Source organism: Nomascus leucogenys, chromosome 5 (assembly GCF_006542625.1).
Source record: "Nomascus leucogenys isolate Asia chromosome 5, Asia_NLE_v1, whole genome shotgun sequence".
NCBI classification, from domain to species: Eukaryota; Metazoa; Chordata; class Mammalia; order Primates; family Hylobatidae; genus Nomascus; species Nomascus leucogenys.
Window position 1 is genome coordinate 74,763,402 of NC_044385.1, and position 72,089 is coordinate 74,835,490.

Below are 72,089 nucleotides of genomic sequence, written 5' to 3' on the forward strand. Positions count from 1 at the left end.
CTGAATATAACATTTTAAAAGGCCTAATGGCTTCTTCTTTTGCACTCTTAGGCACCATGGGCTAACTTGCTGGAGAGCCACATGGAGAGACTGTATGGAAAAACCACATGGAGAGGGAGAAGCCTTGAGATCACATGGAAGAGAACTGAGGAACTGAGCTGACAATGAGAATTGAGGTCCCAGCATATGGTCCCAGTTGTGTGTTCCAGCCAGCATCCAGTTGTTTGAACCACCTCTATACTACTAAACAATTAATTAATACAAGTAAATTAAAAGAAGTAATAAAGTAATTAATACAAGTATTAAGTGAGTGAAAAAAACCATTTACACACAGAATTGTGAGCAAATAAAGTGGTGTTGTTTTAAGCCTCTGATACTTGGCATCTATTTCTACATGACAACAGATAACTGAAATGTTAATGAAATCTTGTCCCTCATACTAAATCACATGCCATTCTTATGCTTTAATTCCAGTTTCTCCCATGCTTGCCAATATTCCATGCTGTAGTCTTTTTATGGTTCTATATTCCCTTTAAACATCTCAAAATTAATCATTTAAATCAGTTTATAGTTAATAATTCATTGGATATACCCACATTACCCAGGTTTTTTTGCTTAATGTTGCTTCTTATATCTCCATATTCATTTTGTGTCCTGTTTCTTATTTACTTAATTATATTCCTTTGTTGATTACTCAGCAACCACTGAGTGATAAAAAATGGTAAGCTCAGTTTTCATTAGCTGAAAAGTCTTCATTTTGTCCTTACATTTAAATCGTAGTTTAGCTTGATATAAAATTTTAGATTGGCATTTATTTTCCCTTAGCAATTTGAAGATAACAGACTACTACCATCTGGTTTTTGTTGTTGCTGTTGAGTCATGTGCTGTTTGAGTCTAAATTTCGTTTCTTCTTAATATATGTGTTTTCCTCAGGTTGCTTTAACATTTTTCCTCATTACTCTTCTTATTATGCAGATTCACTATGAAATAGCTAAAATAAATTTCCTTTTTTTTTTTTTTTTTGCTAATAACTCATACTTCCACAATCTGAAGATTCTTTCATCAGCTTGGGCCTTTTAACTCTAAGGCCATATTCTTTTCACTTGACTAGCTTTTTATTATACAGCAGTCACACTTCATGGAAGGCATGTAGTTGTGGAGATTTTGCATTACTCGAAATTCATGTAAGTCAAGACTAATCCCTACCACACACAGAGAAATCTTAGAAATAGTAGGAAACAACAGCATGGATTACTTTACAACGTGAATTTTGGTACAATAAAATGTTTGATCATCAGATGTGAAACTGGTGCAAATTTAGCAAAATATGAATGGTCTCTTTAAGATTTAATGAGGAAAGAAGCCTTGTTTAGGTTGGAGAAACAGCTTCTAGGTTTTGAATCATTCACTTTTAGATTTCTTTGAAATTAAAAACGTGGAGATTATTTCAGTAATCATTAATGTTTATTTTTCATAAAATGCTAAATATTTTTCTTAATGTTCTGTGCATATTGAATTAGTAAACTAATATGTGAAAGAAAGTAAACAATTAGCCTAGGTTTTCTGTTCAAAATGTTTTTCTACCCTCTCTTAGGAACTGACAGACTAAGAAACAGCAAGGATTGAGAGGATCTAAACAACCCAGTCAAACAACAGGTTCTAACTGACATGTATGGAATATCCCCACCAAATGAGAACAGAAGACACAGGTTTTTTTCAGGCTACATAGAACATTCCCAGTAGATCATATCATAGGCCATTAAAAAAAAATCTCTCAACAGAAAAATTGAAATCATACAGAGTATGTTCTCTGACCACAATGAAATTAAGCTAGACATTAATAATAGAAAAATGATAGAAAAGTCTCTAAACATATGGAAATTAAATAATATACTTTTAACTAACCAATTGTCCGTGGGGAATTCTCAAAGGAAAGAAAATACATAGAACTGAGTGAAATGAAATACAACATATCAATACATGTGGGATGCAACTAACACAGTCCTGAGAAGGAAATTTATAGCAGTAAATGCTTAATTAGCAATGAGGAAAGGCCTCAAATCAATAATTTAAGTTCACACCTTGAGAAACTTTTAAAAAAAGATCAAAATAAATCCAAAGTAAACAGAAGAAGGGAAACAAAGTAAAAACAGAAGTCAATGCAATCGAAATAGGAAAACAACAGAGAGAAATCAATGAAACTGAAAGCTAGTTCTTTGAAAAAAACTATAAAATTGATAAACCTCTAGCAAGACTGATCAAAATAAAAAAGAAGACATAAATCATCAAAATCAAAAACAAAATAAGAGCTATCACTACAGATATTATAGCTATTAAAAAGTTAATAAAAGAATGCCACAAACAACTTTATGCTTATATATTTGATAACTTAAGTGGATCAATTTTTTAAAAACCAAAAATTACCCACTCTCGACTAAGATGAAATAGACAATCTGAGTAGCTATAACCATTAGAGAAATTAAATTCATAATTTAAAAGCTCATGAAAAATAAATCTTCAGTCACAGATGTTTTCACAGGTGAATTTATCCAAACATCTAAAAAAATTAGCACTAGTTTTACGTAAACTCTTCCAGAAAATAGAAACAGCGGAAATACTTCCCAACTCATTTTATGAGCCCAGTATTACCTTGACACTAAAATATGACATAGACAGTATTAAAAAATAAAGAAGAAAGGAAAAGAAATCTACAAACCAATATCTCTCATGAATTTAAACATAAAAATCCTTAACAAAATATTAGCAAGCTAAATCCAATAGTGTGTAAAAGAATTCTACGCCATGACCAATTTGGACTTATTCTAGGAATGTAAGATTGGTTCAACATTCAAAATTAATCATTGGTATATTGGCCTAAAGAAAAGATAATATGATAGTGTCAACTCACACAAAAATCATTTGACAATACATCCACAAAACCAATTGAATGGAGGAAGTTAAATCTTTTCAACAAATGGTGCTGGAGCAATTGAACACCCATAGGCAAAAAACAAAACAATACAAATCAAAAACAAAAGAACTCAACCCAAATATCATACATTATACAAAACAACCGAAAGATGAACTTAACTGTAAAACACAAAACTACAAAATGTTAAAAACAAGGCCGGGCGCAGTGACTCACGCCTATAAACCCAGAACTTTGGGAGGCTGAGGCGGGGGATTACGAGGTCAGGAGATGGAGACCATTCTGGCCAACATGGTGAAACCCTGTCTCTACTAAAAATACAAAAAAATTAGGTGGGCGTGGTGGCGCACGCCTGTAGTCCCAGCTACTCAGAAGGCTGAGGCAGGAGAATTGCTTGAATCCAGGAGCCAGAGGTTGCAGTGAGTCAAGATCGTGCTACTGCACTCCAGCCTGGTGACAGAGCAAGACTCGGTCTCAAAAAAAAAAAACAACCAACCAAACAAACCAAAAACAAAACAGGAAGAAGACCTTCAAGATGTAGGGCTAGGCAAAAAGTTTTTAGACTTTACACCAGTTGGGTTTCCTCAAAGTTAAAAACTTTGCTCTGCAAAAGTCTATGGGAAGAGGATGAAAAGATCAACTACAGACTAGGAGAAAATAGTTACAAACAACATAGTCAACAAGAGACTGGTTTCCAGAAAATATAAAGAATTCTCAAAATGTAACATTCAAAAAACCCCAAACAATCCAATTAGAGAATGAACAAAGGCCATGAAAAGACATTTTACTGAAGAGGTCATACGGTTGTCAAGTAAGCATATGAAAAAATGTTCAACATCTCTTGCCATTAGGAAAATCCAGCTTAGGACCATGATGAGCTATCAGTGCACACGCATCAGAATGACTAAAATAAAAAAACAGTGACCACACCAGGTGCTGTCAGGGATATGGAGAAACTGGATCACTCCTACATTGTTGGTGGGGATGCAACATGATACAGTCATTTTGAAAACAGTTTGGTAATTTCTTATACGGTTAAATATGTAATTATGATATGACGAGCAATTGTACTCTTGATCAAATGAAATAAAAAGCTGTATAAGAATGTTCATAGCATCTTTCTGTAATAGTTGAAAACTGGAATCAGCCCAGATGTCTTTCAAGACATGATTAAACAAACTGTGATACACACATTCCTTGGACTATTACTCAGGAATTAAAAGGAACAAACTATTGACGTAGGTCATAATTTGGGTGATTCTTCAGGGAATTATGGTGAATGAAAAAAGGCCAATCTTGGAAGGTTACATCCTGTATGATCCCATTTATGTAACATTTTAAAAGTGACAGACTTTTAGAAATGGAGATTAGTGGTTGCCAGGGGTTAAGGATGGGGGAGGGGAGAGGTGGGTGTTGTTATAAACGGGCAGCAGGAGGACCTTTGTGGTGATGAAATATTCTATATGTTAACTGTGGTGATGGATTTACGAACCTATATACGTGATAAAATTGGATAGAACTAAATACACAAATATTTACATGTTAAACTGGGGAAATATGAATAAGATAGGTGGCTTGTATCACTGTCAATATCCTGATTGTTATATTATACTACAGTTTTGCAAAATGAGGGAAACTGGTAGAAAGTATTTTCTGGATTATTTCTTACAACTGCATGTGAATCTACAATTATCTCAATAAAAAATTTCTATAAAAATGCTCTATTAAATCTATACATCTTTAATTTTTATCTAAAATTCTATTTTATACCCTTTACCTGATTTCTTACACATGGTTACAAGGTAAACTTATTTTGTGGGTTATTTCTGAAAGATGAAAGAAAATAGTAAGATGGATAAATGTGCTACTGACTAACAAGTAGTAAAACAACCCTTCTTGGTTCCAGTGTTTTTTCAGCCAAGTCAGTTATATTAAGAATCATCTTCTCTGCCGGGCTCAATACTATAATCACAAGACTTTTGGAGGCCAAGGCGAGAGATTGCTTGAGCTCAGGAGTTCAAGGTCAGCCTATACAACATAGCAAGACCTGCAACAACAACAAAAACTAGCCAGATGGGATGGGGCTCACTCGTAGTCCCAGATACTCAGGAGGCTGAGATAGGAGGATCGCTTGAGCCCAGGAGGTAGAGGCTGCAGTGAGCCATGATTGTGCCATAGCAGACAGAGTGAGACCCGAACTAAAAAAAAAATTATCTTCTATAATTAAAAGAGTATGGTTGTAAAGAAGACACTTCCCTCAAATGTGTTCAGGCAGCATTTTCTTGGTAATGAAATGGTTAGGATCTTTTCTTCTTAGAATTCATATTGTACATGGCATCATGTGACTGAAGGGACATTTCTCTTGAAGTCTATCTGTACTATCTTTCTACAGCTGCAAAATTGTTCTCTCCACTGCACTTGTAATAATGATGATTACTATTATTAATACTAATAGCCCTAACAACATTATGCAGTATAATGGCTCCAGTGATTATACTGAGAAGTTTGATGGAATTATTTTCCTGAGCTCATTCTAAAATTTCTTCTTGCTCAATATTATCTTGTTATTTCTGTTCATTTGTCCCTTACAATCTCCTACCTATTATTTCCCTGTAATTAGAAGCTCATGGGGGTGAGGCTTTTTCATTTCGGTTTCCTCTTCACTGCCTGGAGCACTGTGGGCACTGTTTCACTTTTGGTGTTGACATCTTCAGTGGAGACTGGTGGCTTCACAAGTTAGGACAGTCACTGCATCAACAAGGACTAATTTGATAATATTCTTCAAGCTCCTTATAATATTGGCTCTTTCCCAAACACCTTGATTTTTTGAGAGATTAGTGCTAAGAAACCAGACTTATTCATTCCATTAAGACTTTGAAAATCCAACCCAAAATGCTCAGTCATTTTTTGTGACTCTATTTGCAGTAATATTTAATTTTTTAAATATTTAAGGTCATGATAAATTTGTCATTTACCAAGTAAACATTGATAAATATTGATATTACGATTTTCAGGTTTATTGTTATGTAGCATCTGAATCAGTGAATTTACACACTCTTAATCAGGGGAATAAAGTACATGAAAAAATTAAGCAGCATTTGCACCATTTACTGCTCTGATGTTTTTGAAAAAGGAAGTAAGTGACTGAGATACACAAAACAACCCATGCAACTTGAAGCAAATGTATCTAAACTACAGTAAAGTGACAGGAAAAATAAACTAGATGTTGCTCCCTGAAAGGACCATTTTCTCTACTGGACCTGTCAAAACAGTGAACCCAATGACAGTGTTTAGAAAATGTTCACTGAAATGGACTCACAGACCAAAAGTATACACAAACCTGCTGTTGAAAGCTATTCTTTGAGGATGACGATGATAAATCAAAAAACAAGTCTACTGCAAATAGAATTTATGTGGACCAGTGTCTTCTTCACAGAATATCACCTTCATAGAACATGTGATACATCCTGATTTGAGCTGTTTAGTCCCTTATCTGCAGGAAGCACCACTCACCTCAGAGAAGGAAACCTCAGACTGCTCGCATGAGAGTTAGCTCCCACAGAGGCAGTGAGAGCTGGTTCTGAACCACAGAAGTACTTACTCATGCAAAGTGTGGCTTCATATTTGAACCAGGGAGGTTCAGGTGTGGGTTTCTGTTCTGCCATGGAGTAAACCTCTCTGCCCAAAATTGCAGACTCGAACTTGGTACAATTTCCTCAGACCAACTAAATAATACGCCTAAGCTTGGACAAAGTCTAGGGGAACACCAAAAAAATTTTTAATGATTTCTTACCTGAAGGGAGAAGGAACCTAATTATAGTAGTCCCGTGCAGGATAAAGGTGGACGAGGTTAATATAATACAGCAGGTGTGGCTTGAAACTGGGCAGTGGAGGCTGCAGAACAAGGGCTCCTGACCATTGCTGCTGTCTAGATTAACTTATATATTAGGCAATGCCATTTCCCGTCTCTGTCTAGAATGATAGGCCTCTTCAACCACAATGGTCTCTTTGCCTTGAATTCTTCCTATCAGATTTCTTTTTCAATGGTATCTCTACTCAAGATTGCTGAAACCAAAAGCAACTGGCAGAAAACATTTTATTTCCAGCAATACTTGACTATCTCCTCTGCTGGTCAAAATTGTTTCAAATGCAATCAGTTCTTCATTAAAATCAGGCCGGGCGCAGTGGCTCACACCTGTAATCCCAGCACTTTGGGAGGCCGAGGCAGGTGGATCACCTGAGGTCAGGAGTTCAAGACCAGCCTGGCTAACATGGCAAAACCCTGTCTCTACTAAAATATAAAAATTAGCCAGGTGTGGTGGTGCATGCCTGTAGTCCCAGCTACTCGGGAGTCTGAGGCAAGAGAATCACTTGAATCCGGGAGGTGGAGATTGCAGTGAGCCTAGACTGCACCACCGCATTCCAGCCTGGGCAACAGAGCAAGACTCTGTCTCAAAAAAAAAAAAAAAAAATCAGAAAATATTGAACTTGATTTTCTTTCTTCCTCACTGAACTTAAATGTACCTAATATCTAAATGTTCCTAGAAATCTGTATTGAAGCCATAAATAATACACTTCTCTCTATGCCCAGATCTCTGTACTACAAACCTCTTTCTAAGAGATACATATAACGTCTAGCACTACTGGTGCTACTGGTGTAAAAATCTTCCTTTATTTGCCATGGCCCCTTATTATCATCATGGCCCCTGACTGTTATCATGTCTAGCTATAAAAAGACTCAATTTAATTAACAAATAGATTTCTTTATTGTCCAAATGTCCAAAAATAATATAAATCAATGGTCTAATGGAAAAACATGGGAAAATTTCTCTCTCTTTTTTTTTGTTTTTGGTCAACAGCTGTCTGCTGACCTTAGATAAATCACCAGATCACCCTGACTCCCAGCTTCCTCATCTGTAATATAAAGGGACTGGTCTAGGTAACCCCCAAAGTCTCTCCCTGCTTTAAAAATTCCCAATTCTACAGAGGACCAAGAGAAAGTAATTTCTTCCCTAATTATTCTATAAAGTTTCCAATTATCAATCCCATTCTTCTGGTTGCTTTGTATTCAAGCCTGGATTGCTATAATTATCTAAGGGTAATTATCATATTTAAATGTGTTTAAACTATAAGGGACCATGGCTGTAGGAATCTTAGCATTAATTAGGCCATGTGAGACTTCATTAAATTAAAAAATAAAAAAACCTTTCTGTTTCATCAACTATCAAGTCATCTGAGCTTGCTCTGGCCTTGATAAGCTTTTAATAAGCTATGTGACTTACCCAGAAGACACAGCAATAGATTCTGCTAGTGTTTTAGACTGTTTGTTGGTAAAAACGCCCAAGGGAAGATAGGATATACAGTTGCCCATCAGCATCTTGGAGAGAGATTGAAAATGAAATTGCTACTTCAAAGACAGAAAAACACAAGTTTCTTATGTAGACATAATGATAAATAAATGCTATCTTATCTCTGGAGAAATTGGCAATAATGTCGCATGAAAAAAATATTTATGCTATCCCAGCTATGAAAAAGTGATGATGATAAGGGCAAATAAAGAAGGATGTTTACACCAGTTTAAAAAGACCATCTTTCCCTGTTTCCTTTCCTCTTTTGACTGCTGACCTGCTGTATTATAACAGTGATAAGAGACACTTTGAGAGGTTTTACAAATACTGACTCAGCAACTTGCAGTTATCAGTAACTTTGTCCCGTGTCCTTTCTTTAGGCAAAAGAAAATAAAAACAAATGCGCACTGCGATTTATCTTAGAATTGAGTATTGTGAGGGGAAAAAGGGGCCTAAAAAGGTCACAGATATATTTGACTAGAGGAAGTAGGAATATAGTCTAAAATCAAGACTATGATAGCTCAAACTGTTATGACCACTCAATATTTTCTGCTTTTTAAAATGTAGTTGATACCTGCATTATGATAACGTAGGTAATTGCTAAGTATGAAATGGTAAGACGATTGTACAGATTTCAGGTGATTGTAACCCGAGATGGTTAGCCAATTTGAACAATATTATTTGTGTATATCAGTGTGTCTCATTCACGGATGAGTTTGTCTCTCAGGAGGCATTTGGCAATTCCTGGAGACATTTTTGGTTGTCACAACTTTGGAAGGTCTGCTGGCATTCAGTAAGTAGAGGTCAGGGGTGCTGCTAATCATCTTTCAATGCACAGGAAAGACCCCGACAACAGCTACCCAGTCCAACATGTCAATAGTGCTGAAGCTGAGAAACCCTGATGAGCATTATAAGGATAAAATTAATAAACATTTGGTGTGGACCGATGATTTCTGTGGTATGCCTTTTTAGGGGAGGAACAGCTCTGTTGCTAGAGAGTTGGAAGGTTGACCAGATAGATAAGGCCTCCCATACGCCAAGCCTGGTGTCAGGAAACTCCCTGACTGAGATGGGGCTGCTAGGCCATGATTTAAGGTACCCGATCTAATGTGCGTGGCCAGAGGCCACCAAACTGCACCTGAGTCGGGGAATTCTTGGATTATTTCACCAATCTTAGGTAGAGTATAAGAAACTCCTGTAGTCACTAATTCAACCAGAAGGAAGAATTCAGGCTTTTTCTCATATCTGCACACAGAAAACTGTGGCCCTCCTCAAGTTAGCCAAGGTACAGACCAGAAAACAAGTAGTAGTTGCAATGATGAAACAGTCTGCACACAAGCAACTCGATCAGCCAGAGCAGGGAGGGGGAGACATAGGTATGTGTGAGTGTGTTAGCATGAGTGTGAGTGTGCATGTGCGTGTGCCCCAGATGAGGCATGCTGGTGAGGTCAGTCTTCTGAGGACCACAGATTTAGCCCAGGGACAGCGTGAGGCATCAGCCTTTAATTTCTGTAGGCTTCAGGTAACATTCCATTTATTAGGCTATATTTCACAAGTATACTTGCAACTGGGAACATGAGAAATGTATTCTTGAAATTTCATGTGGCTCATCTGACTTTGCCACACCAAATCAAAATGTCCTTCATCTCAGAGGTACCGCAGGTGGATTCTCCAGATTTCGGAGGAGGTACTAGAGAGTGATAATCTCATCAAAGATATTCCTGCCTTTTGTGTCCTAGGGTCTGTGGCACACAGGCCCTTAGTTATTATGAAGCCTTTAAGTCTTCTGTGGGGAGCGCGTTAGGGGATGATGGAGAGAAACTTTATATGTTTAATTCAGTTGTACTCGTTATTAAAGCTTATTCAATATATTTACAGTACAATATAAAACTTAAGGTGATGTCCGAATCAAACATCTATTAAACAAATTGCAATATGTTTGGAACTTTATTCTAATTTTCCCATTAAAGTAATTACCTAAATTCATTTATAAACTTCATACACCACCACTTACAGTTTTTAGTTTTGTAATATATGCATACATATATGAGTACAGTGTGTATTCTTTGCTTTTAGGAAATCCAGTATAGGAAAATCTAAAGTTGGAAAACAGGTAACCCTCAAGGTGATTATTTATATGATCAAATAATTGGTTACTTTCCAAAAGTCCCTTTCAATGAAAAAACCAAACCAAAACAAAACAGAATAAAAAACTAAATCAAATCCATAAATATAAACTAAGTACCTAATCTTATGAGCAAGAAAGAGGAGAATGAATATACAAAGAAGACAAAGATTAATTTGGGGTATTTAAGACTTTATAGGCCAGGCACGGTGGCTCAGCCTGTAATCCCAGCACTTTGGGAGGCCAAGGCAGGCGGATCACCTGAGGTTGGGAGATCGAGACCATCCTGGCTAACACGGCGAAACCCCGTCTCTACTAAGAATGCAAAAAATTAGCCAGGTGTGGTGGCACATGCCTGTAATCCCAACTACTCAGGAGGCCGAGGCAGGAGAATCACTTGAACCCGGCAGGCAGAGGTTGCGATGAGCCGAGATCACGCCATTGCACTCCAGCCTTGGCAACAAGAGCGAAACTCTTAAAAAAAAAAAAAAAAAAAAAAAACTTTATATGGTTTAAGTGGCTTCAAAAGCATCATTTACATATCATTAACCACATGACTGGTGGGTAGAGTTGTTTCTGTCCATTAGATTCCTTCCTCAGGGAGCCACTTATCCCTGTTTGGGCCTGCATGATCTTAAGTCTTTTTTTTTACATAAACCTATAGGTCTTTGAATGTTTTTCTACTTTCTGGTACAGAACAGGCTTACCTTGTACTTTCCCTCTCCTAGCCCTGAACCTATTCGGTTTCTCCAAGATGCCCAGTGCAATGATATTTAGAAACCAAAATCTGGGTATCAGATGTGTTCATTGCTACTGAGATATTACTGCTTCTTGGCCCCTTTAGTAAAGATAGTCAGAATACATATTTATTTAAATTGTGACTGAATCATACTGAATCCCCTGTTCCCAATTCAAAACCACAGAGTTTTTCCTTTAATGGAAAGGCGTTCTACATTCTCTAACTGAAATCAGTGATCCCTAGTCAGGAGTGCTTCTTGACTCATATTCAAGTTTGTAATCATTTATTTCTTATTTTGCTCCTAAAGTGACTCAGTAAGGGAAAGCTGATGTGAAGGCTGATTAGCTTTTACCGTGATCCCTTTTCCTAAGGAGATTTCAACAGTTTCCATTCATTTTGCCTGACTCGGAAGGTACAATCTCTTATTTCTTTTAGTACCTTAAAAAACAAACAAAAAAAAAACACCACTTTCCAAAATCCTGTGTATTTCACATATGTCTAAGGTTTTGAGGACAACCCAACCTATATAGCTTTCTCCAAGGATTGTAGAGGAGAGGGAACAGAGCAGAGAGGGGGTGACTGCCTCGTGATCTTGTACAGTCCACTGCTTACTGTTTGAAGTTTTGAGACTAGGAGACTCATATTTCTGCTACCAGATAATTAAGATACAGCATCTTAATTATCCTTCTATCATTGTGCAGGTCAATGGTGTGCCGTGTAAAATTTTTCTGAACTTAGCATTTTCACTGCTTCCAAAGGGCTGCACTATTTCATAAAAAGAAAACTGTGTTTCATAACAAAGCATTGCATAATTAATATGACTGTAACAATGACAAAAATGTGAATTTCCTCCTTCTCTTTCCTTTCTTTGAAGTCAAATGGGGAACCAAAATGGAATGCAAACGGAAGCTTTTTTGTCTTCCTTCTACCAAGCTTTGTTTGAGGTTCCAAATTCAATACACAGCTAGCACTGAGGAGGGTGTAGCAAATTTTTCAGCAGCTGCAGCCAGGATTAACTGTACTGCCTTCTTCCTTTGCCAAATCCATTCGTAAAACAAAACTGAAACAGGTCCTGAAGCTTTGTCATCTTTGAAATTGAGGCCCAACACACGGTGCAGAAAGTGCTGGACTTCAGAAAATCTGGGTTTGGGGCCAGTTTTTCTGCTTTAGTGCCAAGTGGCCTTGGGCAAAGCATTGGTTCTCTTTGAGGCTGTTTCCTTCCCTGTAAAGCAAAAATAAAAGTCACGTTCTTGCTTACCTCATAAGGGCGTTTGAGGCTCAAATTAAATGTGATAATGTCAAAGAGCTTTGCAAACTCTAAAGAACTATAAATATAAGGTGTTATTAGAAGCTGTTGAAAGTAAATAATGGGGCAGCTTAATTCAAGTAATCTCAAATGCCTCAGGGTAAAAAGAGCTGTGTGAGAGTGTTAGATATTTGCACTGCCCTGTGGTAATAAGAGAAGAGAGGGCGGGCTGAGGTGGGGAAGGTAGCATGACTCCTCTTCCCCGGTAAAGGTGGGCTGGGGTTGGGGAGGGAGATATTGAAGTTGGGGAAGGCACGAGACGTGACAGCAGTTTGTAGAATGCAATTACGATGATGAGATGGGATTTAGCTAACAGGAGAGAAAAGGATGGTAGGAACGGCCAAATGTGCTTCAGAAATAGCAGAAGTAGGGCAAAAGATGTGGCTCAGAAATAGCAGTAAATACACAAATAAATAAATCAGAAATGAAGGCCAATAAAGGTCGGAGGAGGAGGCTACACATATAGGGAGAGCCTGGGGGGAAAGGAGTTTCCAGGCTTAGTGACAAAGGAGCCTGAAATGAGGATCCCAGGGTGTCAGCAGTTGATGTCCTGAGCCAGCGGTCTCCAGACACTCATTCGCATTTATGAGTGCCTACTGTGTGCCAGGCACTAGAAAGAAGACTCTGTTTTCAAACAAAATCTTACAAGAACCCCAATATGTAAAACAGAAAAACTTGACGCTGCTCTATTGAAGCAAGGCCTGGGGGACTCAGGGACATTCAGCTTTCCTCTAGATCCCATTGGTAGCTCACAAAACATCTCTGCAGGGAGTGAGGCCTCTACTGAGAGACAGAGATAGTACCACTCATCCATGTTAACTCCAGCGCCTAACACATGATAAGCGTTCAATATTTCCTGCATAAATGAATGCATGCACACATGAATGAATGCACAAAATAGAGTGGGTGGTCTGTAGGAAAGAATTCAGATAAATGGGTGCAGTGGATTCCATAACTGTATAGTGAGGCTATAACTTAGCAACCATGAATAGTTAATACATAAAGGTTTCTCAATCTTCAGACATGGAATGGTGGGTGGGTCACCGTGACTGGCTTGCCAGAGGCCGAGGGAGACACATCTGTGGGTGTCCAGCCACAGCAGCCAAATTTAGAGAGCGTAAGACAAGACAGAACAAGAGAAAGCTTCTAGTGACAATGTCTTGGTCGCTTCACTGCAAAAACACAGCTAGTCCAGTGCTCTGCTCTCGCGTGGTGGGGCAGGCTGTCTTCAGAATCACAGAACACAAGAAAAACAGCTGACATTTATCGTGTGCTACTTGCCAGGCACAGAAGCAGTCCCTTTATGTGTGGTGGGTAGAATAATGGCCCCCTAGAGACCTCTATACCCCAATCCCTGTAGCCTGTAAATATTCTATGTTACGAGGCAACGGAGAAACTAAGGTTGCTAACCAGCTGACCGTGAGGTGGGAAGAGTGTCCTGGATTATCCAGGTGGGCCCCACGTCATCACAGCATCCTTGCAAGTGACAGTGGCAGGCAGGCAAGTCAGAGAAAGAGGTGAAAGGACAGGAGCACATGATGGAGTGATGTGATGTGATGTGATTTGAGGACTTGACTGGTCACTGCTGTTTTTGAGATGGAAGAGGGCCACGGGCCAAAGCAATGCAGGCAGCCTCTAGGAGCTAGAAAAGCAAGGAAATAGATTCTCCCCTAGAGCCTCCTGGCCCTGCTGATACCTTGATCTTAGCCCAGCAAAACCCAGCTCAGACTTCTGATCTCCAGAACTGGAAGATTAAAAAATTTGTGTTGTTTTTAGCTACTACATTTATGGTAATTTTTTTTACAGCAGCCATAGGAAATGAATACAGATGTTCTCACTCCACCTTCATGTGACAGCCCTAACACTTGGGTACTTACTGTTGGTGTTTTGCAGATGAGTAGAATGAGGCATAGAGAGTTTGGATCACTTAGGTGCAACAGGCAGCCTGACTCCGCAGCCTGCTCTGTTTATCACACTGTCCCCTGGAGTGGCTTTACTTCCTCCTCCCCACAAATGAGAAAATGAGGCCCGAGAGATGTGTTCTGACCTGTCCCAGGTCACATGCAAGTTTGAGGAGACAAAGCTCAAACTATGCCCCAGGAGAATGGTGTAGACCAGTGCTTCACATACCTAAAGTCTCATCAGAATGCAGGTTCCATTTAGCAGGTCTGTCTGAGCTGGGCTCTAGGACCCTGTGTTTGTAAACAGCTCACAATTAAGGTCCAGCCTCTGGGTCTGGAGCGGGAAGGCTGTAGTAGCAGCTCCTGAGCTCTGCTTCGGGGGTCTGAGAATCTAGGGTCATTAGAAGAGGCCTGGGCTTCTAGCGGGATGAAGATGACAGGGCACTGGGAGGGAGAGAGAATGCTTGGAGATGGGGAGACACAGGCACCAACGGCCACGTGACAGTCCTGTGTGGAATGAAATGTAGAGTTTCACAGGGAAAGGCTAGGGCTAACCAGAAGGATATAACTCTTTGTGCTGCCCAAGAGAAAGATGTCACTTATAAGTGATGATTATTTTTGTCATTTAAAAAGTCATGAAAAACACTCACATGTAATTCCAGCGATTTGGGAGGCTAAGGCAGCAGGATCGCTTGAGCTCAGAAGTGCAAGACCAGCCTGGGCAACATAGTGATACCTCTTCTCTATTAAAAATTTAAAACATTAGCTGGGCATGTGGGTGCATGCCTATAATCCCACCTACTCTAGAGGCTGAGGTAGGAGGATCATTTGAGCCTGGAGAGATGGAGGCTGCAGTGAGCTATGATTGTGCTACTGCACTCCGGCCTGAGTGAGAGAGTGAGACCATAATTCAGAAAAAAAAAAAAAAAAAAGAAAGAAAAGTTATCCGAAGCTTGAAGCTTGCAGGCATGGGTCGGGCATGGTGAATAGCACAGACAGGTGGAGGACATTCTCTCTGCCACCGAGCCTAAAATATCTATACGAGATTGTGGCAGAAAACCCAACAGCCTTCATTTCCTGCCATGTGTTTTATGTAATTATTTTATTTTATTTGTTATTTTTGAGAGAGAGAGAAAGAGATAGTGTGCTTATTCTTCGAGAAATGTCTCTAAAGTTTTGGCAGAATCAAAAGGCTAGTACCCCAGGCCCCTTCCTCTCCTGAGGCCCCACACCGCCCACTCCACACACAGCAAACAGCCCCAGGAGGGTTGCTGCTCTGTAACTGCAGTCATGGACCCCTGAGTCTTCATTTTAAAAGAATCTATGCACCCCTCTGTTTGTGTGTGGGGTGCTGGAAGAGTCCCTAACCTACTTCATTGCAACTGAATAATTTCCAGTTGTCTGTAGCTACCACAGCTGCCTGCAGACTAGGAACACTCTGGTTTCATTTTGAAACAACTCCCAGGCACGCAAGCAAGAAGTATCAACTTTCCTTACAGATCTGTGAACTCAGAGAGGAAGCCAATGTTTGGCTGACTGGTTCCTAGGAGTACAGAGTGAAAACGTTGCTTGTATTTATTTAAAATGGCTAAAAAATGAGAACTTTAAAAAAAAAATCATCGTACTTGGCACTATTCTTTTAAATCCAGCAGCAGTTTTTATAGAGAATAATATGTAGATGGATAAATAGGTAGACAAATACTCTTTTTCATTATTTCATTAGGTCAATATGGAAAATGCTCAATAGGCCTTTTGAACATTTTAAAGGACTCCAAAGATTTGGAGAAAATGGAACATTCATTCTTACTTTTTTAGATAGATAATAATGTAGATGCATAGAGAAGTATCCAGAAGAATATTCATCAAAATGTTAACAGTATTTGTCTCTGGATGACAGAATTTAGAGGAGGGTTTTTTTTCTTTTTTATGCTTCTCTTTCTCTCTCTCTCTCTCGCTCTCTCTCTCTCTCTTTTTTTTTTTTTTTTTTTTTTTTTTTTTTGTGAGACAGAGTCTTGCTCTGTCACCCAGGCTGGGAGTACAGTGGCGTGATCTTGGCTCACTGCAACATCTGCCTCCTGGGTTCAAGCAATTCTCCCTGCTTCAGCCGCCCAAGTAGCTGGGATTACAGGTGCCCGCCACCACACACAGCTAATTTTTGTATTTTTAGTAGAGATGGGGTTTCACCATGTTGGCCAGGCTGGTCTTGAACTCCTGACTTCAGGTGATCTGCCCACCTTGGCCTCCCAAAGTACTGGGATTACAGGCATCAGCCACCATGTCTGGCCTATATTTCTTTTTTTTTTTTTTTAATATTTTTTTCCTGTACTCCCAGCACTTCAGGGGGCCGAGGCAGGAGGATTGCTTGAGCCCAAGACTTGGAGCCTAGCCTGGGCAACATGGCAGAGCCCTGTCTCTACAAAAAGAATACAAAAATTTGCCGGCATGGTGGCATGTGCCTGTAGTCTCAGCCACTCAGGAGGCTGAGGTGAGAAGATCACTTGAGCCTGGGAGGTCAAGGCTGCAGTGAGCTGTGATCGTGGCACTTCACTCCAGCCTAGGTGATAGAGTGAGACCCTGGGTCAAAAAAAAAAAAAGTGTGTGTGTATTATATTATATACACATATTTCAGTAGCTTTTGGGGTACAAGTGGTTTTTGGTTATATGGATGAATTATATAGGGGTGAATTCTACGATTTAGTGCACCCCATACTTGGCACAATTGACCTTCCATGCTTCTTAATGTAGAGTTTGCAAAATGGAGCTTTAAGGTACTTCTAAAATAAGTTTTCTACTAACCATCCCAGCTTAGGGGTTCACCTCTAAGGGTAGTGGTAATTCTTCAGAAAAATAATGAAATACGTTGATCAGTTGCCTGGCTCAGTCAGCAAACATTGAGGAGCCTATAAAGTCCAAGGAAGGTGTTTTGCTGGGTTCTGAAGAAAAGCCTCTCTTTGCTTCCAGTCAGGGCCCAGGTGCCCAGTGTGACAGTTCTGCATGCTGAGCACTTAGGTGAGGAGGACTCTGGCCATCAGGGGAACTTGAGGCTATGGGGTTTTCACTTATCAATCTAGGGTAGCGAGAAAACAAGCTTGAGGGTTACATGACCCTTGTTATCTGTGTCGTCTCGTTCAGGCCCAACACTTCCTGCTATTCTTCTCCACTATGGTCTTGTGTCATCATCTGCAAAATATGCATAAAAATACTTCCTCCCAGGAGCTTTGTGAGGATTAAAGGAGACAATATGAATGGCACAAAGTAGGCCTCTAAAAACGTTTCTTCCTCCAAGAGCCCGAAGCAAACAGAGGATTTTCAAGAATAATTTCTGTTTGGCTATGGGATATGTTATGTTACCTTTCTGCCTTAAACTGATCCACCAGTTGGTATATGTTTTACTTGGTCTACCAGTAATATTAATTTTTATTTCTTTTGAACATACAACTGATGATGAGAGAGACAGATCCAAAGTGCTCTTTGTGGTAGTCTGCTGTGGTTACAATTCACGGAACGCGTACATACATGCACATAAAGGAGAAATGGCTGTGTTTAGAAAAAATGGTCATACATAAATAAGTTGATTATTTTGGTGATGGGAAGCTAAGATTCAATGTCAGAAGAGACCTTTGGTGACTACTAGTAGCTGTCGAGGATCAGAAAAGTTAGATGGCTTTTCCTTTCTTTCTTGCCCTCTCCCATCACACACACATACACACTCACACTACATCCTTTGCCAGCAGGCAGGGAAAGCACTCCCAGGGTGATACTGATATGAATGTTCCATCCTTGCCCCCAACTCACCCTGCTCAAGTCACATAGCTAAGGTCAGCTTTGGGGAGCCAGATGCCAGCCCTGTCCCTTCACTGTCTTCAAGCTCCTGGGATCCTCAGGGCAGAGGTGTATAATGGTTCCCATCATGGTGGAGGGACTGGCACATTTGCCTGTTTCCTGCCTGAGCACCAACTAGAGGAAATGAAACTTACATGGCAGGGCCCTCACTTGCGCCAGCCCTTCTAAGGCTCTAGAACTAGGTTCTTATGGTCGTATGATTTCTGTGAAATCTGTGAGAAATATTTGAACCACCATCAGTTAAGACCCTGTTCTGTTCCACCCATTTCTGATTTCCCCCCATCATTCTTCCTCATTTGTCAGTGGCATTGTGTGTCCGTGCATTTCTAGGGAGTTGTGCAGGAGATTCATTTAGTTTGGGTTTAGTGGGATGTGTATATGTGTGTTGTAGCCTCTTCCACGTAGAGTTGAGCTGTTGCTGGGAATACTCCTATTGCTCACTGTGCTGACTCAGTGGGAGCCGTGACAGGAAGGTGAAGGAGACAGAGGCCATGTCATGACATGACCATGTCCTTAAGTATAAGGAGAGTGGAGGATAAACAAGGTTTGAAATCTTTGGAGCTGGAAGATAGTCTATGGAGCATTCTTGCAATTGTCAGTAAGTAGAAAATTCAGTTGTCAAAGAAGACTAGTCAAAATACAAGTTCTTTCCTGTCAGGAATATACCGGAAAATGCAGCATAGATGACTTTAATATACCATATGTATTTTTCTTTCCTGTATTGATGAGAATCACATGCCACAGCATCTATCTCTGAGTTTATAGGCAAGTCTGAAGCAGTACTACAAAAGCAAGGTGTCTATAGCGGTTTATGAATGAAAAAAGGAAAAGCTTGATAGACCTTATGGTCGTATGATTTCTGTAAAATCTGTGAGAAATATTTGAACCACCAACAATTAAGACCCTGTTCTCTTCCACCCATTTCTGATTCCCCCCATCATTCTTCCTCATTTGTCAGTGGCATTGTGTGTCCGTGCATTTCTAGGAAGTTGTGTGGGAGATTCATTTAGTTTGGGTTTAGTGGGATGTGTATATATGTGTTGTAACCTCTTCCAGGTAGAGTTAAGCTGTTGCTGGGAATACTCCTATTGCTCACTGTGCTGACAGAGGTTACAGTGAGCTGATATTGCGCCACTGCACTCCATAAATAAGTCATTTAATCCTCAAACAAGGAAGCAGTTTGTTTCTTTCTTTTTTTTTTTTTTTTTTTTTTTTTTTTTGAGATGGAGTCTTGCTCTGTCACCCAGGCTGGAGTGCAGTGGGTTGATCTTGGCTCACTGCAACCTCCGTCTCCTGGGTTCAAGCTATTCTCCTGCCTCAGCCTCCTGAGTAGCTGGGACTACAGGCAGGTGCCACCATGCCTGGCTAATTTTTTGTATTTTTAGTAGAGACAGACAGGGTTTCACCATGTTAGCCAGGATGGTCTCAATCTCCTGACCTTGTGATCCACCCGCCTTGGCCTCCCAAAGTACTGGGATTACCGGCGTGAGCCACCGTGCCAGGTTGAGATTTTTTTTGGAAAGTTGTCTTAAAAGCATCTCCTTACCTCTCCTTCTAATACAGCTCTTTTATATTCTGGATTTGAAGTATGGTTGAAAGGTCTAGGCTTGATTGCCAAGAGAAATGCACAGTCAAGTTAGGGTGTACAAAACATAGGTCTCTCAGAAATTATGGCTGGCTCTCAGTTCCTGACAGTGAGGTCTCAACAAAGGGGAAAGTGAGTTAGTCCTTCTAAAAAGCGTAGAGGAGGAGGTTGAAAGGGTTAGAAAGGTGAAGTTTCTTGGAAGCTTTGTGTGGGAATTCCACCATTTTTATCTTCAGAACCCAAGGCAATGATAGCAATGATGATGAGGATGATGATGATGGTGATAATAATGATGATGATGGTGCCCTGTACTTACAAAAAGGCTTTCATCTGTAGACTCAAAATGCAACACAACCACTAATTAATTCCAAAGGCAAGGTAGGCAAATATCATTATCTTCAATTTACAGGCCAGGAATTTAACAAGGAAGAAATTAAGCCCTTTGCCCAAGGTAATTTCAGAGTGAATATCACAAATGAAGAGTTCCTGCCTCTTCTCTGTCCACATGTCACCTACAGGTAGCTACAGAAGGGCTTTCTTTTATTCCTTCAGAAGTTGTTTTGGAGCCAATATTTGTGGATGAAATCGTGGGACTACAAAAGATGGCAACAAAAAGCAGCACATGATTAAAATCAAAATGGAAGGTAAAAGGAAAAAGAATTCTGGACAAAAGCGAGAGCTGTGGAGCTTGAAGGGGGATTCAGAATTTGAATTCCTGGAGAACTATTATGAGAGGCCCTGAGCATCCTTGTACTCGAGCTCGGAATGTTCTTGCTGGTTTTTCCAAGAATGCAAGGGCTTGACTGCTTTTCACTTGGGGCCTTTCTCAGGTTATTTGCTGTGAATAATCTTGGGGGACGAGATAATATCTCCCCCCAACAAAGAGCAGGTTTCCTTACCACCTGCTGTGAAAGAGGTGGATTCCCCAAGCCTAGGTTTTTCTCCTGTAATACAACCTATTGCATGGCAGCATTTATCTGAGCCCCATGTTGCCCTCTGGGACTTGGAAGCAAGGAAAACAGCTCAAACATAATGCTTATGCTGCTTGGTGACTGTAAGTAATAAGGCCCCTTGTCTCTGACCCAGGAGTCTCATGTCATCTGACAACATCCATGATACTAGTAACAGGCTAACTAATTAGCTTACGAGTAGGATGAAATCAAATCCCACAGCTGGCAGAAACAGACTGAATAACGTTAGGTGCACCTGCTCTGTGACACTTGTACCCCTCCTGTTATGACACTGAGCACCCTTTATTGTAATTGCTTATTTAATTCCTTTATTCCCCACCAGGCTGGAAGCTATGGGAAGCAAGGGCTATTGCATTTCCTTTGCCTAGAAAAGTGCTTGGCATATAGTAGGTTTTTCTCAAATACTTATAGAAGGAGTGAATAAATGGATATAGTCTGTTTAGGAGTACAGAATAAACCAGTTCCCCGGGAGGAAAGGGTTTTAAAAGGTAGGCAGAGTAACTGCCTTCATGTGTCCTCAAACATTCCACCCTCTCCTCTGGGGCAGAGCGAGCTCCTTGCTGCACTGACCCCTCCCTTCACAGACTTCACTGAATGCAGGGAGGAGACATAGTAAAATGATGCCACCTCTACCACACAATGATCTGGGGGGCTGCAGCATCTCTGCCTCACCATGATGTGATGGAGTTCCCCTGCCCCAACCTGCTTGTTTGAGTGTATGGTCCTGGTGTGGATGTTTGCTCAATTTCCACATCTCATGGGCATTGGTGGAAAGGAAATCAAGGCCATGCCAGTGGAGGTCACCTTTGGTTTCCTGAGGTCCACAGGTGTGGATGAGAAACATCTGGCCAGGAAACCAGCCTGCTAGAATCCCCAGAGTGAAGACACTCAAGCAGAAGACAGGATGGCTCCTCAGCGTTACTCTGGCCAGTGATCAAATTCTCAGGGTTTGTGGAGCAATTAATTGCTTCATACACATGCTGGGCCATGTTCTTCAGAATGAGGCAGGTCACATCTCCGAATTCTTAACCCTTTTGGAATCCAGGCGCTCACCACTACTGGTGGGAATAACACATCTTCCTCTGAAGGAAGGAACCACTTTTTCTCAGGGGGAGAAGAGACCCGTGGGACTGATTTGACTTTTCTCCCAGAGAGCAGGTTCTCCATTTGCCTATTGGGAAAGAGAGGTGGACGCAGGTGAAAGACATCACGTCCTCTCCTCTCACCTTTCCTTCTCCCTTCCCTTCCTCCTTCTAAGACACAAATGGAAATAGTATATTAGCTATGACCATGAATATTGTATTTCCTAGTGATTTTTACTTACAAGACTGATCCAAGAGGATGTAATATCCTTTTATTTCTTTCAAAGCTCTTCATGGGAGTTAACCTAAAGGAAGAAGCTGAGGCACAAAATACAATTTTAAGGAGTCAACTTGAGTCACAGTGAGGACAGCGGCCCGGGAAACACTTCCAAGTTGTCTTATGTATTTGCACAGGCAGGGTCTTTTTTTTTTGGTTTGTTTTTTGAGACAGGGTCTCACGCCATCACCCAGGCTAGAGTGCAGTGGCACAATCATGGCTCACTGCAGCCTTGGCCTGCTGGCCTCAAGCAACCCTCCCATCTCAGCCTCCCAAGTAGCTGGGATTACAGGTACATGCCACCATGCCTGGCTAATTTTTAAATTTTTCATAGAGACAAGGTCTCCCTATATTGCCCAGGCTGGTCTCGAACTTCCGGGCTCAAGTGATCCTCTTGCCTCAGCCTCTCAAAATACTGGACTTACAGGCATGAGCCCTGACACCTGACCACAAGCAGGTTTCTAAAGGCAAAAGGGAACAAGGAATAGGCTGATACAAAGTTGTGTGGTGGGAATTCTCACTGGCTTACAGAAGTAATATTGATTCGTGATTGGCTATACCTTGTTGAGCTATAGGGTAAGAGCTATGGTGTCTAGCATATGGCATTGTTAGGTTAATGTACGGCCACTTGGTGTCAGTCAGTCTTGAGCCCACATAGCAAGTGGCTTCAAGAGGTGATTATTTAGCTTAAGGCGGGGAGTGAGACATAATTGCTGTCACATTTCAATGCCTCTTTGAGCCTGATAATTTAAGATGGCTCACATTCTTCAGATAAAGTTTCTTTTCTTTCTCAGTGAGATTTTGGTTTTTTTTTTTGTTTTTAACTCAACAAATGTGTATTGAGCCTGTCCAGGGCCAGTCTGGGCCAGTCCAGAGAGTGAGAATAGCAGAGCCGGTGGGTTAAGAACACAGGTTTCTAGTTCAACAGACCTTGACTCAGTCCCACCCTATCTTATTAGTGGTGGGACCTTTGCAGCTCTATGGGAGGCTACTGGGGGAAGCTGCTGTATTCCTCCCCTGCCTGTCTCCAGGCTTAGCAGCAGCCAGAGAGCCTGTTCTCTGGAAACGCTGCCTGCCACACTTGTTCTTGATACTGGGATCCCTTTACAGGAAGCATAACCCTTTATTTTCGTTCAAATTAAACAAATACTCGGATGCCCTGGTGGAAGCAGTTAACACCCACAAGTTAAAACTTGCCTGAAAACAATTTCTGCAGCCAGAAATAACTTGCAGACACTCAGCTGGGGGTAGGAGTTGAACACCACAGGGAGGAGACACAAAGTTGGAAAAGAGGAATTGAGAGCCTCAGAGTCAAAATTCATTACTTCATGCTTTTTCTTTCAACCTGATCTCCCTTCCCTTTCTTATTTTTGAGAGAAAGTTTCAATTCCTGTTACAGCTGAATTCACCAGGAAGTATGGGTAATTTGTCTCTGTACTTAACCTGCGCTTTAAGTGTAAAATTTTGGCCATTTATTTAAGGCCTGGCAAGAATTTACGAACTATAAGAAAATCATGTGACTTTCTTAGTGAAATGGCATCAGAAGATTTCCGGGGGCCAAAGAGCACCGTAACCAGGTGTAGCTGGAGTCAGGCCATTTTGTGTTAGCCGGTGCCAAAGTCCTTCCAGGTGGTGGCTACTCTTTCTAAGGACTGTTTGAACTTGGAGCAATCTGATCAAGGTGGGTTTTAGGGTTTCAGGAATGCTGGTGAGCCATGTCTTGCATGTTTAACCCAAAGCTTCCCTGGAGTTGGAGACTGCACTACTTTTCACCCATCATACACTTTTTGGGCACTCGCTTGTTGGTGCTGGGCACTGTGTTAGACTCCGGAAAGAAAGATAATTGTTTAGAAAAGGAAAAAAATGCTGTTTCTGCCCTGGAAAAATGTGCCTGACACAGAGGCCTTTTGTATTTCTGTTCTGGTCAAATAGCAACTCTCTCCTCGAGGCCATAAATGCTGAAGCTTAGACCTAGTATTTGATAGCACAACAGGGTGACTATAGTCAATAATAATTTAATTGTACATTTAAAAATAACTAAAAGAGTATAGCTGGATGGTTTGTAACACAAAGGATAAATGCTTGAGGGGATGGATACCCTACTTTCCATGATGTGATTATTATGCATTGCATGCCTGTACCCAAATATCTCATGTACCCCACAAATATATAGACCTACTATGTGCCCACAAAAATTAAAAATCAAGAATTTAAAAAAAAATGCCACAAGACAGGAGAGGTAAATTAGCCTAAAAAGAGCTTGTTAAAAAAAAAAAAAAAAGTCCTTTCTTTACAGTCGAGTAATAGTTTAGCAATGCTGCCCTCTGCAGAGCAAAACTAGGATCACAACTCTAGGTGGTTAAACGAACTTCCCAACACTGGTTAATTTGAAGAGAACTGGAAGATTCAATGGTCTTCCAGACTTTTCTCACATCGCCCCCTAAAATAATTGTGAATAATCATGTGCCTCCTTGCATGTTTTTAAGTTGACATCTAAATTTGCCTTATCATGTTAATAGTTGCAAAGGATGTTCTTTCCCACACATTTTCTGAGCTTTAAATAGTTGCAGATTGAGCGTATCCAGTTTAGTTTATGAAAAACAAAGTCTGTATCACCTGGTGGGCAAAGCCAGCCCCCATTGTCAAACCAATCAGCTAACTTTGAATTGCTTTCTGACAGAAAAATTAATCACGCTGCTGATAAAGACTTATCCGAGACTGGGTAATTTCTAAAGAAAAGGAGGTTTAATGGACTCACAGTTCCACGTGGCTGGAGAGGCCTCATAATCATGGTGGAAGATGAAGGAAGAGCAATGGGACGTCTTACATGGCAGCGGGCAAGACAGAAAGAAAGCCAGGCGAAAGGGGAAACCCCGTATAAAAGCATCAAATATGGTGAGACTTATTCATTACCATGAGAACAGTATGTGGGAAACCGCCCCCATGACTCAATGATCTCCCACTGGCACCCTCCCACAACACGTGGGAATTATGGAAGCTACAATTCAAGATGAGATTTGGGTGGAGACACAGCCAAACCATATCACTGACTGACTTAAATTCAACAGAACAGTGCTTTGGAGAACATCATTGCACTGCTGACTTCTAACACTGAGGCAGGTGACTAAATAGAGCTGGCGCAGGTGACCCAGGCATTGCCCCTTTAGGGGTGCCTTCTGAGAAAGCAAAAGGAGTTTTACTTTCATGGGACTCTCCTGTCTTAGCTCTAAATTTGCTTATTGTCCCATTGTTTAGTGCAAGTCCTTTTTTTTTTTTTTTTTTTTGAGATGGAGTTTCACTTTTGTTGCCCAGGCTGGAGTGCAATGGCGTGGTGTTGGCTCACCGCAACCTCTGCCTCCCAGGTTCAAGTGATTCCCCTGCCTCACCCTCCCGAGTAGCTGGGATTACGGGCATGTGCCACCACGCCTGGCTAATTTTGTATTTTTAGTAGAGACGGGGTTTCTCCATGTTGGTCAGGCTGGTCTCTAACTCCCGACCTCAGGTGATCTGCCCACATCAGCCTCCCAAAGTGCTGGGATTACCAGGACAGTGCATTATAAGTTTCAGGATGGTAAAAGGTGTATGTCTTCTCTTGTAAACAGAGAGAAGGGAGATTGTGAAAGGTACAAGAGGCAGGGGAGCAGCCCACTGAGCTACCCCAGGAACTTCCCTGACAATCAGTTTTAAGGAGGACATGCAGAGGTTAAGGATGTGGAACCCACATCCCATCAAAGGGGTGACATCCTTCAGTTTGTGGACAGCTGGCCTAATTCACTGGAGGAGGAACACAGCTTCCCTGGGGCCATGCTCTGGCCACAGACCGGGGTGCAAGAGGTCATTTATGTTCAGGTAGCTTTTCTTATCTCTCCACTCTTGCTCTGGTCTTTAACAGCTTTCCTTCAGGGGCACGTAGAGGGCATGGCTGTGACATGCCTGTGTCATGCTTTTTCAAGAGTAGTACTCCTGGAAAATAACTCGTCCTTCTCTAGGTCTGGAAGATGACTTTGGCCTCCAGGAGCTGTCTAGCAAAAGCTGAATGCCAGTTTACAGCAGCTGTCTGTTCATACAGACAGGTCAAGAGGTTTCCTGTCTGGTGGGTGGCTGGACAAAGTGCCTAGGGTGGACGAAGATAGTTACACCATAGGGCCTGGGTGAGAGGGAGACACTAAGATGATTCACTGTCTGCTGAGGAGCACCTTGAAAGTCAGACCAGGATATTTCAGGTCCTGCACCACCTGACCACTGCCCGTTGATAGAACCTGCTTCCCCCTTTGCACCATATCTGACTCGCCTTGACTTTCACCTTTGTAAAAATAGGAATCTTTTTAAAGCTATAATACTATTTCCTGATTACTGCTTCCTCTTCACTCCTCTAATATTCTGTACCTTTTTATTTTTTTTTGAAACTGAGTCTCCCTCTGTTGCCCAGGCTGGAGTGCAGTGGCATGATCTCAGCTCATTGCAACCTCTGCCTCCTGAGTTCAAGCGATTCTCCTGCCTCAGCCTCCCGAGTAACTGGCATTACAGGCTCGTGCCACCACCTCAGCTAATTTTTTGTATTTTTGGTAGAGATGGGGTTTCACCATGTTGGCTAGGCTCGACTTGAACTCCTGACCTCAAGCGATCCACTCACCTTAGCCTCCCAAAGTGCTGGGATTACAGCTAAGAGCCACCGCACCTAGCCAACATTCTGTACTTTTTAAGGGCATGTCTTGTGTTTTGCCTTGTGTTATAATTCTTTAACTACATATCTCAAGGCCCTTTGAAGAGAGAGAGTCAACTCCATCTCTATACTTCCCAGCTGTCTAGCTCAATATCTGGTACAGGGCAGGTACTCAGAAATTGCTATTGTACTCCCTCAGATCAAAGCAGGCACTTCTTCTCACCACATGTCTAAAGAACAACATGTTGGGTTCTAAAACTTGATAGCTTCTTCTGGAGCTCCAGCAAAAGGCATCCATGAGGGTGAGGGAATTGTGACTGTGATCAGGGAATTTGTCATGGATGATGACCAGGTGTGGAAAAACTCAGACTGTTTGTCCTCTGCTCTCATACCCCAACAATTAACACAGAAGACACCTGTGACCACATGTGTGGGATGTCTCCCCACCAGCAAGCAAGCAATCAATCAGTTCTGGAGGGGACACCAGCTGGGTATCCTCTGGCCCAGTTTGATTCCAACCTGTCTACCTGGAGATAATGTCAGATCCCACAGGCTGAGGGCTCAGTCTCCAAGATTGCCCCCACCTCTAACTTCTGATGCCAATTGCAAGCTCCAGGTTATTTTGCCAGTGTTTCTGACCTACTGGCTACAAATTGGGGTTCTCACAACCCTTTCCTTGGCTTCAATCAGTTTGCTAGAGCAGCTCAGAGAGACACATTTACTGGTTTATGATAAAGGACATTACAAAGGATACAGATGAAGAGACACATAGGGCAAGGTATGGGGGAAGAGGCATGAAGCTTCCATGACCTCCCAGGAGCACCACGCTTCAGGAACCTCCATGAGTTTAGCTATCTGGAAGCTCTCATAACACTGTCCTTTTGAGTTTTTATAGAGGCTTTATTATGTGGGCATGATTGATAAAACCACTGGCTATTGGTGATCAACTTAAACTTCGGCCCCTTTCCCCTCCCTGGAAGTAGGGGCTGGGGCTGAAAGTCCCCATCTTCTAGTCCTGCCTTGGTCTTTCTGGTGACCAGCCCCCATCCTGAAGCTATCTAGGGGCTGCCGGCCACCAGTCAGCTGGTTGGCACACAGAAGGACACATATCACTGAAGATTCCAAGAATTCTTGGAGTTATATTTCAGGAAATGGGTAGGAAGACCAAACATACGTTTTACAATATCACAATGGCATACCTTCAGATAGCATTTCAAAGGTGCTGCCTGGTGCTTAAAGGTCAGTAGACCCAAGTTCAGTGACGAACTTGGTGTGTTGGGCATCCATGGGAAAACAGGAAGCCCAATCTGAGTTCATGGATTTTTTTTCCCTTTCATAGGAGAGACTGTGCTCAAGATCCTGATTCATTTGTTGATTCCCGTAGCTTTAAAAACATGCCAAGTGCCCACAGGTCTTTGGGAATCTTTCCAAATTTTATCAAAGACACAGATGCATAATAAAATAAACAGAAATTAAACTTCGTCCGAACCTCCAAAGTATACAACTCCCAACTAAATGTGTAGCTTAGATTTAAATGATGGGTTATGTACCATCACTTAATGGGGACAGGATAAACGAGAAGTATTTTGGTGCAAAAGTAAGTGTGGTTCTTGCCATTACTTTTAATGGAAAAAAACTGCAATTACTTTTCCATCAACCTAACAGGACAAGGGACGAAAAAGTTCTACCTAAAGCGTATCTCAATTGACAGGGACCAAGTTCATTTGGATAATCATAAATCCGCAAATAAATAGGAGGATAGTTGGAAGGATTCTGCAGTGTTAGGGTTTTCCAAAGCAAACCAACTGAGCTGGACCAAAGAACTGAGAAAACAGGGACTGTGTAAATTGTTTTATTACTCAATGCATAAAGAATTATGCCTCTGGAAAAGTGTGGTTTCATTCTATACTATAAAGATGAAAGTCTTGCTATCAAGTGGGAAGGCAAGTTCTTGAATGGAAATATGTGCTAAGGTAGATGGCCCGACATGATGGTTTCTTGCCTGGGAGCTTCTTGTTCCTAGTGCTGCTGTTAAACAGCTGAGTGACTTTGGCTGAAGATCTGTTCCTTTTCTTCTTTTTCCAGAGATAGGGTCTTGCTCTGTTGCCCAGGCTGGAGTGCAGTGGTGCAGTCTCGGTTCACTGCAGCCTCTACCTCCTTGGCACAAGCAACTCCCCTAACTCAGCGTCCTGAGAAGTTGGGACTATAGGCGCTTGCCACCACACAGGAATTTTTTTTTTTTTTTTTTTTTTTTTTTGAGACCAAGTCTCACTCCATCATTCAGGCTGGAGTGCAGTGATGCGATCTTGGCTCACTGCAACCTCCGTCTCCCGAGTTCCAGCAATTCTCGTGCCTTAGCCTTCCAAGTAGCTGGGATTACAGGTGCGTGCCACCATGCCCAGCTAATTTTTGTAATTTTGAGTAGAGACGGAATTTCACCATGATGGCTAGGCTGGTCTTAAACTCCTGGCCTCAAGTGATCCACCCACCTTGGCCTCCCAAAGTGCTGGGATTATAGGCGTGAGCCACTGTGCCTGGCCAATCTGTTTATTTTTATGCTTAAAAATTGAACATGGGCCAACGAGTCCAGATAGGAACACTTTGGATTGCTAATTCATTTTATGAAATAGTTGCCCATTCTTTAGATGCTAAAGTTTAGAGAATTCCTCCACTGCCTCTCACTCAACCTGCCATTTCCCATTGAGCGCTTTCTCTGGGCTCTGCACACTTGGCACTTGAAAAAGCCTCTGGGTATTTGGCAGCCAGCATGTTCTCATGGAGACCAGTTCTACTCTGAGAAAGTTTTCCAATCTGGCTGTAAATTGGGGTTAGCGAGGGCAGCCTCCATCCTGCTAAGAAACAAAGCCAGCCTTTCAAAGAGCCAAGAAGCTGGCTCTTTACCACATGTTTTTTTCAACATCCTCTATAAAAACCCTTTGTGGTGTTCATTGGATGACCTCTCACTGACCTTTCTCTTGTGTTCTAAATGCCATTCTCATGCCAAACTCCATGAGAGTTTTTGTTTTCCATTTTTTTTTTCTGCATTATTAGGGTTATCAGGCTTAGCAAATAAAAATATAAGATGCTCAGTTAAATTTGAATTTCATCTAAATAATGAATAATCTTTAATACATAAGACTTGGAACATGCTTGGGTTTAAAAATTATTAATTATTTATCTGAAATTGAAATATGACTGGGTGTCCTGTGTTTCACCTGGCAACTCTATACAGGGATTCAAATGTCCTAATTTTCATACCTTACTGAAATGTTTGTTTCATCTGTTTATCCCTCATCTCAGGAAATACTGCTACACAGCCTTGAACTACCTTACACATCGAAAAAGAACATGTACTGTTTATCTACCAAAAGTGAATTTATCAGTTATACATACAAGGTACACTTTTCCTTAATGACTGAGGTTTGTCTGTTTTCTCTCTTTTTTTTTTTTTTTGACGCTTATAACTATTGCCTTTCAGCTTTCACCTTTTTATTTCCATCTCTGTCACCACTTGTCTCACTTTCTTAAATAAAAAAAAAAAAATCCCTTTATTTCAACCATGGAACATGCAGGAAGACCAGCAGTTCTCAAATCCTTTGGTTATATGGGTTAGGGAATCCCATGAGTTCTGAATCTAGTAATAGAACAATCACCTTGTACCTACCCTTTCAGTTATTAAGTAGTGCTTTTATGAATTAAAGATGATACTTAAATTTTGGGTTAAACTTTTGGAGGAAACCCGTTATTTTACTTTTGAAAATTAACATAGTCATCTGGGGGCATGAAGGGGAGCATTGCAGCAACAACGGAAGGCTTCAGTGTTCACTTCTGGAGGCTCCCGTCTTGACTGCTGCCACAACCAAGTTTTCCTCCCAAGTGCTTGCACCCACAGAAAGGCTGCGGCCCCTCCTCGGAGTTGGGCTAACGTCCAGCCTCTGTCTACAGCGGTCTGTGTTGGAGCCTGCTGATGGGCTCCAGGTTATCTGGTCTAACACGAGCTGATCCTATGCTCAGGGAAGCAACAGGGAATGAATGATAAAGAGGAAACAGAGCTGCCAGGATGAGTGATTGTCAAAGGTGGATGCTTTCCTGATTAGCTGCAGGGGAGACACGACAGGAAGGTCTAATCACAGGGGATCATTTGTACCATCAGAGATGAGCATATTTGGGGTGAGGAAGGTAAGCATGTTTTGACTTTTTAGATGAAATGAAGTGCTAATAACTTGGCCACAAGGTTTAGAAACAATCACAGGAAAGCAACTAGGAAGTGAAAATTGGTAGATATTTTGAGCACTAACATAAAGGATGGAAGAAGCAGAGATACCCAGAAGTCCTGGAAGCAGGCTAGGCAGGATGAGCATTTTAGAAATGCTTAAGAACAGGCTAATCTGAGGCCAGGCACAGTGGTTCACAGAGGTAATCCCAGCACTTTGAGAGGCTGAGGTGGGAGGATCTCTTGAGTCCAAAAGTTCAAGACCAGCCTGGACAACATAGTGAGATCCCCCCTGTCCCTAAAAAACTAAAAAGTGAAAAATTAGCCAGGCATGGTGGTATGTGCCTGTAGTCCCAGCTACTTGGGAGGGTAAGGTGGGAGGATTGCTTGAGCCCAGAAGGCTGAGGCTGCAGTGAACCATAATTTTGCCACGGCACTCGCCCTGAGTGACAGAACAAGACATTTTCTTAAAAAAAGAGAAAAAAGGCTGGGTGTGGTGGAATTACACCTGTAATCCCAGCACTTTGGGAGGCCAAGGCGGGTGGATCACCTGAGGTCAGGAGTTCGAGACCAGCCTGGCCAACGTGGTGAGACCCTGTCTCTACTAAAAATACAAAAAATTAGCCTGGCGCAGTTGTGGATGCCTGTAATCCCAGCTACACAGGAGGCTGAGGCAGGAGAATTGCTTGAACCCGGGAGGTGGAGGTTGCAGTGAGCTGAGATCATGCCATTGCACTCCAGCCTAGGCAACAAGAGTGGAACTCCATCTCAAAAATAAAATAAAATAAAATAAAATAAAATTAAGAAAAAGAACAGGATACCTGTTATACAAGTTACTCCGGATTGCTGAAACCACCTTTGCAAAAATTATAGCAGTGAGAAAGTTATGACAGTCAGAGACCTTCTCTAACCAATTCCATCTTGCCTTTAACCTTCAAATTAACCTTGGTCATTCTGGAGCATGGGCCAAAGCTAACTTTTGGATAAATTTAGTTTCTGGTTTGATCTTAAGGCAAGGATTATAATAGGCCTTCCCAAAACTAAACTACTTTTGTAAAACTAATGAAAGGTCACAAGGTTAGGAAGGTTAGGATTATTAGAGGGGCTTGAATTCTGCTAAGATGAGGGCATAGTTAAATGATTACCAGTCATTGTTCTGGAGGTTACAAGATTTGTGATTTCCTCCATTACTCCTGTAAGTAACATCACTATTGTAGAACCTAAAATTGGCCTTTCGAGATGTCTTTTCAGATTTTTGCATTTCTGACAACCAGACGACTCCACCCGGACCCATGGCCCTTACCCAGAAGCTGACTCAGTATATGAGGACTATTTTCCATTACCCTATGATTGCATCCCCAACAAATCAGCAGCACTCCTTCCCTAGCCCCCTGCCCACCAAACTATTGTTAAAAAACTATAGCCTCTGGATTTTCAGGGAGGCTGGTTTGAGTAATAATAAAACTCTGGTCTTTCATTTAGCTAACTCCTCTTGCTCTATTGCAATTCCCCTGTCTTGATAAATCAGCTGTATCTGGGCAGTGGGCAAGATGAGCCCATTGGGCAGTTACATTGCTTAGACACAAGAGAGAGGATGACCCTGGCAGGATCAAGTCTGAACTATCCACTCTGACATTTGAAGTGCCCATCGTCAGGCCCGAGCCAAATCTCCCCAGTCTGTCCCTCAGCCTGTCTTACTTGCTGAGGGTTAGTGTCAGTCAGGAGAGGCAGGGGCATAGAATCTGACTTTTTGCTGGTGCCTCTTCTGTTACACCAACCACCTTCTGTAGAACACACCCAGCCAGGCAGCCTGGCCTCTTTGTGTCACTAGACCACTTGTGATGCTTTCCTTCCATTCCTCTGGTTGGAAAGTCTCCTCCTTTCCAGTTCTCTCTAAGTAATCCCCACTTCACCGCATCTGGTCTGCTGGCACCCAAGTCTCTATTCTTGTCAGCTCCAGTGGGCAGATGGGTAAGTATGGAGGGGCACTTCCCCAATGAGCTTTGTAGTCGTTTAACTTTAATAGGCTCATTGACCGATGCACACAGCAAGTCATTACACTGAGACACTGGGTTGCAGCTGAGAAAGAGGTTTAATCATAGGGTCACTGAAAAAGGAGATGGGAGGAAAACTCAAATTCATCTCCCGGCCAGGTGCATTGGCTCACGCCTGTAATCCCAGCACTTTGGGAGGCCGAGGTGGGCAGATCATGAGGTCAGGAGATCGAGACCATCCTGGCCAACATGGTGAAACCCCATCTACTAAAAATACAAAAATTAGCTAGGCATGGTGGTGCATGCCGGTAATCTCAGCTACTCAGGAGGCTGAGGCAGCAGAATTGCTTGAACCAAGGAGTCGGTGGTTGCACTGAGCCGAGATTGCACCACTGCACTTCAGCCTGGCAATAGCGGGAGACTCCATTTCAAAAAAAAAAAAAAAAAATATGTCCCTGAGGAATTTGGGGTTAGAGTTTTTAAGGGTTTTGGAGGGGGTCAAAGGGTGGAGAGTGTTGATTGGTTGAAGAGTGCAGGGTGCAGTCACAGGACAGATAGATGAAAGCAGTTGTGGTCTCATGCTCATCCTGTTTCTCTGTGGGGGCTTTCAAACTGGTTGCTGGAATTTAGGGGCTGAAAAATATCTTAAGCAATCCTTAAATAAAAGTCTAATGATTCTAATGCCAGGGATCCTATTTATAGTAACAATGTGGATGCAAATAAATTTTTAAATAGTCTTTTGACCTAACATCAGAAATCCTATCTCTAGGAACAATGGGGATGCAAATAGTAAGGATCTAGTGACTTTTAGCAAACAGAATTGGGCCAAAGTGCGGCCTGATTAGTGATTAATTATAACTATAGTTCTGTCCGGAGCCCAGCATGCCATTCTTATCAACCCTGTGCAGATATTTTTTTCTGCACTTTTTCCCACTAGCATATCATTTAATCTTCCTGGGGTGACCATTGTGGGTAGGTTACACTTTAGACTAGGGATGGTGCATATTATTTCTCTACAGTTGGTTTCTGCTTCCTGCAGTGTTCTGGGTCCAAATCTGGAGAGTGTCCTGTTATGAACTCCGTGTTTGTGTCCCACTCCCCGCCCTGCAAATTCATATATTGAAACCCAGGAGTTAATTAGTTCTTGAGGGTGGAGAGCTAATGATGGGATTTGTCCCCTTGTAAGAAGAGACAGGAGAGAGCTTGCTTCCTCTCTCTGCCAGGTGAAGACACAAGAAGGCAGAAAGAATGCCCTCACCAAGAACCTGGCCATGCTGGTACCCTGATCTTGGACTTCCAGCTCCAGAACTGAGAAAGAAATGTTTGTTGTTTAACCCACCCAGGCTATGGTATTTTTATCACAGCAGCCTGAGCTAAGACACGCCCACACCCCACCCTACTTGTATTAGTCTGTTCTTAGACTGCTATAAATATACTACTCAAGACTGGGTAATTTGTAAAGGAAAGAGGTTTAATTGACTCACAGTTCTGCATGGCTAGGGAGGCCTCAGGAAACTTACAATCATGGCAGAAGGCAAAGGGTAAGCAAGCTTGGACCTTCTCACATGGCAGCAGGAGAGAGTGAGCATGTGTGAAGGAAGCAAAAGGTGAAGCGCCCCTTGTAAAACCATCAGATCTCGTAAGAACTCACTATCATGAGAACAGCATGGGAAAAACTGCCCCTATGATCCAATCACCTCCCACTGGGCCCTCCCTTGACACGTTGGGATTATGGAGATTACAAATCAAGATGTGATTTGAGTGGGGACACAGCCAAACCATATCACCACTGTAGACGTTCTCTGCCTCACCTCTCGCCCTCAGCTGGCGAGGTGGCCAGTGTGTGTGGTGATTCTTAGTCTGTGGGGGATGAGGGGCTGCTGAGGAATGAGTAAAGAAAGAAGAAGCAAAATCAGACTTTAGTGGCAGCTTGACTTGACCCTGGAATTCAGAGAGTACCATTCATTCCTCAGCAGGATGTTGCTTTGGGCAGCTGAATTTTGCTTAGGGACAAATGCCCTTTCCCTCCAGCCTGAGAGTCATGTCCCCTCAGTGCCTGGCCTGTGACACCTGTTTTGGCCTCTCTGTTGCCTCATGTTGGTAAATGTTGTTTCTATGTTTGTCTTTACCTGTGAGTGTGTGTGCACACCCGTTTAGGTGACATGTCTGTGAGTCTGATGGCTTTGTCCTGGTCATCTGGCTGAGAGGTCACCATTGTCTCCTTGGGCAGCTCCTCAGGGCTGGTGGCCCTCAAACTGCCTAAGACACACCTGAAGGAAAGTCCCTTGAAAAATTTTGTTTGGGAGTGTCAATGAAAAGGCCAAACTCTGTAAAATATTTAAAGAGGTTTACTCTGAGCCAAAATATGAGCAACCATAGCCTGAGGCACAGTCTCAAAGGTTTTGAAAACATGTACCCAACGTGGTCAGGCTATAGCTTTGTAGCAGGACGAGCCGCAGACAAAACCTCTCAGACACCGAGTTGTAGAAGGAAGGGCTTTATTCAGCTGGGAGCATCAGCAAGCTACTGCCTTAAAATCCGAGCTCCCCAAATGCACAACTTCTGTCCGTTTTAAGGGCTCACAACACTAAAGATTTCACATGAAAGGGTCGTGATTGATTTGAGCAAGCAGGCAGTATGTGACAGGGGCTGCATGCACTGGTGGTCAGAGAGAAACAGAACAGGGTAGGGAGTTTCACAATGTTCTTCTATACAATGTCTGGAATCTATGAATAACATCGGATTCTAAGTTATGAGTTGATTTTTAACTACTGGGTTTAGCCAAGGCAGGCCCAGGCCTGGTTTTGGGCCTGGCGCCGGGCTGCCTGTCTTTGGTTTTACTTCCTTGTTGTTTTTTCTTAAAACGGGTACTGAGTATGAAACAATATAAAACAATATGAGAGGGTCTCTCTCTTCCCTCAGCTTGGTGTTATACCTTTTAGGGAGAACAAGACATTAATTGATACATGTGAGGTATGCATTGGTTTGATCTGGAAAGGCAGGACAACTTGGTGGGGAGAGTTTACAGGTCATAGGTGGATTCAAAGATTTTCTGACTGGCAATTGGTTGAAAGAGTTAAGTTATTATCTAAAGACATGAAATCAATAGAAAGACATGTCCGGGTTAAGATAAGAGGTTGTGGAGACCAAGGTTCCTATTATATAGGTGAAGTCTCATAGTTGAGACTTCTTAGAGACAATAGTTGGGAAATGTTTCTTATTTAGGCCTTTAAAAGATGCTAGACTCTTAATCTTTACAGGATCAGGAGGCCCTGGAAGGGGAAAGAGTCTATATTAACAGAGATTCTTTACAGATGCAAATTTTCCCCCATAAAAGATGGCTATGCAGGACCATTTCAAAATATGGCAAAGAAACATATTTTGGAGTAAAACATTTTGATTTCCTTCTTTATCTGTCATGTGATGTTATACTAGAGTCAGGTTGGAATTTGATATCTTATTGCTACAAGGTAGCAATGTTTTTAATGTTAATGCGGGTCAATTGTGCCTGAATTCCAGAAGGGAATTCCAGAAGGGGGAGGGTATAAGGAGACAAGTCTGACTCCCTGTCTTCCCCTCATAGCCTAAACTAGTTTTTCCGGTTTTCTTTGGGTCTCCTGAATCCGGGGGTCCATTCAGTCTGCTGGGGGCTTAGAATTTTATTTTTCGTTTACAGGGGCCATAGCATTTAAACTTCATTACTGCGTAAAGTTAAAGGACCAAGTGAAAAATAAGCTGCACTTTTTCCACCTATTATCTCATTTAATCGTCCTAGGGTGACCACAGAGGGCAAGTATTACAATTTCCTCAATTTTTTGCATAAAGAATCTGAGGCTCAGAAAGCTGAATAAGGAATTCAAGTCCTTTAATTCTAGCTTCTCTGTCCTTATCGTTTCCCCCTTGGGGTTTTCCTGTGGCTGTAATTTAATTTCTTTTATGCAGTAGCTGAAAATAATTTATTTTTTATAATGCTTTTTTTTTGGTGGTAAAAGCAATCCATGCTCTTTGTTTAACAAAAATAGGATAGTTGACCCTTGAACAACACAGGGGTTGGGGCACTAACTGCTGCCCCCCCCACCATGCAGTTGAAAATCCATGTATCATTTTTGACTCCCCCAAAACTTAACTACTAATAGGCTACTGCTGACCAGAATCCTTACTAATAACATAAACAGTTGATTAATGCATATATAGAATATTATATGCATTATAAACTGTAAGCTAGAGAAGAGAAAATGGTATTAAGAAAATCATGAGGAAGAGAAAGTATATTCACTCTTCATTAAGTGAAGTTGGATCTTCATCTTTGTCTTCATGTTGAACAGGCTGAGGAAGAGGGTGGGGAGGAGGGATTGGTCTTGCTGTCTCAAGGGTGGCAAAAGTGGAAGAGGTGGAGGAGGCGGAAGGAGAGGCAGGAAAGGCAGCACACTCAGTGTAACTTTTATTGAAAAAACCTGCATAAAAGTGCAATTCAAACCATGTTATTCAAGGGCCAGCAGTATCAAACCTCCAGAAGAATATAAAGTGAAGAATGCCTGCACCTCCTTCTCCATCGTATTCCCCTAAAGTAATTACTCCAGGGACAGTTTGGGGCCCACCCCAATATTCATTGCATATGTTAATTTCCTGGTGAATTCTATCCTTTATCAAATTTCTGCATCAAGTCTGCCCATTCTTCCCTCGGTGGTTTCCTCACAGCCTCCCACAGTGTGTCATGAGGAACCCAAAGGGTGTGATTGCTGATGTCATGCCTGCTTGGTGTGTGTCCACTGCCTGGGGCCTGGCACTCTGTCTCAACCCACCTGAGGGCAGGCGTGCAACCCAGCCCTTCATGGATTGTTTTACTTTTCTTATTTACTTCAGGAAACATCTCTGTTCCTCTTGAGCATATTTTCTCTCTTTACTCATGGAGTGTTTTTGCCTGGGGAGTGGGTACAGAGGTGAGATAGGAAAAGTGGAAAGGAAAATCATCTTGTTGGGATAAGTGAATGAAGTCCTTCTGTAGAAAGATTTTCTGCAGGTAGTAGGTTGCAAGCTTCAGGGGGCCTGTTGTGAGATTTTGCTGCAGCCTGAATCATTATTTCAAACAAGGTGCAGCAGGGTTTAGCTTTCTGCTTTCCTTGAAGGATTTGTCAGGGTAGCTTAGTGTTTTAATTAATTAACTTAAAGCTGGGATTCTATATAAATGCAAATTGTCACCTTCCCCCACCCATTCAGTCCCTCTAAGGCACAGAAATGAGTAAGAGCTGAGGAAAATGAGGTGGAGTTGAAACTGCCAGCTGTCTGTGGCCTCATTTGAATTTTCAGGGGAAAGGTGACCCTGACTGTGCAAACGCAAATACTCGTAGCACAGCATTTGCAAAATGGACCAGCTGGAGTGGAGGCTCAGCCTTTGCCACCCAGGTTAGCAGCACAACACTAATAGGACAGGAACACAAGGATGCCACTAAGGAATCTTTCAGATTTGAACATGCAATGGAGTAAATGTGTCCCCCCAAAATTCATATGTTTAAATCCTAACCCCCAAGGTGATGGTATTTGGAGGTAGGGCCTTTGGGAGGTGATTAGGTGATGAGGGAGGAGTCCTCACAGATGGGATTAGTACCCTTATAAAAGAGGCTCCAGAGAGCTCCCTCCCCACTTCCTTCATGTGAGGACACACTGAGAAAACGGTCATCTATGAACCAGGAAACAGGCTCTCAGCAGACACTGAATCAGCTGGCACCTTGATCTTAGACTTCCCAGCTCCATAACCATGAGAAATAAACTTCTGTTGTTTATAAACAATCCAGTTTATGATATTTTTGTAATGAACTAAACAGAATGCACAGCCTGAAAGAACTAAAATAGAAGGGGGAAAATGTCACAAAAACTCTTATCTTTGTAGAGGCAAAGGAAAGCATATTTATGGAATTGTAAAAGTGTCAGGCCTCTGAGCCCAAGCTAAGCCATTACATCTCCTGTGACCTGTACATATACGCTCAGATGGCCTGAAGTTAACTGAAGAATCACAAAAGAAGTGAAAATGGCCTATTCGTGACTTAGCTGATGACATTCCACCACAAAAGAAATGAAAATGGCCGGTCCTTGCCTTAACTGATGACATTATCTTGTGAAATTCCTTCTCCTGGCTCATCCTGGCTCAAAAATCTCCCTCACTGAGCACCTTGTGACCCCCACCACTGCCCGCCAGAGAACAACTCCTCTTTTATTATAATTTTCCTTTACCCACTCAAATCTTATAAAATGTCCCCACCCTTATCCCCCCTTCGCTGACTCTCTTTTCGGACTCAGACTGCCTGCACCCAGGTGAAATAAACGTGAAATAAACAGCCTTGTTGCTCACACAAAGCCTGTTTGGTGGTCTCTTCACATGGACGCGAGTGAAAAAAAGCACATTAGATTTTGACTTCAAATTTATTAGTCACTGATGTTTAATTTCCGTGCAAGGCAAAGTGTGGGTGTGGAAGGGAGGACTTGGAGGGTGACAGGGAGCAGATGTCCCACCCACCCCACACCCTACAGCCTCACCTCCTTGACAGGCAGGGAAGAGCCAGGCTGAGTGGTTACACATTCCTGGGCTGCCATGAACAGCGTGAGTGAACTGAGACATGAAACCTAACCTCTGGGGCCACCGGGTATCTGTGGACGTGAGAGTCACCTCACAGGAAAGCTGTGGACATTTGAAAAGATGTTTTTGCAAGTTGCACCTGACAACTCCCTAACAAATACCAGCTGATGTAAGGATGACTTTGCCCCAGTAGGGTTTTATTATTTCTTTGCTTTTGATAGTTTTCTACCAGGACCTGCAGAGGGTGGCAGAGTGCTTTGCTGATCTGTCCCTTCTTCCTGCCTCAGGTTCTCAGGGCCGATTTCCCCATTAGGTGGAGCAGGCACTGTGCCTAGAGCCCATGAGACTTTTAGGGACCCATGAAAGTGTTTTAATTACTTTCCAAATCAGAAGAAAAAATATAATATTAATGAATACCTAATAATGAATCTAGATTATGTCAATTTTTATACCAATACAGTTGTTTCAAATACAATTTTTAATTTTTTTTTTTTTAACGAAGAGGGAGCCACGGAGGCAAAAGTGCTGTCAGCCCAAGAATGTGGTCATGCCACCCTGTAAGTTCTGGAACTCACCTCAGAGAGTGAGTTGGCAGCCTGGGTTGCTGCTTGCTCTTGTTTGCTCAGGTAATGGAACAGGTAGAGCCCGAAAGGAGATTTGTGTAGTGAGTATGGTAAGCCATGCTGACTTCAGTGTGGGAGTGAAGAGGACCATGTCAGAGCATTTTTCAGAGAGCTGGAGGTTGCATCTTAAATCTAAAATGGTTGCTTGTTGACCCTACCTATTTTTGATAAAAATTTCCTTATCATGCATTGCATACCCTAGCCTTCTTTGCTCATTTTTAACCTTTATCAAGAAAGGGTGTGGATATATGTGTATACAAACATATACACATATATGTAAGCACAAATACACATGTGTGTGCATACACGTGTGTGTGTTAGAAGCATTTGAACCAGAGTAACTCCACCTTGAATAGGAGTGGGTAAAATAAGGCTGAGACCTACTGGGCTGAATTCCCAGGAGGTTAGGCATTCTAAGTCACAGGATGACATAGGAGGTCGGCACAAGATACAGGTCATAAAGACCTTGCTGATAAAACAGGTTGCAGTAAAGAAGCTGGCCAAAACCCACCAAAACCAATATGGTGATGAGACTGACCCCTGGTCGTCCTCACTGCTACCCTCCCACCAGTGCCATGACAGTTACTAATGCCATGGCAACATCAGGCAGTTACCCTATATAGTCTAAAAAGAGGAGGCATGAATAATCCACCCCTTGTTTAGCATGTCATCAAGAAATAACCATAAAAATGGGCAACCAGTAGCTGTCAGGGTTGCTCTGCCTACGGAGTAACCTTTCCTTATTTCTTTACTTACTTTTTTTTTTGAGACGGAGTCTGGCTCTGTCACCCAGGCTGGAGTGCAGTGGCGCAATCTCGGCTCACTGCAAGCTCCGCCTCCCAGGTTCACGCCATTCTCCTGCCTCAGCCTCTCCGAGTGGCTGGGACTACAGGCACCTGCCACCACGCCTGGCTAATTTTTTTGTATTTTTAGTAGAGACGGGGTTTCACCATTGTCTCGATCTCCTGACCTCGTGATATGCCCGCCTCGACCTCCCAAAGTGCTGGGATTACAAACGTGAGCCACCGCGTCCAGCTTTCTTTACTTTCTTAATACACTTGCTTTCACTTTACTCTATGGACTTGCCCTGAATTCTTTCTTGCTCAAGATCCAAGAACCCTCTACTGGGGTCTGGATCTGGATGCCTTTCCTGTAACATGTATATATATATTTGCCATATATATGTCAAATAGTAGTAAAAGACTTAAGACAAATGATGGGATTCAGGACACGTCACCCCCAAATATGACTTTAGGAGACCAGAAACATGCCACCCCCAAATATGCCTCTTTAGCATGAGGATTATTTTGAGCATGAGGATTATAATAATAATAATAACTATTATTATTATTATTTTTTTGAGATGGAGTCTCGCCTTGTCGCCCAGGCTGGAGCACAGTGGCACCATCTCGGCTCACTGCAAGCTCCACCTCCCAGGTTCACGCCATTCTCCTGCCTCAGCCTCCCGAGTAGCTGGGCATACAGGTGCCTGCCACCACGCCCGGCTAATTTTTTTGTATTTTTACTAGAGACAGGTTTTCACCATGTTAGCCAGGATGGTCTTGATCTCCTGACCTCGTGATCCACCCGCCTCGGCCTCCCAAAGTGCTGGGATTACAGGTGTGAGCCACCGCGCCCAGCCAGAGCTGATTATTTTGAGAAACTGCAGCAGAGGAGAATCTCTGAAAACAAGAGTAGAAGTTACCCTTTTGTAAAGAAAGTTTATGTCTATAAAGGAGATCTCCATACATAAGGATGTCTTCTTGTCTGCTACAGGAAGAGAAGAATGACTCTAAATCACTAGAAACTCTTATCAATGAAAAGGCATGGATTTAAATCTAAATCACAAACCTCACCCTGGTTTCAGGTGCTTTCCTGGCTGTCTCCCCATAACTGGCCTTCTCTGCGCCACAAAGATACTCCTCAAGAAGAGCAACTCCAAGACACATAATTGTAGATTCACCAAAGTTGAAATGAAGGAAAAAATGTTAAGAGCAGCCAGAGAGAAAGGTCTGGGGAAGCCCATCAGCCTAACAGTGGATCTCTCAGCAGAAACTCTACAAGCCAGAAGAGAGTGGGGGCCAATATTCAACATTCTTAAAGAAAAGAATTTTCAACCTAGAATTTTATATCCAGCCAAACTAAGATTTATAAGTAAAGGAGAAAGAAAATACTTTACAGACAAGTAAATGCTGAGAGATTTTGTCACCACCAGGCCTGCCCTAAAAGAGCTCCTGAAGGAAGCACTAAACATGGAAAGGAAAAACCGGTACCAGCCCCTGCAAAATCATGCCAAATTGTAAAGACCATCGAGGCTAGGAAGAAACTGCGTCAACTAACGAGCAAAATAACCAGCTAACATCATAATGACAGGATCAAATTCACACATAACAATATTAACTTTAAATGTAAATGGACTAAATGCTCCAATTAAAAGACACAGACTGGCAAATTGGATAAAGAGTCAAGACCCATCAGTGTGCTGTATTCAGGAAACCCATCTCATGTGGAGAGACACACATAGACTCAAAATAAAAGGATGGAGGAAGATCTATCAAGCAAATGGAAAACAAAAAAAGCAGGCGTTGCAATCCTAGTCTCTGATAAAACAGACTTTAACCAAACAAAGATCAAAAGAGACAAAGAAGGCCATTACATAATGGTAAAGGGATCAATTCAACAAGAAAAGCTAACTATCCTAAATATATATGCACCCAATACAGGAACACCCAGATTCATAAAGCAAGTCCTGAGTGACCTACAAAGAGACTTAGACTCCCACACAATAATAATGGGAGACTTTAACACCCCACTGTCAACATTAGACAGATCAACGAGACAGAAAGTTAACAAGGATACCCAGGAATTGAACTCAGCTCTGCACCAAGCAGACCTAATAGACATCTACAGAACTCTCCACCCCAAATCAACACAATATACATTTTTGTCAGCACCACACCACACCTATTCCAAAATTGACCAATAGTTGGAAGTAAAGCTCTCCTCAGCAAATGTAAAAGAACAGAAATTAAAACAAACTGTCTCTCAGACCACAGTGCAATCAAACTAGAACTCAGGATTAAGAAACTCACTCAAAACTGCTCAACTACATGGAAACTGAACAACCTGCTCCTGAGTGACTACTGGGTACATAATGAAATGAAGGCAGAAATAAAGATGTTCTTTGAAATCAACGAGAACAAAGACACAACATACCAGAATCTCTGGGACACATTCAAAGCAGTATGTAGAGGGAAATTTATAGCACTAAATGCCCACAAGAGAAAGCAGGAAAGATGCAAAATTGACACCCTAACATCACAATAAAAGAACTAGAAAAGCAAGAGCAAACACATTCAAAAGCTAGCAGAAGGCAAGAAATAACTAAAATCAGAGCAGAACTGAAGGAAATAGAGACATAAAAAACCCTTCAAAAAATTAATGAATCCAGGAGCTGGTTTTTTGAAAAGATCAACAAAATTGATAGACTGCTAGCAAGACTAATAAAGAAGAAAAGAGAGAAGAATCAAATAGACGCAATAAAAAATGACAAAGGTGATATCACCACAGATCCCACAGAAATACAAACTACCATCAGAGAATACTACAAACACCTCTACGCAAATAAACTAGAAAATCTAGAAGAAATGGATAAATTCCTCGACACATACACCCTCCCAAGACGAAACCAGGAAGAAATTGAATCTCTGAATAGACCAATAACAGGCTGTGAAATTGTGGCAATAATCAATAGCTTACCAACCAAAAAGAGTCCAGGACCAGATGGATTCATAGCCGAATTCTACCAGAGGTACGAGGAGGAACTGGTACCATTCCTTCTGAAACTATTCCAATCAATAGAAAAAGAGGGAATCCTCTCTAACTCATTTTATGAGGCCAGCATCATCCTGGTACCAAAGCCAGGCAGAGACACAATCAAAAAAGAGAATTTTAGACCAATATCCTTGATGAACATTGATGCAAAAATCCTCAATAAAATACTGGCAAACTGAATCCAGCAGCACATCAAAAAGCTTATCCACCGTGATCGAGTGGGCTTCATCCCTGGGATGCAAGGCTGGTTCAATATACGCAAATCAATAAATGTAATCCAGCATATAAACAGAACCAAAGACAAAAACCACATGATTATCTCAATAGATGCAGAAAAGGCCTTTGACAAAATTCAACATCACTTCATGCTAAAAACTCTCAATAAATTAGATATTGATGGGACGTATCTCAAAATAATAAGAGCTATCTATGACAAACCTACAACCAATATCATACTGAATGGGCAAAAACTGGAAGCATTCCCTTTGAAAACGGGCACAAGACAGGGATGCCCTCTCTCACCACTCCTATTCAACGTAGTGTTGGAAGTTCTGGCCAGGGCAATCAGGCAGGAGAAGGTAATAAAGGGTATTCAGTTAGGAAAAGAGGAAGTCAAATTGTCCTTGTTTGCAGATGACATGATTGTATATCTAGAAAACCCCATTGTCTCAGCCCAAAATCTCCGTAAGCTGATAAGCAATTTCAGCAAAGTCTCAGGATACAAAATCAATGTACAAAAATCACAAGCATTCTTGTACACCAATCACAGACAGAGAGCCAAATCATGAGTGAACTCTCATTCACAATTGCTTCAAAGAGAATAAAATACCTAGGAATCCAACTTACAAGGGATGTGAAGGACCTCTTCAAGGACCTCTTCAAGGAGAACTACAAACCACTGCTCAATGAAATAAAAGAGGATACAAACAAATGGAAGAACATTCCATGCTCATGGGTTAGAAGAATCAATATCGTGAAAATGGCCATATTGCTCAAGGTAATTTATAGATTCAATGCCATCCCCATCAAGCTACCAATGACTTTCTTCACAGAATTGGAAAAAACTACTTTAAAGTTCATATGGAACCAAAAAAGAGGCTGCATTGCCAAGTCAATCCTAAGCCAAAAGAACAAAGCTGGAGGCATCATGCTACCTGACTTCAAACTATACTACAAGGCTACAGTAACCAAAACAGCATGGTACTGGTACCACAACAGAGATATAGATCAATGGAACAGAACAGAGCCCTTAGAAATAACGCCACATATCTACAACTATCTGATCTTTGACAAACCTGACAAAAACAAGCAATGGGGAAAGGATTCCCTATTTAATAAATGGTGCTGGGAAAACTGGCTAGCCATATGTAGAAAGCTGAAACCGGATCTCTTCCTTACACCTTATACAAAAATTAATTCAAGATGGATTAAAGACTTACATGTTAGACCTAAAACCATAAAAACCCTAGAAGAAAACCTAGGCATTACCATTCAGGACATAGGCACGGGCAAGGACTTCATGTCTAAAACACCAAAAGCAATGGCAACAAAAGCCAAAATTGACAAATGGGATCTCATTAAACTCAAGAGCTTCTGCACAGCAAAAAAAACTACCATCAGAGTGAACAGGCAACCTACAAAATGAGAGAAAATTTTCACAACCTACTCATCTGACAAAGGGCTAATATCCAGAATCTACAATGAACTCAAACAAATTTACAAGAAAAAAACAAACAACCCCATCAAAAAGTGGGCAAAGGACATGAACAGACACTTTTCAAAAGAAGACATTTATGCAGCCAAAAAACACATGAAAAAATGCTCATCATCACTGGCCATCAGAGAAATGCAAATCAAAACCACAATGAGATATCATCTCACACCAGTTAGAATGGCCATCATTAAAAAGTCAGGAAACAACAGGTGCTGGAGAGGATGTGGAGAAATAGGAACACTTTTACACTGTCGGTGGGACTGTAAACTAGTTCAACCATGGTGGAAGTCAGTGTGGCGATTCCTCAGGGATCTAGAACTAGAAATACCATTTGACCCAGCCATCCCATTACTGGGTATATACCCAAAGGACTATAAATCATGCTGCTATAAAGACACATGCACATGTATGTTTACTGTGGCACTATTCACAATAACAAAGACTTGGAACCAACCCAAATGTCCAACAACGATAGACTGGATTAAGAAAATGTGGCACATATACACCATGGAATACTATGCAGCCATAAAAAATGATGAGCTCATGTCCTTTGTAGGGACATGGACGAAACTGGAAATCATCATTCTCAGTAAACTATCGCAAGGTCAAAAACCAAACACCGCATGTTCTCACTCATAGGTGGGAATCGAACAATGAGAACACATGGACAAAGGAAGGGGAACATCACACTCTGGGGACTGTTGTGGGGTGGGGGGAAGGGGGAGGGATAGCATGAGGAGATATACCTAATGCTAAATGACGAGTTAATGGGTGCAGCACACCAACATGGCACATGGATACATATGTAACAAACCTGCACCTTGTGCACATGTACCCTAAAACTTAAAGTATAATAATAAAATTAAAAAAAAAAACTGGCCTTCTCCACACCCTTCCCTCTCTGTTTTAGCAAAGGGTGGTTTTTTTTTTTTTTTTTTTTATACTTTAGGTTTTAGGGTACATGTGCACAATGTGCAGGTTTGTTACATATGTATCCATGTGCCATGTTGATTTCCTGCACCCATTAACTCGTCATTTAGCATTAGGTATATCTCCTAATGCTGTCCCTCCCCCCTCCCCCAACCCCACAACAGTCCCCAGAGTGTGATGTTCCCCTTCCTGTGTCCATGAGTTCTCATTGTTCAATTCCCACCTATAAGTGAGAACATGCGGTGTTTGGTTTTTTGTCCTTGTGATAGTTTACTGAGAATGATGTTTTCCAGTTTCATCCATGTCCCTACAAAGGATATGAACTCATCATTTTTTATGGCTACATAGTATTCCATGGTGTATATGTGCCACATTTTCTTAATCCAGTCTATCGTTGTTGGAGATTTGGGTTGGTTCCAGCTCTAGCAAAGGATGGTTTTTAAGCTTGAAGTCAAAGCTACCTATTCGAGATCTGCTCTCAAGAATTATTCATTCCCTGGCTATCTCCCATGTATACATGAGATATACATATTAATAAACTTGTTTTTTTTTTCTTTTGTTAATTTTGGTACAGGGGTCTGTCCTAACAAAAAACTCAGGAAAGGTAGAGAAAAAATTATTTTCTCCTCCCCTACACAAATAATGGTGGTTTCTTGCTTCACATTTCTGTCTTTCTGTTTCCTTATTCCTGTTTCTTGAAGGCAACCACTTTTAACCTTCTAAACCCTTTCTATTTTTCTCTGGTATTTAACTCCATATTCCTAAGGAATATGTACATATTGCTATTTCCCAACTTGTCAGTTCCAGACAGTAGCCATTGTTGTTCTATTATGGCAGATGAAGTTTTAGCTGTCTTAACATTCTCCACCTTCTTTCTCCTCCCTCCTCCAGCTACTAATAGAGTGATATCACAATTTTTTAATTAAATTTGTATTTGTAACCACCTCATGGGTTCTTCTTGCCCACTACCCAGTTAGAGCCAATTTATTATGACAGAGGAACTGCAATAGGGAAAGTGTGTAGAGTGTTAATAAACTCTAAGGCATTATGCACATGTTAATTGGAATTCGCAGTGAATGGGTAGACCTGAGAGCTAGTGGCTCAGGTGGGCCCCATATTTTGGAGATAGAGTGCAAGGATAAATGATACAGACAGCAAACAGGGAAATACTAGGTAGAAGAGGGTGGTTCCCCGGCAAAAGCCTCACCCTCAATCCTGGAAACCCTCAGTCCTACATGGGAACAGGTATTCCTGTTTTTGCACCCAAATGTTGCCTTTTGGCCCACCACACCCACCTATCCTGTACCCTTACAAACCCTAACCCCAGGCTCCACAAGCAGACAAACAGAAGAGCAGAGAAGGAGAGAAGAGAAGGAGCTTCTTAATGTCAAGAGGAGCTAGGCTGGGGACAGTAGGAGAAGAGATTGGCCACTGCATGGCCAAACTCCAGGTGAAGATCATCTTCCCATTCCATCCCCCTTCCAGCTCCCCATCCATCCCACTGACAGCCACCTCCACCACTCAGTAAAACTCCCACGTTTACCATCCTTTAAGTCCAGGTGTGACCTGATTTTTCCTGGACCCTGGACAAGAGCTCGGAATACAGAAAACTGTCACACTGGCCCTCTGCCCTTGCGAAAAGGCAGAGGGTCCACTGAGCTGTTTAACACTTAAGCCATCCATGGACAGCAAGGGTGAAAGAGCGCACTGTAACACATGCCCACTTGGGCTTCAGGAGTCACAGGTACCCACCCCGAGATGCAACAATGGGGCTGGAGCCCAAAAGTGCTATCCCCAGCTCCTACACATGCCTGTCTGCATGCTTCCCCTCCCATAAGGGGTTTGAGAGCAAGGTGGCAAAATTGACGAGCCACACCCATCACACGTCCTGCAAGGGGGTCAGGGAACTCCCCCGTTTCATTTGTACTTCCAATTGCCTGCTCTTTCCACAACTCCCTCTGAATGTTTGTGTTGGGAATCAGAACATGAGAACCTCAAGTATAGCACTTTGGTATGCTGAATACTTTGCACTGAAGGAGATTGGAAGGGCCTTTGAAGCAAGATGTCTTTTCTGACCTTCTCCCACTCTCCTTTCTCTTTCTTTCATTTCTTTTCCACGGCAGGTCATAGAAACTAGAACCCCTCTTTCCCAAAGCAAACCATAAACCTAAAAACGTCAGTCTCTGACCTTTCTTCTCCCCTTAAAACTCTCATTTGACAGATGATCCTGCCTTATCCTGGAGAAAGAAATGTTACACAAGAGGCCAATAACTCTAAGGCATTATGCACAAGAAGAAGCTAAACAAACAAGCCATGATGTATTCCCGTCTCAGCTTATTACCATTGGGACATGCCCTTTTTGTCCAATCACATTTCTACATGGCTGTACAGTCTTCATCAAACCTAAGCATTAAAAAAAAGTTTTCTCTGGGTCTTTGGGTCCTCATTTCTGAAGGCTCCTGTATTACATAAAACTTTGTTAAATAAATTTGTTATACTTTTCTCTTGTGAATCTGTCTTTCATCATAGGGGTGTTAGCTGGGGACCTTGCAATGAGTGAGGACAGGCATTACCCTTTCACCCCTACACTTGCTACAGACTATGGTTAGGCTACCAGGACACTCAGTTGCCCTTTGGGGAGGAAACAAGGATGAATCAACATATGTAGAATAGGACTGCCTCCAAGAAGTACAGATGTGCAGTTGGCAAGTCTTCAGCTCATGCCTTTCAAGCAGGGTGACCAGGATGCCAAGGTGTAGTCACGGGGAGGAGTGATCAGAAGGCAAGTACAACTGGGAAAATTACGACTGGCTAGCACTTTGTCTCAAGAAAGGATGTGCCAACCAGAGGGCAGATCTCCAGAGTGAAAGAGAGGTCAAAGAGCAAAATGTCAGTGTTTTCAATACCACCCAATGAAGAAGATGCCAGTCAGGAGTGGGGAGCACGGCCTTAACATCTGCTTGGCAGCTGCGTTCTCTTAACAGAGTTGGTTGTATCACTTCACATAAGCTTTTCAACAGCAACAGGGCAATAAAACAAAATTTATTTGTCCTAACTTCGTGCTGATTAAAGAACTCTTCAAGTATCCATTCATTCAACAAACACTCATTGAGAACCTAGTATGTGGCAGGCACTCTTTTAGGAGCCTGGGATATAGCAGTGAACAAGACAGGCAACGCCTGCCCTCATGGAGCCCATCTTCTAAGAAAAATAACTTTCCATGTGATTATTCACTGTGCTAGGGGTTGGAGTGACATAATAAGGGCCCTCTACGGACTCACAGTTAAAGGAGGTGGCTTCCCAAATTATATATTTCCTTGGGGAGAGAATGGTTGAATTAGCCAGTTCAAATACTCAGTCCTTTTGGCATATTGTGAATTAATTAATAGCATTCTGGTATTTTGTGAATTTAGTTAGCTTGAGGCAGTTTCCAACACTCAACTATGAATGCACTGTAAAGATTGGGTTTCTAGACCCAAACAACTAGACTAGACCTCAGGAAGTGCTGACATCATGAAATTAATTTTCCTGAGACACACTACACCTGCATATCCTTCTAGAACTTCTCTATTGCATCCTTCTCTCTTTGAAACCTCAACAGAGATGTCAGCAACAATCATACTACCTCTTGCAAAGTATTTGTGGGAATAGACAAGAGTGAGCCATTCACAAATTCATTCCTGAAATATTTCTTGAGACCTAGTAAGGTGCCAGACACCATGATCATGAGAACGCAGCGGCTGTCTCCCCACAGGAGCTCATAGTCTTCAGATGGGGGGTGGGGCTGGTAGAAAGCTCTGTTGTGGGATGGAGTTGAATTTCAGTCCTGGATGTGCTACTTAATGACATCATCTGTAAACAAGAAACGAGCCTAGCTGACCTCCCGGCTTCCTGGTTTAATATTTCTGTGTCAGGAAGGTATGTGGTGGGCCTCTTGGAAGAGTGACTAGGAGGGAAAACACTACATAGTTTGGCAGAGAAAGGGAGAGGAGGAAGGATGATGTGTGGTTTTGCTTTTTCTGTATTTTTCCACCAGCAGTAACCTTAATCTTTTCCAGCAGCACTGGTGAGTCACTGTGCAGGGAATTCGCCACAGAGCGCTGCCCCCTTTGCCAGCAACACTGAGCTCACGGAATGGCAGATAAACCTAGATAAGCTGAGCCAGTCTTTCAAGCCCTGGCAGCACTTTTCCAAGGAGCATCATGAGCTCAGCTGGAGGTCCCTGGGTAGAAATAACCTGGAATTTGTATGAGTGCTGAGCTCTGTGGGGCCTTTCCGCCCCTTTCTTGAGGTTTTTTTTGAGACAGGGCGTTGCTCTGCCACCTAGGCTGGAGTGCAGTGGTACAATCATAGCTCACTGTAACCTTGAACTCCTGGGCTCAAGCAATCTTCCCACCTCAGCCTTCAGAGTATCTACATATGTTGCCATGGCTGGTCTCAAACTCCTGCCTTCAAGTGATTCTCCCACCTCCGCCTCCTAAAGTGTTGGCATTAGAGGCATGAGCCGCTTTGCCCGGCCTGAAATTGCACTCTTAGCATCTAGATGGAGAAGGAGAACAGCCTCTTCAAAAACAGCATTTTCTTTTCTCTCATTTACTGCTCCCCTTAAATTCCATTTTCTTAAAGGACATGTAGAGTGGGAAGGGTCCTTTTGCTTGAAGAGTAACCTCCCAGTAATCAGCCCCCTTCCTGTACTCTGGAGTCCTCCAAGCATTATAGCAAAATAAATGTTTTATTTGGTTTATTCATTTATTCATTCAATAGTTATTTATTAAGACCATACTAAGGGCCAGGTTCCAGACTTTGGGATTCTGTGGTGAACAAAATATAACAAGCCCTGTCCTCATGGAGCTTATTTTTTTGTGGAAGAAAGACCATAAACAAATAAACATATATCTGGTTGCAATATGCGCTATGAAATGATGTAAAGTGGGCAGGAGATTGGGGGAGTGATATTGTAGGAGGCCACCAGATTAAGTAATCAGGAAAGGCCCTGGGCCTCCTCTGGTGATGTGGGGGCTGGGTCTTTATGAATAAATTTTTCCAATTTTCAAACCTTAACTCTTTAAATGCCAAAGAGTTTATTCTTACTAATTTTGACCCAAATTACTTCAAATTCATTGTACATAGGAATCCAGAATAATCTAATCTTGTTTTAAAGATTCAGGATCATTATTGGGAACACCAATATATGCCAGGGGTTCTCAAAGTGTGGACTCTGAACCAGCAGCATCAGCAACCCCTCAACCTGGGGACTTGTTAGAAATGCAAATTCTCAGAAATGTAAGTGCAGACTTCACCCCAGACCTGCTGCATCTGAAACTCAGGGGGTGGAGCCCAGCAATCTGTGCTTTAACAAGCCCTCTAGGTGCTTCTCATGCATGCTCAAGTTTGAGAAGGGCCACTCTGCTCTGAGGTGTTCCCTTGAGGGCAGTGGAGGTGGGTAGCCTCTCTGCCCATCCTCGGCAGGCTGCTTTGCTCGCTGAGTTCCTGCCTACTTCCTGTGGGTTCTGCCTCACTGTAGGTTGTCAGTGTTTATCCCTCACTGCTGACATTAGTATGTCTCTGTCTAGTTTGTGTCTCCTTCTAATTTGCTGCTTCTAATCGCCTCTGAGAAACCAGATCCCCAGCCATAAATTCATTATGTAGAAAGTAGGAATAAATTACAGGGCTGCTGGCACCCATGGTAGTACTTTGGTCTTTTGCCCTTGAGACATTCAGCATAGTAGAAAAAACAGACTTGAATTTCAGTCTAGAATTCCACCAATATGGGGATTCTGCAGGCTGCTGAGTAAGTCTATTCCAATTATGCATTCTAGAAATGGGGAAATAACCACAGGATGCATTCAGGGACCCGCTGGGTCTACTATGAGATGGACGTAGTTAAACTCCATTGATCACCCATATTAGTCAGGGATTTGCAGAGAAAAAGACTGAGAGAGAGAGAGACAGAGACAGAGAGAGAGAGGAATGAGGAATTTATTATGAGGAATTGGCTCACACAATAATGGAGGCTGAGAAGTCCCACAATCTGTCATCTATAAGCTGGAGACCCAGGAAAACTGGTGTTGTAATTCAGTCCACGTTTGAAGGCGTGAGAACCAGAGGTGCCAATGGTGTAAATCCCAGTTCAAGAGCAGAAGATGAGATGAGATGTCCCAGTGAGGCAGAAAAAAAGGGGCAAATTCCTCCTTGCTCCACATTTTGCTTTATTCAGGCCCTCAATACATTGGATAATGCCCATCTGCATTGGAGAGGGCCATCTATATTGAGTTCACCGATTCAAATGCTAATCTCATCCAGGAACAATCTCAAGACACATGCAGAAATAATGTTTATCTGGGCACCCTGCAGCCCAGTGGTTAGCACGTAAAATTAACCATCCTCTCACCTAACAGCCTTAATCCCCTACTGTGACTGGCAGACCACAGTAATATTTTAGGTCTCCTGAAATTAGTATCAGTTCAAAGCCAGTGTCCAGTCATCCTTGAAACAATCTGATTATTTCTTTTTCCCCAGTGCACAGTTCCTCTGATAAAAGGCTGCAGGTCCCTTTAGGGATGACTGGGAGAAAGATAAACAGTATACATTTTTGGCAATGTAGCGGAGTCCTCCCTCAAGGGGACCTGGTCTCCCCTTTTATTGCTTGTATGACCTTGGCAGAGTTGGAACCAGAATTGCCTGGCACCAACGAGGTGCTCAACAAGTGCTAGCTCTTTTCTTCTGGGGTGGGAGAATGATGGGGGAAGGAGATAATTAACCTATATGATTTTTTGCATGAATAATTGCTTTTTAGAAAAATCTCTAAATATTTACCTTTATTTATTAAAAAACAGTTTTAAATATATTTGAGATATAATCACATATCATACAATTCATTCATTTAAAGACTACAATTTAATGACCATCACCACAATCAATTTTAGAACATTTTTATTATCCTAAAATGTAGCTTCACATCCCTTAGGCATCATCCCTCCTCCATAATCCTCCTATTCCCCCCTTGTCCTAGGCAACCACTAATCTATGTTTTTACTCTACAGATTTGACTATTCCGGACATTTCATATAAATGGAATTATCCAATATGTGATCCTTTGTGATAGACTTTTTCCACTTAGCATAATGTCTTCAAGGTTCATTCATGTTATACAGCATCAGTATTTCATTTCTTTTTAAAAAATTTTTATTTTTAATTTTGGTGGGTATATAATAGGTATATATATTTATGGGTCACATGATATTATGATACAAGCATGCAATGCATAACAATCACATCAGGGTAAATAGGTATACATTACCTCAAGCATTTATCCTTTGTGTTACAAACAAAGCCAATTATACTCTTAGTTACTTTAAAATGTAAAATTAAATTATTGTTTACTATAGTCATCCTGTTGTGCTAGTAAATACTAGGTCTTATCCATTCTTTCTATTTTTTGTACCCGTTAACCTTCCCCACTTCTCCCCCACAGTCCCCAACCCCCCAACCCCAAGTACTCTTCCCAGCCTCTGGTAACCATTTTTCTACTCTATATTGCCATAAGTTCAATTGTTTTACTTTTTACCTCCCACAAAAAGTGAGAATGTGTGAAGTTTGTCTTGCTGTGCCTGGCTTATTTCACTTAACTTAATGAAACTCCAACCTCCAGTTCCAACCATGTTGTACAGATGACAAGATCTCATTCTTTATTGTGGCTGAATAGTACTCCATTGTGTATATGTACCATATTTTCTTTATCTGTTCATCTGTTGATGGACACTTAGGTTGCTTCCAAATCTTAGCTATTGTAAACAATGCTGCAACAAACATAGAAGTGCAGATATCTAGGCTGGATGCGGTGGCTAACACCTATAATCCCAGCACTTTGGGAGGCCAAGGTGGGTGGATCACTTGAGGTCAGGAGTTTGATACCAGCCTAACCAACATGGTGGAACCCTATCTCTATTAAAAATACAAAAATCAGCCAGGTGTGGTGGTGGGCACCTGTAATCCCAGCTACTCAGGAGGCTGAGGCAGGAGAATCACTTGAACCCAGGAGGCAGAGGTTATAGTGAGCCGAGACTGTGCCCTTGTACTCCAGCCTGGGCAACAAGAGCAAAACTCCGTATCAAAAAAAAAAAAAAAAAAGTGCAGATATCTCTTTTATATACTGATTTCCTTTCTTTTGGGTATATACCTAGGAGTGTGATTGCTGGATGGTAGGGTAGCTCTATTTTTAGTTTTTCAAGAAATCTCCAAACTGTTCTTCACAGTGGTTGCACTAATTTACATTCCCAACAGTGCACAAGGGTTCCCATTTCTCCACATCCTCTCCAGCATTTGTTATTGCCTGACTTTTGAAAAAAAGCCATTTTAATCAGAGTGAGATATCTCATTGTAGTTTTGATTTGCATTTCTTTGATGATCAATGATGTTGAGCACATTTTCATATACCTGTTTGCAATATGTATGTCTTTTTTTGAGAAATGTCTATTCATATCTTTTGTCCATTTTAAAACAAATTATTAGATTTTTCCTATAGAGTTGTTTGAGTTCCTAATACATTCTGGCTATTAATCCTTTGTCAGGTAGGTAGTTTGCAAATATTTCCTCCTATTCTTGTCTCTTCACTTTATTGATTGTTTTCTTTGCTGTGTGGAAGCTTTTTAACTTGATGTGATCTCATTTGTTCAGTTTTTTCTTTGGTTGTCATAGTTTGAGGTCTTAGATTTAAGTCTTTAATCCGTTTTGATTTGATTTTTGTATATAGTGAGAGATAGGGGTCTAGTTTCATTCTTCTTCCTATGGATATCTGGTTTTTCCAGTATCATTTATTGAACAGACTGTCTTTTCCCCAGTGTATGTTCTTGGCACCTTTGTCAAAAATGAGTTCACTGTAGATGTATGGATTTATTTCTGGGTTCTCTATTCTGTTCCTCTGGTCAGTGTGTCTGTTTATGTGCCAGTACCATACCATTTTGATTACTGTAGCTCTATAGTATAATTTAAAGTCAGGTAATGTGATTCCTCCAGTTTCATACTTTTCGCTTAGGATAGCTTTGCCTATTCTAGGTCTTTTGCAGTTCCATATAAATTTTAGGATTGTTTTTTCTATTTCTGTGAAGAATGTTATTGGTATTTTGATAGAAATTGTATGAAATCTATAGATTGCTTTGGGTAGTATGGACATTTTAACAATATTAATTCTTCCAATCCAATGGCATGGAATATTTTTCCATTTTTTGTGTGTCCTCTTCTATTTCTTGCATCAATGTTTTATAGTTTTCAATGTAGATATTTTTTACTTCTTTGTTTAATTGCTAGGTATTTTATTTTATTTGTGGCTATTGTAAATGGGATTACTTTCTTGGTTCTTTTTCAGATTGTTTGCTGTTGATATATAGAAATGCTACTGATTTTTATATATTCATTTTGTATCTTGCAAATTTACTGAATTTGCTTATCAGTTTTAATGGTTTTTTGGTGGATTCTTTAGGTTTTTCCAAATATAAGATCATGTCATCTTAAAACAAGGATAATTTGACTTCTTCCCTTCTAATTTGGATGCCCTTTCTTTCTTTCTTTTTTTTTTTTGAGATAGAGTTTTGCTCTGTCACCCAGGCTGGAGTGCAGTGGTGTAGTATTGGCTCACTGGAACGTCTGCCTCCTGGGTTCAAGCAATTCTCCTGCCTCAGCCTCCCAAGTAGCTGACGTTACAGGCACCTGCCATCACACCCGGCTAATTTTTGTATTTTAAGTAGAGATGAGGTTTCACCATGTTGGCCGGGCTGGTCTCAAACTCCTGACCTCAAGTGATCTGCCTGACTCGACCTCCCAAAGTGCTGGGATTACAGGCTACAGCCACCATGCCCAGCCCAAGACTGAGTATTTATAAAGGAAAGAGGTTTAATGGACTCGCAGTTCCACATGGCTAGGGAGGGCTTACAATCATGATAGAAGACGAAGGAAGAGCAAAGGGATGTCCTACATGGCAGCAGGCAGGAGACAGAGCATGTGCAGGGGAACTTCCCCTTTATAAAACCATCAGATCTCATGAGACTTATTCACTATCATGAGAACAGCATGGGAAAGACCCACCCTCATGATTCAATTACCTCCCACCAGGTGTCTCCTGTGACACATGAGAATTATGGGAGCTAGAATTCAAGATTTGGATGGGGACACAGAAAAACCATATCAAGTTTGGTTTTTGAAACAGGCTCCAAAAAAAAAAAAGAAGAAGCCATCCAGCTGGAGTGCAGTGGCTCAATCACAGCTCACTGCAGCCTCAACCTCTTGGGCTCAAGCTATCCTCTCATCTTGGCCTCCCGAAGTGCTGGGATTACAGGTGAGTCACCTTGCCTGGCCATGAGCACTTTTAACACAGTGTTCTCACATGTATTAGAACTGTTTGCACCTGGGTGTGGTGGCTCATGCCTGTAATCCCAGCACTTTGGGAGGCCAAGGTGGGCAAATCACAAGGTCAAGAGATTGAGACCATCCTGGCCAACATGGTGAAACCCCGTCTCTACTAAAAATATAAAAATTAGCTGGGCATGGTGGCACACCCCTGTAGCCCCAGCTACTTGGGAGGCTGAGACAGGAGAATTGCTTGAACCCGGGAGGCGGACGTTGCAGTGAGCCGAGATCCTGCCACTGCACCCCAACCTGGTGACAAACCAAAACTCTGTCTCAAAAAAAAAAAAAAAAGAACTGTTTGCATATAGAGGCCTCCCCAGTACATAGTCTATTGGAGAACTTTAGCCATTCTTTCATTCAACCCAGATTTACTAGCTTCGGCTATGTGCCCAGCATTCTGAAAAGAACTAGGGACACAAACAGAAAGAACAAGACAGACGTGCCCAGCCTTTATGAACTTACATTCTGTAAAGACGTCAAAGAAACAGATGAAACAATGAATAAAATGGCTGCATATTGGAATGAGCCTCTGAAGGGCATGAACAAGGGCTGAGGTTAAGAATGTGTGTGGGGTGTGTGGTGTATTAGTCAGGGTTCTACTGAAAAACAGAATCAATAGGATGTGTATAGATATAGAAAGACATTTATTTTAAAGAATTGGGTCATGTGATTGTGGAGGTTTGGTGAGTCCAAAGTCTCATGGGAGAGGCCGGCAGGCTGGAAAATCAGGAAGGAGTTACAGTTTGAGTACTGTCAACAAAAGGAGTCAGACTCTGTGAAACATTTGAAAAGATTTATTCTGAGCCAAATATGCGTAACCATGGGCCTGTGACACAGTCCTCAGGAGGTCCTGAGAACATGTGCCCAAGGTGGTCAGGATGCAGCTTGGTTATATACATTTTAGGGAGGCATGAGACATCAGTCAAATACATTGAAGAAATACATTGCTATGTTCCAGAAAGGTGGGACATCTCGAAGCAGTGGGGGTGGGAGGTGGGGTGGGCTTCCAGCTTATAGGTAAATCTAAAATTTTTCTGGTTGACAATTGGTTGAGTTTACCTAAAGACCTGGAATCAATAGAAAGGAATGTCTGGGTTAAGATAAAGGACTGTGGAGACCCAAGTTCTTATTTGTAGAGGAAGCCTTCACGTAGTAGGCTTCAGAGAGAACAGGTAAAATGTTTCTTATCAGAATTAAAGTCTTGTGTTGATGTTAATGCCAGAGAGGTATGAGGGGGCATGTCTGACCCCCACTTCCCATCATGGCCTGTAACAGTCTGTCACGTTAAATTTTAACAGAGCCCTGGTTGAGGAGGAAGTCCATTCAGACGGTCGGGGGACCTTAAAAACTTATTTTTGGTTTACAGTCCAAAGACAGTCTGCAGTAGAACCAGGAAGAGCCCACGTTTTGTATGAAGTTGAGGGCCGTCTGCTGGGGAACTCCTCTTTGTTCAGGGGAGGTTGGCCTTTTGTTTTGTTCAGGCCTTCAACTGATTGGATGAGGCCAAGCAACACTAGGGAAGGCAAGCTACTTTACTTAAAGACAAGTGATTTCAATATAACTCTCACCCAACAACAGTCTTTCAAAGACATCCAGAATAAAGTGACCAAATATCTTGGTGCACTGTGGCCCAGACAACTGGACACATAAAATTAATCACGCATGGGTTTGTCCAGTAGAGCGAGTGACTAGGAAGGCTACTCTGTGCAGGTGATAGGTACACTCAGATCTAATGCATGAGCAGAAATTAGGCATGCAAATTGAAGGGAGAACACTCCCGGCAGAGCACATTGGTCTGTGTCACACCTTCTCTCAAGCTAGATTTCCCTTCCTTCTATCACCTGTCATCAAGGTCAGCAAACAGCAAAAGGCAATGACAGCTGCTTTTTGGTGGAATCAAGTTTGTGGCCTCAAGTGGCAGGGGGTCAGTTCCTTTTCTATTCAGAATATAGGCTTTTGCCAAGTTGGACACCAAGGCAGATTTCTAAGGAAAGCAGTGGGAAAATGGCAAATCTCACAAATTCCACAGAAGATGATTAAGACCTTGAGAATTCACCTAATTATTTCCTTGGAAGTCTAAAATTATAGACTATACTTGACAGGGATCCAAACTATTTCTAGAAAGGCAGAACCTGTTCTCATGTGAGGAGTCCCCAGATGCAGACCCATTTGCACTGAGAGTGAACGGGATGATTCTTCACCCTGGCTTTTGGTTTGTCCTCTACAGTTCCTGAAGCCTCTGGCCCAGACACATTGGATCACAGATTTGCCTTACTCTGTTCTATTAAGGTTTCAGAGCTCAAGGGAAACAAAACAAAACAAAATCTTACCAAACACACTTCCCTCTTCTATGTACCCCTGGGTTTGAATATGCACAGTTCTTTCCCCGTCTGGTAGTGACCAGAGACCAGGGCATACTGGCTGTCCTCAGATGACTCTTTAAGCTTCAGCTAGGACCTGATGGCTTCTCTTTGATTGATTTTGTGTTTTGTAATGTTCAAGTTTCCTTCTCCCTCAGGTGAGGAGCTGACTGACAGCTTTGGAGCTAACCAAAACAGGGTAATGATTTGCCTTTCTGGTATGTGTATATAGTGAAAATGTGTGTCTTTTTCCTTTGACTCCTTGCTCTAAGAGTTTTCCTTTCTTCTCTCTCCCTGTCAAAGGAGACACAAAACATCTCTGTGAAAGAAGTATAAAATGCTTTGTATTGTTTTCCCCCAATCTGACTGGGTTTCTTTTGTGTTCTCCCCTTTAGAAGAAGTATGTCTCTGTCTTCCACTCTTTCCTCAGGCTAGGGGTTGACTATTAGATTCCAGTAACTCAACTTTCACATGTAAATCTATTCGCTAGCCAGATTATATTTAATAACAGAGCCAGAAACTGGCCCTAAAGCCAGAGGAGCTTGTATGGTTTGAAAATATTTGCATGAATAGTTTAAATTCTGGCAAACAGTTCAGGCATCCAGATGGATCACAAGGAATATATTCTCTGGTTGGATGTTGACTCCTAGGGTATAATAAAACTAAAAAAGAGGTCACAGTACCACTTTTGCCTTTTCTGAAGTAAACATAATCATAGTAATAGCTCATATCTGTAGCACTTACTATGTGCCAGGCATCATTCTGAGACTACAAGGATTACCCCCATTGAATCCTGACAGCTTTATGAGATAGGGGCTATTATCCCTATTTTCAGATGAGAAAACTGAGCTATAAGGAGCTTAAGAACCTTGCCTAAGGAAATGGTGGAAACTCAGAGAGTGGCCCACGGTCTACTACAAACATTTAAAAATAAATATCAAAATGTTATAAAGGTTACCCTCTCAAACCAGGAAACAGACTAGAGACCCTCTCAAACCAGGAAACAGACTAGAGACCCTCTCAAACCAGGAAACAGTCTCTGCCATGCTCTTGTCATGGTGGCCTTGAATGAAGGCTTTCTGGGCTCACTCCTGCTAGTGGCCAGGTCTTAAGGCAGGGAGCCCATTGGAATAGCTTTTGGGATTAGGTCTCTTTTCTGCATCAGGATTCAGGCAGAACCCCAGACGCATGTGAACCCACACACTCTTATCTGCAGGAAGCAAATATTTTTACTTAAAGAAGTGCCTGGAGCAGAGCTTCTCCAACAGTGAGGTGCAGAAGCATCACCTGGGATGCAGGCAAAGTGCCAGTTCTGACTGGTGGGGCTATGGTGGAGCCTGAGGTTCTGCTTGTCTGACGGACTCCCAGGCGACACTACTGCCGCTGGCCCACCAGAATGAGAGGCAATGACCTAGAATAATTGCTTCTTGAGTATACTTGTTGGCTTCAATGTTTCAGCTACAAGGAGCTTTTCTACCAAGTTAGGTATTCTATATTTAAGCACATATTGGACCTAGTTCCCACTTACTGTCTCACTTTTAGTTACTGGAGTAGAAGACATTTTCCATTTGGGAGAATGTTCTGGGTGAAGTGTGTCCCTTCATAATTTGTGTGTTGAAGCCCTAGCTTTCAGTACCTCAGAATCTGACTATATGTGGATATAGGGCCTTTAAATTAAGTTACAATGGGGTTGTTGGAGTGGAACCTAATCCAATCCGACTGCAGTCCTTAAAAGAAGAGGAAATTTGGACTCACATCTAGACACCAGGAATGTACATGCACAGAGAGACGGCCATGTGAGGACACAGGGAGAAGACAGCCATCTACAAGTTGAGGAGAGAGGACTCAGGAGGAAACAACCCTGCTGACACCATGATCTCGGCCTTCCAATCTCCAGAACTGTGAGAAATAAATTTCTATTATTTAAGCCACCCAGTCTTTGGAATTTAATTATGGCAGCCTGAGCAGACTAAGGCAGAGAGTACGTATGATCTAAACCTCCCTCCCATGTCTGAGGAACCTGGTGCTGTGTAAGTGTGGCCATAAAGCAGGGCTCTACCTTCTACCAGGAAAGCTGAAAAGACCATGATTGCCTTTTTTGCCCCTTAGCAGCTACAGAGGGACCATGTGGTCAAAGCTTGGCCCATTGTGGGCTCTTCCAGGGACTGTGAATTTAGAGTGAGGTGCGCAAACAAGCCAGGGCAGCTCAAATATGTTCTGGTGGCAGTGTGCTTCCCTTTGTTCAGGGGCTCACGGCGATATAGCAGTGAGGGAAGCCAGTGTCCAGTGGTGGTAAGGCCACTGCTGAGTGCCAGGGCAGTGTGGAATGTTCAGGGGCAACCATGTTCAGGGCAACCATGTGCCAACAAGCCTGTCCTGAGGGATGACCCAGAAGGGGTTAGTGCCTTGATTCCCTTTGTTCCTTGCCTCTTCCAAGCCTGGTTCTCCAGCCTTCTTAACAATTCTCTGTGCTCCCAAGGGCTTTCCAATAAATTTCTCTTCTGCTAAGCTAGCTGGAGTTGATTTCTATTTTTCTGAAACCAAGAACTCTGAAGATTTGGGATAATTGACCTTGTTTTCCTGCTTAAACATTCTTCATCTGAAATTCTTTTTATTCATCTATGTTCAATCGTTGCCCCATAAAAAGCAGAGTAATATTGTTTTCTCTGTTTTCCATCTTTACTATATTCAAATAGAGACTGACACTGTGGCTGCTTTGTCTCTCACATCCTGCCTAGGGTAATCATGTTCATCCTTTTATCTGGGGCATACCGAGGTAGGCTTAGATGGTAAGTCTTGAAAGACAAAGTAGTAAATGTAAGAAGTTATATTCGCTCATTTCTGCTTGAACTCGTGACTCTGATGGCATGCAGCTTTCCAGGAAAATGTCTTGAAGACAAAACAGAATAGAGCACATGGCCTCCACATCTCTTGTCTAAGTCACTATATTCATTAAAAAATAAAGGATCCTAGTCCTTGCCTTTTTCTATACAAAAGATAACATCTGGGCTGGGCTCAGTGGCTCATGCCTGTAATTCCAACACTTTGGAGGTCAGGAGTTCGAGACCAGCCTGGCCAACATGGTGAAAGCCTGCCTCTACTAAAAATCCAAAAATTAGCTGGGCGTTTTGGTGTAAGCCTGTAATCCCAGCTACTTAGGAAGCTGAGGCAGGAGAATTGCATGAACCCAGGAGGCAGAGGTTGCAGTGAGCCAAGATCATGCCACTGCACTCCAGCCTGAGTGACAGAGTGCAAGACTCCATCTCAAAAAAGAAAAAAAAAAAGATAACATCTGACAGGGTTAGTGATTATTCCTCTGTAGTCCATAACTAGATGTACTCTTTCACCCAAACTTTGACGTGATTTTGTATGTACTTAATATTTACCACCTGTATATAAACCGTTAACTGAAATACATTGGAGAAGTCTGACAGAACATCTCTGAAAGACTTCTCCTGAGCTTTAGGCCTTGGTCTATAGTTCTCAATAAGACTTCTGAATAAAACTTTTCATTTCTTAAGAAAGAAAATTCTTTTAGTCGAAAGATAAAAGAAGGAGTGGCTTAATGTATAACACATAATGAGCCTATGCTTGCAAATATCTCCCTTGATGGGAGGGGTTTACTAAAGGAAATTCTATATTGAAATGGTCAAAAATGGAATTCTCAAACATTAAGGCCTGCCAGGTTTTCCAGGACTCCAGATGGCTACATATTATGGCCTGTTCTTGTGCATTTTTTAAACCAATGGGCAAATTACATCACGAAAAATTTGGAACTCAAATGATCATTATTCAAAAATCCATTTTAACTGTAAAGTCAAAATGCAGAGTCTTCTAAGTCTTCTGTCTATCTCAGTATTTTTTCCTGCCTACTTTGAATCTGATGACTTTTCTACTGATGCTCAGGTATAAACACACTCTTTAAGATAGTACTAATTCAAGGCTACTTGGAGATTTTGTTTTTCTTATACAATTCAGCCACTTTAAGCTAAAATGTAAACATTGAAAATTTAACCATAAACTCATTTAAAACTGAAAGGAAAAAGGTGGTAAACAGGTTTTTCAACCAAACTGCCATGAAACTGCTTTGCACACAATTTTGGCTGACAGCCTTCATTAGATTACCCATCAGGACAAATAAAGTTTAGCCATGTGAACAGGTCCCTATTTTGTCAGAAATATAATTTGAATCCAGACATCTTTTATAAACCAGTGAGTCTGTATTACTATCTCATGACCAAAATTCTAGGAATGAATGCTATAAGATCTTCATTTCTATGTGTGCATATGTGTTGTGTATATGTACACATATTATGTTGTAGGTTGTGCCTACATGGTATCAAATTGACTTATAAATGAATTAGCTCATAAATTAGCAAGCCCAAATATTTTCCAAGTTCATATGACTTAAGTAAATATTTAATAAATAAGCTCGTTAAAATTATTGGTAAAATAATCATAGAAATGTCTTCAAAATTGTCAACATACATTTTATTTCCTAGGTTTACTGGTCAGAAAGTTTTATACATGTCTCTGCTAAATGTTTTAAGATGTCAGGGTTTGACATGTAAATGGGGTAAACATTATAAATAAACTTTTCATGTAATTTGAAATCTTAAAATTTTGTTAAATAATAAATACTCATTAAATGCCTGGATCATTTTAATTTAAAAAATTGTTACATGTTTCTAAAAATGGTTCTTATCTATAAAATACTAATATGTGACAGACAATTCAAGATTTCTTGCCTCCAAAGTTTTCACTAAAATTTAAGCTAAGAGTTAAAAAACCTAATTAATATGTATAGTACTATATATAGTATATATATATACTATAATATATAAATATATTATATATAGAAAACTGGAACTCAGGGGAGTCATCAGCATACATGTTGCATTTAAAGTGCTATGATTGGATAAGGTCACCTAGAGAAAGGGTATAAAAACAGAAAAAGGCCAGGCGCGGTGGCTCACACCTGTAATCCCAGCACTTCGGGAGGCCGAGGCAGGTGGATCACAAGGTCAGGAGATCAAGACCATCCTGGCTAACACGGTGAAACCCCGTCTCTACTAAAAAATAGAAAAATTAGCCGGGTGTGGTGGCAAGCACCTGTAGTCCCAGCTCCTCGGGAGGCTGAGGCAGGAGAATGGCATGAACCCAGGAGGCGGAGATTGCAGTGAGCCAAGATCCCACCACTGCACTCCAGCCTGGGTGACAGAGTGAGACTCCATCTCAAAAAAAAAAAAAAAACAGAAAAAACAGAGGACACAGCCTGACGCTCCAAAATTTAGAAGGCAGATAGAAGAGAGAGCCAGCAAAAAGGCTAAGAGGAAGTAGCCATTGGTATTTGATGATGATATTAAAGATTATTATTATTTTATCAGATGTTATAATGATAGTGTGCTTACATCTCTTATAAAAGAGTCCTTATTTAGAGATAGATGGGAGTAGCCATTGGTATTTGATGATGTTATTAAAGATTATTATAATTTTTTCAGATGTTATAATGATAGTGTGCTTACATCTCTTATAAAACAGTCCTTATTATTTTTTCAGATGTTATAATGATAGTGTGCTTACATCTCTTATAAAAGAGTCCTTATTTAGAGATAGCTGAAGCTATTATACTTTTCTGAATACTTTTATAGACATTACAAATGTTCCATGATATAAAAGTAAAATAGAAAAAGAAATGCATAACCACTCAAGTAGGATAACCTCCAGGATATTATGGTGTCATGAAACCTAGTGAAGAATGTGTTTCCCAGAGGAGACAGTGGTCAATGTCTAGTGCTGCTGAGGGCAAGCAGGATTTGGACAGAGAATTGACCGTTGGATTTGACAAAGCAGCTGTCATTGATGATCTTGCAAAGAGTCATTCAGTGGACTGATGAGGACAAAGCCTGGTGGGAGGAAGTTGTATAAAGAATGGAGAGTGAGGGAGTAGAAAGTGAAAGATAGATGACTTTTCTGCTCTAGAGGAGAACAGAGAAATTGAGAGACAGCTAGAGAGGGTCATGGAGTCAAGGAATTTATTTAAATAGGTCCCATTAAGGCATAGAGGTATGTTGATTGGAATGAGGCAGCAAGGAAAAAATTGATGCTGTGGCAGCAAGATCTTGAGTAGAGAGAGGTCATTGGATGGAGAGCACTAGGACGGGGCTGGCCTTGCAGAGGATCAGGGTCTTTCTTCCTCTGTATCAGGTGAGAGGACAAAATATGTGGGTCTGGACACAGGTTTCTGGAGTTTGGTGGTGGGAAGATGAGGTAGTTCTCATTTGATTTTAAGTATTTTCTCAGTGAAATGTGAAATGCGGTCACAAGCTAAAAGCAAAGAAAGAAGGTTTTCAGGGGTTTGAGAAGGGAGGAGAAGGTACCAAATAGTCTCCACAAAGAGAGGGGACTGGATCTACCAGGGAGATGTAGCGTCCATTAGGAACTGTCATGAGTTCAAAGAGAAAAACAAGCAGTAAGATTGTTTGATTGACATCATCCGGTTTCCTCCCCTGAAGTGCTGGCGTGAAGGAGGCAGACAGTTGCATTTAATCGGGAGTGGAGTTTTACCAGGTGAATCTAGTGGAGGGAGAGACGAGGCAGATTGTAGGAAAGGGGCTAAAGGAACACGGGCTCTAAGCAAGGGAAGAGAGAACTGAGTGAGCGGCTGTTTGTATGGCACGGTGTGTGTACAGGGGAGTAGAGGACATTGTGAGATTGTTTGCAGTGTAGCTGGGTGGGGGAATTGAGTGAATGAATCAGGAGGTGAGGAGATGGTGGCCAAGAATGAGAAGGACTGGTTAGGTAGAGTGGCTCACGCCTATAATCCCAGCACTTTAGGGGGCCAAGGCAGGAGGATTGCTTGAGCTCAGATCGAGACCAGCCTGAGCAACATAGTGAGACCCTGTCTCAAAAAAAAAAAAAAAAAAAAAAAAAAAAGAATAAGCAGGGTGTTTGAAATAGAGACTTTAGAGATGCTGTGGTTTATTGGTGAAAACAGTCCAGGCAGGCTGTGTCCATGGGGACAGATGGCTAAAGTGGGTGGAGAAAGTGACCACTAGACTAAGAGGCCAAGAAACGAAGAAGCTGCAGTTGTGTTCCTTTTTTCCCCACCAGGTATCAAGCGCAGGGCTCTACCTCCAATTGGTTCTTGAGAATTGCTGACTAAATTTTGGGCATGAAGCCAGGCACAGAGAGAAGAACAGGAAGCAGAAATGAGATTTAGAAATGTGTGTGGAGGGGGGGGGAGAAAAGAAGTAAGAGATAAGAGCTATCTCTAAATGATGTCCCATCCCTTTGGGTCTGCCTAGAATGCTCCCATTTGTGGAGGTTGACATACTGTAATGGAGCAATCTGAGAACCACATATTTGACTCAATTCAATTTGACCATTTATTGAGCATTACGTTTAGAATGGCAGGCTAGGTGCTAAGAGTCCCTAAGGAAGCTATAGTCTAGTTGGATAGAGGGTGTAAAGCATGCATAAAAATGTCAGGTAGCTTCTGCTACAAGTCAAATAGTAAATAATTAGCTTTGCCTCCTCTGGGTCAGTGAATCGAATTCCTTGAGAGGTTTGTTTGAAAGTGTGGACTCTCAGGAAGGCCTGTTTTAATATAATGTGGAACTGAGACTGAGAAGGCAACAAATTAGAAACTTGCAAAGTGAGAGAGTTGGATATTTAGTTGGTAATTATCCTTTGTGCCCCTCTCCCTGCCAACGTTTTCCTGAAATGTTTCCCAAACCATGCAGTATTAGTCAGCATTTTCCAGAGAAACCAAACCAAAAGGACACACGCGCACGCACACACACACACACGCACATGGGGCCTGATCTGTTTAATTTAATAAATTGCTCATGTGGTGGGGGCTGGCAAGTTAAAAAACCATAAGGTAGGCTGGTAAGCTGGAAATCCCAGGAAGAGTTTGTGAAAGGAAATTAAATTTGGGGACTCCAAACTCATTTAGCCAAAGGGAAAAGTCAAGCTGGGAACTGGGTCATGCAAACTTGCCTCCACCTATTGGTTCCCAAATAAGATGTCTACAAGATGAAGAGCTACCCGCCTGCCCCATATTTTGCCTGCAAGGAAATTGCTAGTGAGCTGTTAAAACTTCACCATGGCAATGCAAATTGATAGCTTACAGGTGTAGTCACTCCTGCCTGCCAGACACAGATACATATCTGATTGTTCCCCTACCCCATTTTGTCTGTGTTATCTTATGTAAAATGCAGATTTCCCCCATTTTTCCTCTGCCCCTTTTGTTTATGTGAAAACTGTGTGCTTCTCAATATCCCCACCCTTTGCCCTTTCCCCTTTAAATTTGGAGCCCTCAAAATCATCTTCAGAGAAAGGCATAGACCTGTCTCCCAGGCACATCCTTAACTTTGGCAAATAAATCTCCAAAAATGATTGAGACTTGTCTCATCATCTTCTTTGATTGACAAGTTGATGTTGTAGTCTTGAGTCCAAATTCTGCAGGCAACAGATTTGAAACTCAGGCAGGGTTTCCATGTTGAAGCCTTGAGAATTTTTTCTACTTTTGGGGAACCTCAGTCTTTGCTCTTAATCAAGGATTACGAAGTCTAATCTGCTTTACTCAACGTTTTTAAATGTTAATCTCATCTTCAAAATACCTTCATAGCAACATCTACACCGGTGATTGACGAAACAATTGGGCCTAGACAAAGTGACACATACAATAACCATCACACCTGCCTATAAGATAATCAACAGTATAGGAGTCTAAACTCATCAGCTTCCCCTGCAAAATTTTCATTCTATCTAGAGTCCAAATTTTGTGTCCATGCCTTTTCTGAAGTGCTAGACTTTAGGCTCCTTCTGATAGGCTCCATTTCTTTAAGGCAGTTTACATTGCCTTTATATCCATTGCAGTGCCTTACGCCGGTCCCTACGTGCCAGTAAGCGAGAAGGGGGTGAGGATAAAAATAAGAGCACAGGCTCTGGAGTCAGATATTCTTGAAATCAAAGTAATTTTAAGCAGTTTATTAAGTGTTCCAACCATGTGTCCTCAAATATAAAATGAGATCTCATATATATATATATATATATGATTATAGATTTGTTGGAAGGAGAGGCTGTATTTATAATTCATTTTTTATCCTCCCCCAAAGCAGCAGAATTTGCTGTGTGTTAGCAGGTCCTGTGCTAAGCACTTCATGTGCAGGAACTCAGTCAGTCTTCAGAACAACCCCGCTGTGCACTTCACCACCATTTCATGGGGAGCAAAGGGGCTCAGAGCGTCTCTTAGTCCACTTGGGCTGCTGTAACAAACTGGGTGGAATAGAAACAACAGAAATTTATTTCTCACAGATGTAGAGGCTAGAAGTCTGAAATCCTATGGGAGTTCTCTGGGGTCATTTTTATTAGAGCACTAATCCCATTCACCAGTGCTCTGCTCTCATGACCTGATCACCTCCCAAAGCCCTACCTCCTAATACGATCACCTTGTGGGTGAGGATTTCAACAGATGAATTACTGGGGGACACAAACATTCAGTCTACAGCAGAGAAGGTAGGTCATCTACATGTGGACACAGAGCTGGAAATGATGACATAGATTAAAGCCCAGGTTGGCCCGTGGCTCATGCCCATGTGGCCCTCTGCAGAATGCCTTGGCATTTTTTCCATGGTTCCCTCTGCCACAAAGCCCCTGCCTTCACCTGGGGCACCTGCTTCTCTTCCAGAGTCAGTTCCTGCCCCACTGCCTCTCAGAAGCATTTTCTGATGTGCTCTTCCTTGAGAAGAGCTGACCAGGGCAAGCCAAGACAGCGCTGCTAGTTGTGCCCTGGACCAAGAAAGGGGTGGGATGGAAATTCAGCTACTGTTCCTGGCAACTGGTGAGTCCTTGCCCCAGGCTATGGCTAACAATGAAAGGAAAACCTTATAGTAATCCTAACACCCAGAAGGGTCAGCCTTCACACAGAGGCGCTTGTAGGTGGTAGCTGGGCCCTGGGACTGGCCATTCCCTCCTCCATGCCCTGCCAGCACAAGTGCTCAGGAACGTTCACCTCCTGCCTCTCTCTACCAGTAGTGATCCTCTGAAGTGCAGGAGCCACGTCTTAGGTGTCATTGTATACTTCTTGTCCAGGGCAGGGACTGGCACACTTCTGCTTAGGGTTTGTTAGCAAATGGATAGAGGGAAGAATGAAGGAAAGGGGAAAACCAGGTGTATTTCTTAAAGTTGGCAAGGTGATTCAATTCCTTTCTTCATCCATACAACGAATATTTATTGAGCACTTGCTATGTGGCAGTCACAGTTTAGACAAAGGGGTTACTGATACTTAAGGTGTTCTGGTTCTGGCACATGAGAAGCTGATTTATTATTTTTCTACCATGTTATACAGAGAGGAAAGCAACAGTCTTGTATCAAGCTGGTTCTTTAAAATACTCTACTAGGTTTCCTGGGGTTTCATGCTTCTAGGCCCCTGATTACTTAACACATTCAAAACAGAAGAATCTTTTTATGTGCACCAGGAGAAGAAAGTGAAAAACACTGACATCCCTGGAAAGTGGGAAATCCAAATTTCAGAATGTCTTCTCCACTGTCACGTTTCCCATTTGTTTATTTTTCCAAAGCACCCATTGCACCCCACCAGCATGGAGCTCAGGCTGGCCTCAAGGCAGGGCTCTTTTCCACAGCATCTGCCCCTCCCCACCAGAGCAGAGGGCAATGCTAACTGCACCTGGGACTGTCATCCAGAGGAGCATCTCTGAGAAGCAAAGTGAATTGTCTGGTCTGGGCAGTTCCTAAGTGGATGAATGACTAATAACCCCTGGTTCCTAATGACCTGGATGAAATAATGCAATTTCCTGGGCTCTGTGGAATTCTGGAGTCTCCAGCTATTAAAACCACTGCAAAGTACTCTTAGCTACTAAATGCATGGTACATTTCACGATGTTGTTTTCTCGGGCCATGAGCTTGTGCATATTTGATTGCACATGCTCACTTTAAGAGGCACTTGCTGCCCCTATCTTCAGCTCTGTTAAATGGAGGAAAGCCAGATAAATAAGGCAATAGTGGCACCAAATTAATGTGAGCGTCATGTAAATGCTCATCAATGCCAAGAGGAGCCCATAGTTTCTGCTAGTGAAGTAGAAAGTCCCTAATATGAGGAAGATATATTTCCAATGTCAAAGGGATCTGTTGTTGGTATCCCTAGTATTGGCTAATGGTAGAAAGGGTGCATAGTTATTTAGCATCTTGGAAATGCAAGTTTCTCATCATTTAGGTATTTTCAAAATGGGACAATAACAAATGCAAAGGGTCATTGCAATGGCTACATGAGATCTGTGTGAGGTGCCTAACACAGAACTGGCACCTGGATGAAGCCCAGGACCTGGCTCTTGGAGTATTTGGACATAGTGAACATGTGCTCCTCATAGAGCTAGAAGCTCACTAGAGTAACCCACTCTTCAGGTCACAGGGACCTGGGAATTTGTTCTTAATATTTAAAGCAGGGAAGGTTTACTCAGGTGATGAAAGGGCTGAGAGACAAACAGGGGACTGAGATAACACAGAGTTTAACACAGCAAGAAGCCATCACCATGCCTGGGCTGCAGAGATACAGGGAGGAGACAGCTTTCCCCAAGCCTGGGAGTCACACAACAGAAGCTGGGGCCACACAGAACACACAGTTGCCATCAGAAATGCCACCTGCAGAACAGATGGGGAGTGATATGGTTAGGCTTTTTGTCCCCATTCAAATCTCATCTTGAATTATAATCTGCATAATCCCCACGTGTCAAGGGAGAAACTAGGTGGAGGTAATTGAATCATGGGGATGGTTCCCTCATGCTGTTCTCATGATAGTGAGTGAGTTTTCATGAGATCTGATGGTTTTATAAGGGGCTTTTCCCTCTTTTTTATAAGGGGCTCTTTCCCTCACTTCTCTCTCCTGCAGCCTTGTGAAGAAGGTACCTGCTTACCCTTCACCTTCAACCGTGATCGTAAGTTTCCTGAAACTTCCCCAACCATACGGAACTATAAGTTAGTTGAGCCTCTTTCCTTTATAAATTACCCAGTCTCAGGAAGTTCTTTATAGCAGTGTGAGAATGGACTAATACAGGGAGAAATGCTCTGGCTTTTTTCTCCTTTTTTTCCACCTTCCCACCTCCCACCAGCGCCAAATCCAGCCAGAAGCTGGGCTGATATGGGGGTCTGAGCTTTAGGGGTGAGCCCTCACTGCACCCTATAGAGAGTAGAGAAAGGGAGAGGTGAGGAAGGGAACTGAGCCCACCCAGTGGGCCCGCGAGGTTGGGCAGTAAAGGTACCACATTAAATTATCTGACTTGGAGGTCTTCATCTGGGGTGACATTTTGTTTCCAACCTATCTCCTCTCCTCCTGTCCTTGTGCCCAGCCTTCCTCATGCCTATTTTCCAAATTCTCTTGAGTCTTCTGCTCCGTCTGGGTCATCTCCTGTCCACAGGTGGGAAAGGAGGAAAGACACCAGCCCCACTGCAGCCACCACCCGCACTGCTAGATGTCTGAGCATGTTTCTGCACTGAACCACGCCCAGAGGGCAGCCAGGTGATGATGCTGCTCCTGCCTTGCATGTGCTGTGCCCAGTGCTCGGCAGACCTCCCTGGTAGGCGCTGTAGCTGTGCCGCAGTGCTCTGGCCCTGAGCCTGGCCACCACATGTGTTATCAGAGAGGACCCTCCCCTTGA

General features: G+C 42.0%; 1 long non-coding RNA gene across 1 annotated transcript; it reads right to left on the reverse strand.

The window, feature by feature from the left end:
• Nucleotides 1–21,032: 21,032 nt before the first annotated feature.
• Nucleotides 21,033–24,925, reverse strand: LOC101178651. Its single transcript, XR_178312.2, has 3 exons — nucleotides 24,865–24,925; nucleotides 22,072–22,147; nucleotides 21,033–21,918 (listed from the first exon to the last, which is right to left on the reverse strand). It is a non-coding gene; the product is annotated as an uncharacterized LOC101178651 (long non-coding RNA).
• Nucleotides 24,926–72,089: the final 47,164 nt, after the last annotated feature.